Below are 72089 nucleotides of genomic sequence, written 5' to 3'. Positions count from 1 at the left end.
CACTTTTTAATGGATTTATTGAGATAGAATTCATATACCATAAAACTTAACATTTTAAAGTGTACCAATGTTCTTTAGTATACACAGAATTGTGCAATCATCACCACAATCAAATTTAGAACATTTTTGTCACTCCAAAAAGAAACCCCATGCCCATTAACAATCATTCCCTATTTCCTCCCAACCACCCACCCCTCCTCCAAGTCTTGGCAACAACCAATTTAGTTCCTAGGCCTCTAGATTTGCCTATTCTAGACACTTTATACAAATGAACATATAATATGTGGTAGCCTTTATGACTGGCTCTTTTAACGGAGAATAATGTTTTCAAGTCTCATTCATATTATAGCATGTATCATTTCTTCATTCCTTTTCTTACAATATATATTCTCATACTAATTTTAGTTTCATAGAAAAATTGAATGGAAAGTACAGTGAGTTACCATACACTGCCTCTCTAACTCTCCACACAGTTTTCTCTATTACTAACAACTTGCATTGGTGTGGTACATTTGTTAAAATTCATAAATCATTATTGATACTTTTTTATTAACTAAAGTCCATAATTTACATTAGAGTTCACTCTTTGTAGTGTACATTCTGTAAGTCTTGACAGATGTATAATGACATATATCCACCATTAATTATAATTCAGAAGTTTCATTGCCCTAAAAATTCACTGTGCTATACTCGTTCATACTTCCTTTGTTGTCACAAACCTTTGCCAACCTCTGATCTTTTTGTTCCCATAGTTTTGTCTCTTCCAGAAAAATATAAAAGTATTTGGCTGAAAATATTCCATGGGGTGATGGATATTTCCATTGGTATGATATACTGCATTTCATTAATTAATTCATCAGTTGATTTATGTTTCCACTTTTTGGCTATTACAAATAATACCACTGTGAATAGTCATGTACAAGTATTTGTTTGAATGTATGCTTCTATTTGTCTTGACTGGAATGTTGGTTACATGGAAACTCTTTAATATTTTCAAAAACTGCTAGATAATTTTTCAAAACAAATGTACCATTTTACAGTCCCATCAACAGTATACAAGAATCTTACTTTCTTCACATTCTCTCCAACACTTGATATTATTTTTTTTATTTAGCTATCTTAGTGGGTATGAAGTAATATTTCATTGTAGTTTTCATTTGCATTTTTCTAGTGGATAATAATGTTGAGCATCTTTTCATGAGCTTCTAGGTTATTGTTTATCTTCTTTAAAGAAATGTCGATTTGGATCCTTTGTTCATTGTTTACTTGGGTTATCCAACTTTATGTTATTGAACTGTAAGTATTATTTATGTATTCTTGATAAAAGCCTTATCAGATATATGATTTGCAAATATTTTTTCCCATTCTGTAGGTTGTCACTTCACTTTCTTGATGGTGTCCCTTGAGGCATAAATGTTTTTATTTTAATGATATCCGATTCATCTACTTTTTATTATTATTATTATTGGTTATGCTTTGGTAGTTAAAAGCCCAAAATTTGGAGTTAGATAAGTGTATTTCTCAATGTCAGGAACTTCACTTATTAGCTCTGTGAATTTGGGCATTTTACTTAACTTCCATAAGCCCCTATGTAATCCCCATCAAAATCCTGCCTAGTTTGTTGGGAAATAATCTGTCAGTGTAAGAGACAATATCTATGGTTAATATGTGTGCTTAATGCTTCATGTTTTTGCTATTTAAAATGAGAAGCAATTTTTTTTCTTTTTTCATTGTTACATTGTAGAACACTTTGTTGATCTACATTTGGCACTAGTAGAAGAATGTAGAGGTCATACTGATAGAACAAGATGGAAGGAGGAAAGAGGATAAGGAGATAAATGAAGCAAAGGCCCTCAGATATAAATACTGTCATCCTTTTTTTTTTTTACCCTATAAAGTACTGGACAATATATTTTTAGGTTAATTTATGGCAATCTCCTTAAGCATGGCAAACTGGAGATGATTATATAGTTGTAGAGGAAGCGGGAAGTTTATTATATGACAGACTAGAATATTTTGTTTAGTTAGGGACAAGGAGGATTAGTAAAGACCTTATTAGTCACTTTTATGATATCTATGACTATTGACTGCCTTCATATATTAAACAAAAGATAATAACCAGTGTGTTTCATTTCCACTGAGGAAAAAAGCGGCAACAAGAATAGTATATTTCAAGAAAAAAAATTATTTTACATATTAAAAATAAATATTGATTATAAAATGATTAGAAATGAGAATAAATAATATAAAAGTTTTAAAATATTCTCTAGTGAGGACTAAGATACTGCAGTAAGTAGAATCAGCTGCCTTTGTGGGTGGCTTAGGTACAGTGATAAGGCTGTGGCACCTTTTTCCATTGCTAAGGTTCCCCAACTCATTCACATTATAGTCAACGAAACTTCCAATAATGGTTATATCTTTGAAGTGCAATAGTAACCCCAATTCAGTGACCAGAGCTGTTATCGCTAAATAAAAACAAAAGCAATTATACACACAAAAGCCTATATGCATGTCATCTTATTTTCCATATTCTGTAACCCATTTACTTATAAAATATTCCTCATTGGAAAGCAGGTAAGAATAATTTTTTCATAATATATTTGTTAGGATCCCAAAAATATTTTTAATATAGAAATTCCTCCTGTGTCTAATGTATTTCGTTACAGTAGCCATGGAAAAACCTCCAAAAAGTGTTAGATTTTGTAGATTCAGCACATTTTAATTTTAGAATAAAAAAGACACCCAAGAACTTAATTTTTATCCATAGAACTTGGAGCTGAACATAGCATTTGGAGTTAAACAGCAGAAAAATCACTTCTCTAGAGTATGACTTCATAGCATTACTGTTTTATCCAGAAGAAGATAAATCATCTGTGTTATCTGATATTAATTGAATAGATGATTATTTTGGCTGCATAATTATACAAAGTAAAAGCACAAGTTTATAGCCACTGAATCTTTGTTGAGCTATTAGCAATTTTAGTGTATATGACTATTTAAGATGGTCATTATTGGGCAAAGCCATAATCTGTCTTCATTGCATAATAATCAGAAGAATTAATTAAGTTAAAATTTCAAACATAAAATATTTGACCTGAAACATTTAGGTGATTGATGAATGACATTTTTTTTCTCTTTAGATGAATTATCAGAATGTTGTTATATGTTTCTCATCTCATTAGCATTAATTTCATTTCTGATTGGCTTTCAGCATTCTTTTAAAAAAATGATGACATCTTTCATTTACAGTTACTTTTTTCCAGTAAAACTATAGCATACTCAGGACCTGTGGATTATAAATAATAGAAATAGAAACTTGTAGAACACTGTCTTCCCTTTCAATCTACATTATCTCCCTGGGAAAGGCAGGCCACTGTATTTCTCAATCTCCTGCCTCCATGTTGCAGAGGCTAGCTGCCAAGCAAATGCAGCTGAAAGGACAAGGACTCCCTTCTACACAACCCCAATTCATAGAGTGGAGATTCCACTCCAGGCATGGCAGACTAATAATAGGTTTCAATAGCTTTCATCCAGATCACTCACTGGGTAAAGGTTCCATGCCAGCAGATGCAAGTCCAAAAAACCAGAAGGTATCACTCTTTTCCAGAAAAGTGCTCTTAAAGCTGGGGTGTTACTATGAAGATCTCCATTCCTACCTCCCCCACCTAACTTTCAGTGGTGCAGAAATTTTGCCTAGAGAGATAGGCAATCCATAAGAACAGAGAATTCTAAAGATCTGACCAACGAACTAATTTTATTTGAAACATAGTATAAGGAAGTTCAAGCTTAATGGCACTCTCAAAAATAATGGTGATTCTGGTGATAAGCAATTAAACAGAAGCTGAAAACTTCATGAAAACAAGGTAAACTGTGATCCAGATACTTTTCTCACACTGACATATCATATTCAAACTGTCAAAAATGAAAAAAACAGAGTATTTTGAAAATGTCAACAGAGAAGCAATAGATCATATACAAGGGATCTTCAATGAAATTATCAACCTATGTCTCATCAAAAACCTTAGATGAGCAGGCAATGGGTTGATACATTCAAAGAGTTGAAAGAAAATCAACTCAGAATAAAATCTGTCCTTACAAATAAGGGAGAAATTAAGATATCCTCAGATAAACAAAAGTTGAGGGAGTTTGCTACCACTACACTTGCCCCACAGAAAAGGTTAAAGAACATGAAGATTAAAATGAAAGGAAAGTAATCAATTACTCAGAGCTATATAAAGAAATACAATTTTTCAGTTAGGATAAATACATGCCTAATTATAAAAGCTAATATTATTGTAATTTATTTTGTGACTCTACTTTTAATTTTCTACATGAGTTAAAAGGTAAATTCACTAAAAAAATATGAATCTATGTTTTAGGGCCTACAGATATAACCTGTGGCATCAGTAATAAAAAGGGAAAACATGGAGCTATATAGAAACAGAGTATATGCCCTTGAAGTTAAGTTGGTATAAATTCAAATTACAGTGTTATAACTAGGATGTTACATGTAATCTTCACGATAACGACAAAGAAAATAGTCAGTAATAGAGGAAATGACAGACCAAAAAAAAGCAATATGGCATATAGAACACAAATCGTAAAATGGCAGAAGTCCCTTCTTAGAACTGAGACCGCTATACTAATATCAGACAAATTAGACTTTTAAAAAAAGTTAAATAACAAAAAGAACATTATATACTAGCCTTTTAATAAAAGTTTTAATACAGCAAGATATAATATAACTAATTAACATAACTCAAAATACACAAAGCAAAATTAACAGAATCAAAGGAAGAAATACTTCTACAATAATAGTTGGATACTTTAATACTCCACTTTCAATAACGAATAGATCAACCAGACAGAAAATAAGTAAGGGAATAGAGAGTTTGAAAAACACAATAAGCCACATAGACCAAACATACATATAGAGAACACCCCATCCACCTACCACAAAATACACATACTTCTCAAGTGTACATGTGTATATTCTCCTGGATAGACTATATATTAGGCAAAAACAAAAACAAAAACCAAGTTTCAATAGATTTTAAAAGGTAAATATTATACAAAGTATTTTCTCTGCCCAAAAAAAGGATAAAATTAGAAATAATAACAGAAGGAAAACTGAAAAAGTCACAAAAATTAAGGAATACACACTTAAACAACTGGTCAAAGAAGAAATCACAAGGGAATCAGAAAATACTTAGAGATGAATAAAAACAAAAATACAATATACTAAAACTTATGAGATACAGTAAAAGCAGTACCAGAGTAAAATTCCTAGCTGTAAATGCCTATGTTATAAAATAAGAAAGAAAGATATCAAATTAGCAACCTAACTTTGCAACTTAAGGAACTAGGGAGGAAAAAAAAAAAGAGAGAGAGCAAACTGAGCCCAAAGATACCACAAGAAAGGAAATAAAGAATAGAAAAACTATAAAGAAAAATAATTAAAATAAAAAATTTGGTTCTTAAAAAAGATTAACAAAACTGACAAACCTTTAACTAGATAGACTAAAAGAAGAAGAGTCAAATTACAAAAATCAGAAATAAAATTCAGGACATTGTTATGAATTCTATAAACATAAAAATGTTTATAAGAGAGTACTATGAATAACTGAAACAAAGGAAAAACCTGGGTAACCCAGATGAAATGAAGAAATTCCTACACACACAAAACATGCCAAGACTAAATCACAAAAAGTTAGAAAACCTAAATGGACCTATAACTAGTAAGAGGGTCGAATAAGTAATCAAAATTTTCCAACAAATCCAATCCCTGGACCTGATGGCTTCACTGCTGAGTTCTACCTTACATTTAAAGAAGTACTAACACCAATAATCCTCAAACTTTTTTCAAAATATTAAAGAAGACAGAATACTTCCTAACTCATTCTATGAGATCAACATCACCCTGATACCAAAACCAGACAAAGACACCACAAGAAAACTGCAGATCAGTACCCCAAAAATCCTCAACATCATATTAGAAAACCAAATTCAGCAATATTAAAAGCATTATTCACTAGGGGCACCTGGGTGGCTCAGTTGGGTAACCATCCCACTCTTGATTTTGGCTCAGGTCACGATTTCATGTTTGTAGGATCAAGCCCTGCATCGGGCTCTGCACTCACAGTGCAAATGACAGAAAGAAAAAAAAAAAAAAAGGGATGATCTTAATTGATGATGAAAAAGTATGTCATACAATTCAACAACTTTTCATGATAAAACATTCAACAAACTAGGAATAGAAGGGAAATACCTTAACATAATAAAAGCCATAAATGAACATTATACTCAGTGGTGAAAGATCAGGAATAAGACAAGGATGGAGAAAAAAGACAAGATGCCTGCACCTGCTTCTGCTACTTCTTTTCAACGTAGTACTAGATGTTCTAGCCAAAGAAATTAGGCAAGAAATAGAATTAAAAGGCATACAAATTGAAAAAGAAAAAATAAAATTATCTTTACAGATATGATCTTATATCTAAAAAATCCTAAAGATGCCACCCCAAACCTGTTAGAACTAATAAATGAATTCAGAAAATAGCAGGATACAAAGCCACATACAAAAATCAGTTACAATTCTATACGCTATCAATGAATAATCTGAAAAAGAAATTACAAAAACAATCATATTTATAATTGTATCAAAAAGAATACAATTGAACTTGACAAAGGAGGTGAAAAACTTGTGCACTGAAAACTGCAAAGCATTGCTGAAGGAAATTAAAGAAAACATAAATAAATGGAAACACACCCCATGTTCATGGATTAAAATATTTAACGTTGTTACGATGTCAATACTACCCAAAGCAATCTACAGATTCAGTGCAATCTCTATCAAAATCCCAATGATGTTTTTTGCAGGAATAGAAAAACCCATCCTTAAATTCATATAGAATCTCAAGTGGCCCCAAGTAGCCAAAATGATATTGAAAAAGAACAAAGCTGGAAAACTCACACTAATTCAAAACTTAACACAAAACTGCAGTAAATAAAACAGTGTGGTACCAGCCTAAAGATAGACATATAGATTAATAAAATAGAATACAGCCCAGAAATAAACTCATATATGGTCAAATGATTTTCTTTTATGTTTAGTATTTTCACTAGTATTTTTCTTCTTTCAATTCCAGTCTAGTTAACGTACAGTGTTATATTAGTTTCAATTTTACAGTATAGAGATTTAACAATTTTGTACATTATTCAGTGCTTATCATGATAAGTATACTCTTAATCCCCTTCACCTATTTCACCATCCCTCCACACACCTCCTCTCTGGTAATCATCAGCTTGTTCTCTATAGTTAAGAATCTGTTCTTTGGTGTATCTTACTAACTTACTTAGTGTTATACCCTCTAGATCCATCCATGTTGTTGCAAACGGCAAGATTTCCTTCTCTTTTATAGGCTGAGTAATATTGCATTATATGTATGTATGTATATATATATGTATATATATGTATATATATATATATATATACATATATATATATATACATATTCCATTAAATATATAATCACTTCATCTTCCTTATCAGTTCATCTATCAATAAACCTTTGGGCTACTTCCAAAATTTGGCTATTGTAAATAATGCTGCAATAAACATACGGGTGCATATAACTTTTAGAATTAGTGTTTTCGTATTCGTAAATACACAGTAGTGGAATTACTGGATCATATGGTAACTTTATTTTTTAATTTTTTGAGGAACCTCCATGCTGTTTTTCCATAGTGGCTGCACCAGTTTTCATTCCCACCAACAGCACACAAGTGTTCTTTTTGCTCCATATCCTCATCAACCCTTGTTTTTTGTGTTTTTGATTTTAGCCATTCTGACAGATGTGAGACAATATCTCATTGTGTTTTTTTTTTTCATTTCCCTGATGATTAGTGATGTTGAACATCTTTTTATATATCTGTTAGTCACCTGCCTGTCTTCTTTGGACAAATGTCTGTTCATGTTTTCTGCCCATTTTTAATTGGATTATTTGGATTTATTTATTTTTTGTGTTGTGTTCTTTATATATTTTGGATGCTAACCTTTTATTGGATATGTCATTTCCAAATAACTTCTCCCATATAGTTGGTTGTCTTTTAGTTTTGTTGTTTCCTTTGCTATGCAGAAGCTTTTTATTTTGATGCAGTCCCAATAGCTTATTTTTGCTTTTGTTTCCCTTGCCTCAGGAGACATCTAGAAACATGTTTCCATGGCCAATGACAGAGATATTACTTCCTGTGCTTTCATCTAGGATTTTTATGGTTTTAGGTCTCACACTTAGGTCTTTAATCCATTTCAAGTTCATTTTTGTGTACATTGTAAGAAAGTGGCCCAGTTTCATTCTTTTGCATGTACCTGTCTAGTTTTCCCAACACTACTTGTTGAAGAGACTTTTTCCTATTGCATATTCTTGCCTCCTTTGTCACAGATTGACCATATTATTGTGGGTTCATTTCTGGGTTCTCTATTCTGTTCCATCGATCTATGTATTCATTTTTGGACCAGTACCATACTATTTTGATACTATACTTTGCAGTATATCTTGCATTTGGAATTGTGATACCTCCAGTTTTGTTCTTTCTCAAGATTTCTTTCGCTATTATGGGTCTTTTGTGATTCCATACAGATTTTAGGATTATTTGTTCTAGTTCTGTGAAAAAAGGTGTTGGTATTTTGATAGGGATTGCATTAAATCTGTAGCTAGCTTTGGTTAGTACAAACATCTTAACAATATTTATTCTCCCAATCCAGGAACATGGAATATATTTCCATTTGTGTCATCTTCAATTTCTTTCATCATTGTTTTATAGTTTTCAGATTATAGATCTTTCACTTCTATGGTTAAGTTTATTCCCAGGCATTTTATTCTTTTTTGGTACAATTATAAATGGGACTGTTTTCTTACTTTTGCTTTCTGCTACTTCTTGATTTATAGAAATGCAATGGATTTCTGTATATTGATTTTGTAGTCTGCAATGTTATTGAATTCATTTATAAATTCTAGTGGTTTTTTGAGGGCATCTTCAGGGTTTTCTGTATATAGTATCATGTCACCTACAAATAGTGAAAATTTTACTTCTTCAATACTTATCTAGATAGTTTTTTATCTCTTTTTGTCTGAATGTTATGGCTTGGATTTTCAGTACTGTTTATGTTGAATAAAAATGATGAGAGTGGACATCTTTGTCTTGCTCCTGATCTTACGAGAAAAGTTCTCAGTTTCTCATAATTGAGTATGATGTTAGCTGTGGGTTTTTCATTTATGGTCCTTATTATGTTGAGATATGCTCCCTCTAAATCTAGTTTGTTGAGGGTTATTATCATAAATGATGTTACACTTTGTCAAATGCTTTTTCTGCATCTATTGAGGTGATCATATGGCTTTTATCATTGTCTTGATGTGAATGTATCATGTTAATTGATTTGTGAATCTTGAACCACACTTGCATCCCATGAATAAATTCCACTTGATCCTGGTGAATGATTTTTTTAAAATATTTTTGGATTCAATTTGTTAATATTATCTTGAGGACTTTAGCATCTACCTTTATCAGAGAGATTGGCCTGTAGTTATTTTTTTGTTTTGTCTTTATCTGGTTTTGGTATTATGGTAATGCTGGTCTCATAAAATGAATTTGGAAGCATTCCTTCCTCTTCTATTTTTTGAATATTTTAACATAGGTATTAACTCTTCTTTAACTGTTTGTTAAAATTCACCTGTGAAGTCGTCAGGTCCTGGACTTTTGTTGTTTAGAGTTTTTTGGTCATGGATTCAATTTTATTGCTGGTAAGTGATCTGTTCATAATTTCAATTTCTTCCCATTGCAGTTTTGAGAGATTATATATTTCTAGCAATTTATCCATTTCTTCTAGGTTGTCCAATTTGTTGAAATATAGTTTTTCATAACATTCTTTTATAATCCTTTGTTATTTCTGTGGTATCAGTTTTTATTTATCTTTTCATTTTTAGATTTTGAGTTCTCCTTCTCTCTCTCCCCAACCCTCTCTTTTGATGAGTTTGTCTAAAGGTCTATCAATTTTGTTGATCTTTACAAAAAGACAGCTTCTGAGGTGCCTGGGTAGCTGAGTTGGTTAAGTGTCTGACTCTTCGTTTCAGCTCAGGTCATGATCTCATGGTTTGTGATTTTGAGACCCATGTTAGGTTCTGCACTGATAGTGCAGAGCCTGCTTGGGATTCTCTCTCTCCCCGCCCTCTCTGCTCCTCCTGCTGTCTTTCTGTCTCAAAATAAGTAAATGAACTTAAAAAAAAAAAAAAAAAAAAAAAACAAAAAAAAAAAAAAAAAACCTCCTGATTGCATTGATCTGTTCTATTGTGGGGTTTTTACTGTTGTTGTTTAGTTTCTATTTCATTTCTTTCTGCTCTAATTATTATTTCCTTCTTTAACTGGTTTTGGGTTTTGTTTGTTTTTCTTTTTCTAGCTCCTGTAGGTGTAAGGTTAGGTTGTTTATTTGAGATTTTTCTTGCTTCTTGAGGCAGGACTGTAAACTTCCTTTAGTGTAAACTTGCCTCTTAGAACAGTTTTTATTGCATACCTAAGATTTTGGACTATTGTGTTTTCATTTTCATTTGTCTCCATGTATTTTTTTTCATTTCTTCTTTGATTTCTTTGTTGACCCATTCACTCATTGTTTAGTAGCATGTTATTTAACCTCCATGTATTTGTGTTTTTTCCAGATTTTTTTCTTTTGGTTGATTTCTAGTTTATAGCATTGTGGTTGGAAAAGATGCATGGTATGACTTCAATCCTTTTAAATTCATTCATATTTGTTTTGTGGCATAACATATGAGCTATTCTGGAGAATGTTCCATGTGCACTTGAAAAGAATGTATATTTTGCTGTTTTAGGATGGAATGTTCTGAATATATCTGCTAGATCCATCTGGTCCAATGTGTCATTCAAAGCCACTGTTTCCTTGTTGATTTTCTATTTGGATGATCTATCTATTGATGTAAGTGGAGAGTTAAAGTCCCCTACTATTATTGTATTACTATTAATTACTTCTTTAATGTTTGTTATTAGCTGCTTTACATATTTGGGTGCTTTCATGTTGGGTTCATAAATATTTATAATTGTTGCATTATCTCGTTGGTTTATTCTTCTTTGTCTCTTGTTACTCTTTGCTTTACAGTCTATTTTGCCCAATATAAATATTGACCCCCTAGCTTTCTTTCCACTGCCATTTGCATGATAAATTATTTTCCATCCCTTCACTTTTAATCTGCGTGTGTCTTTAGGTGTGAAATAAGCTTCTTGTAGGCAACATACAGATGGGTCTTGCTTTTCTATCTATTCCATCACCTTACATCTTTTGAATGGAGCAGTTAGTCCATTTACATTCAAAGTCATTATTGATAGGTATATAGTTATTGCCATCTTTTTATTTGTTTTATGGTTGTTTTCATAGTTCTCTTTCTTTTCTTGCTCTCTTCTCTCATGGCTTTCTGGCTTTCTTTACTGATATACTTGGGTTTCTTTCTCTTTATTTTTTGATATTTATTACTTGTTTTTGACTTGTGGTTACTATTAGATTTATGTATAACATCTTGTGCATAACCAGTCTATACTAAATTGATGGGCATTAAGTTTTAACTGATTCTTTTCTCCTCTTCCCCAACCCCCACGTTTTAGGTTTATGGTGTCATAATTTACATCCTTTTATTTTGTAAATACCTTGACTCATCTTTATAGATATGCTTCATTTTACTGTTTTTGTGCTTCCAACTTTTCTTACTCCTACTTACAATCTTTCCATTCCATTGAAAGAATACCTTTTAACATTTCTTGTAGAGCTGGTTTAGTGGTCATGAATTCCTTTACCTTTTGTTTTTCTGGGCAATTCTTTATCTCTCCTTCTATTCTGAAAAATAGCCTTGCTGAATAGAGTATTCCTGGCTGTAGGTTTTTTTTTTTTTCCTTCAGCACTTTGAATACATCATATGACTCCTTTCTGGCATGAAAAATTTCTGCTGAAAAATCAGCTGATAGCCTTATGGGGTTTCCCTTGTATGTAACTGCTTTATTTTCTCTTGATGCTTTAAAAATTCTCTTTCTCACTACTTTTTCCCATTTGAATTACTATGTGTCTTGGTGTGGACCCCCTTGTTGGGGGCTCTCTTTGCCTGCTGGATCTGGATTTCTGTTTCATCCCCCAGATTCAGAAAGTTTTTAGGTACTATTTCTTCAAATAAAATTTTTGCCCCCCTTTCTCTTTTTTCCTTTTGGGATCCCTATAATGTAAATGCTATAACTCTTTATGATGTCACTGAGTTTCCTATGTTCATTACTTATTATTTTTCCTATTGGGCTTGATTGCTTTCCATTACTCTGTCCTCTAGGTCGTTAAGCCATTCTTCTTCCTCTAGTCTACTATTTATTACGGCTAGTGTATATTTATTACACTAGTTATTGAGTTCTTCATGTCTGATTGTTTCTTTTTCATGTTTTCTCGTTATTAAGGGTCTTACTGAGGTCCTGCACTCTTTTCTCAAGTTAAGTATCTTTATGACCATTACTTAAAATTCTTTATGAGGCATAGTACTTATCTTTGTTTTATTTAGCTCTCTTCTATGAGTTTGTCCTGTTCTTTCATTTGGGACATACTCCTCTGTCTCATTTTGTGTAATTTTCTGTGTCTGTTACTATGTTTCCACATTTCTTTCTTAGGAAAGTCAGGTCTCTTGCTCTCGAAAGTAGTGGCTCTATGAACAAGAGATCATGTGCTACCCTGAAGTGCAATGTCCCCTGTTCACCAGAAACTGGCACTTCAAGAGTGTCTCCTATGTGTCACCCTACTGTTGTGGCTGAAGCACATATGTCTTTAGTTCAGCTGTCTGCAATGATTCTCTTTGCCTCTTTTGTCCCTGTGTTGTTAATGGGCCAGTCTGGGGTCACTTTGGGCTTGAGGTGAGATCAGGCATTTGCCAGAGGTGCAGTAGCACTGAACTACATGGCACTTTCTCTGTGTTGTCTCCTCAGAAGTTTTCACTGGTGGGTGGAGCTGCAGTCAGACCAGATGACTGCCCCCAGCTCACTGCTGGGGCCACAGTTGATCTGGTGTGTGTGGTTATTTTCCCTTCTTTCTGGGGCAGGGGTCACTTTGGAGTGGTGCTGGCTCTTGTTAGGGTGCTGGCACACTGCCAGGCTTGTGGGACTTTGGATAAGCTCTAGCCAGGGGAGTATTAGGAGGAGCACGTCTGTAGGGGAACATGGAAGTAGGATGTGCATTGCTAGCAAGGCCAGAGCTGATCCTCTGTGTGAGGGAGCCTGGAGCTGCCTGGTAAAACTGTAGAGGTGGCTGGGTTGGAGGGGGTGGATCTGCAGAAGCACATGGGGGCAGAGCATGTTGTTAGCAAGCTAGGTGGAGAGTGTTCAAGTCATGCTGGGTCTCACAGGTGTCTGTGTATGTAGGTGGGAGGTGGCAGAGGGAAATGTCTCCTGCCAGCTCTTTTGTTCTTGAAGAAGTCTCCCAAGACTTTCTGCCCCTCCAGCACAAGCTCTGAGATTAGTAAATAAATCTCCTTCCTATATACTCCAGGTGTTTTCCAAATTGCTGACTCTATGCTGTATCCTAGCAGGGTTGTTGTTGTGCCATCACTTTGTGCCTCAGTGCCTGGTGTGGGGGTCTGGTCCTCTCCCTTCTCCAGCACCTTTCACGTACCTCCCTCTCATGGACTACCCCGTGGGTTCATTTGGATCCCGACTGCAACTCTGCCCTTCCTACCCTCTTCAGTGTGGACTTTTCTCTACATCTACCTGTGAAGAACATGCTCTGCCAGTCTTCAGGTAATTTTCTGCATTATTTAACTGATGTGGGTGTTAACTAGTTGTATGCATGGGACAGGGGAGCTTGGGATCCTCCTACTCTGTTATCTTCTCTTGGTCAAATGATTTTTTACAGTGGTGCAAAAAGCATTCATTAGAGAAAGGACAGTCTTTTCAACAAATGGTGTTTAGAAAACTGGATATCTACAGATAAAAGAATGAAGTTGAACCCTTAGCTAACACTATATACAAAAATTAATTTAAAATGATCAAGAACCTAAATGTAAGACCTAAACTATAAAACTCTTAGAAGAAAACATAGGGTATGGAGTTTTAGTTTTACAAGATGAAATTGTTATGAAGATGGATGGTGGTGATGGTTGTAGAACATTATGAATGTATTTAAAACCACTGAACTATCCACTTAAAAAGTGTTAAGATGGCAAGTTTTGTGTTATGTGTATTCTATAAAGACAAATTGAAAAAAAATAATAAGTCCTTAATTTTTTTTTAAAGAACAACTAGCTACATTGTAGATAATGGATCATAAGAAGGCAAGAACAGATATGGGAAACCAGTTTTTACTTACTAGTGGGGTGTTACAGCACTCAAAAGGCTAAGCCATGAAGATGACTGTCCTATATACACAGAACTGTAATATATAGTTTTCATTGCCCTGACAATGTAAACTAGTTTGAGTATGTTGGATATTGCTGGGTTTCAGAGAGCAAAAAGAAATGTACTCTCCTCTCAGTGGACTTAACTGGAGAAGGCAGTGGTGGACAAGAGAATCCCTACAGGTGGTTTTGGGAAATCTGTGCCTGGTTTCCTAAATGAAGCCCAAGGAGGTAGAAACCTCATGGAAAAGTCTCCCATTAAAAAAAGGGGGTGGGGGAGGGGGCAGAAACTATGGTTTCAGTAACATTTTAAAACATAACCAGCCCCACCTGCAAGTGTGGATAGCAATTGTTTCCCATATGGTCCCACATCATAATATCATGGCGCAGTAGAGATGCCTGGAAATTATCCCGTGTTGGAAGGGAGATGGAGTCAGTCTTTGTGTTGGAAGGGATATGGAGTCAGTCTTGGCATCCATCAGTTAGGGAGTGATAGGTAAAATGTGGCAAATGTACATACAAAGAAGCAGATCCTATAACAAGCAGAAACAAAGATGGATCTTAAAACGAGAGGGCTTAGAGAAAAATTGGGAAACACTGAGATCTACAATCTTACCATTCATATTCTACTCATCCTCTTCCTCCATAATTATCTACAGAAACTCTTTGAATGCTTGCTCTTTCGTCTATTCATTCAAAAAATACTTAAGTCCCTACTGTGTACAGCCCTTGGGCTAATGTGCAGACTAGTAAATGTTGAACAAGACATATTTTATACCCGCAAGAAGCTTAAAATCTAGTAGGAGAGACAGAAAAGTATATGGACAATCACAATTAAATTGAGTAATTATTAGCATTTATTCATTCTTCTTCTTATCCTTTTCATCATCTCTCCAGGTGATATGTCAGCTTAGTAACTGATACAAAGAAAAGACACACTTGGGAGGAACCATATTAGTGCCTAAGAACCCAGATGACTATAATGGCCTCTAAGTACGTCAACCAAGTGAGCAATGTCTTATACATTATCTCTTAGACAGCTGAAACTCATTAAATTTCTTGGGCAGTCCCATGAAATACGTCCTCCACCCAAACATGAACAACAGTAGGTCCTGACCTTAGTCAGAAAGCAGACAACCAAATGTCCTGTGTGCTATCCATCTGTGGTATTCACTAGGACAACAAGAACCACTTCAAAAAAACAATATGTGGCATTTGATAAAATAGAAGGTGCTGGAGGGAGAGGCGATCAGTTCAGTGAAATTAGATCCAGCTGTAAGCCACTCAGGCCAGGGCTATCTGTAAATCGGTTTTTTTTCCCTGCCCTGTACATTATAGCAATCTACTACAGATCACAAGAGCACAGGCAAAAGCCATATGTTTGGCATCATGTGAACAGCATCTGGTATTTTTTAAGATACAACTAAAAACGTTGAAAATACAATAAAACAACTGTCATTCACTTAATGCTTATGCTTATATCTTAGCTCACGGATAGTTTTATGACAAATAAACAGTTGTATGAAGTCTCAGTTTAGTCACCTTCCTTTATACATTTCTTTCCTGGGTGAATTACATTTTTGTCTCTTCTTTTGGCTTGGTCCAAGTGTAATTTGTATACGTGCATGTGTGCTACTGTAGATGGTGAAACATTGCTGTATAAGCAGAATGAAACTGTCTTTTAAGGTGGATTCAGCCAAGTAGTCTACAAAGTCATAAATATTATTTACACTCAATTCTGTTTACTAAAAGCCTGTAGGGGTCTGGCTAACATGTTTCATAATGTCTAGAATTCAGGCTTACATTGGAGTAGTAAGGGAAAAACACATGTGATTGGCACTTCGGAAAGTGGACACGGGAAGTTTTGCTGGTCCTACTGAATTATATATGAACTATCATTCCAGATCAAATCTACTCATCTAGGCATTTCAACAAGTATACCTATTAAAAACTGATAGCCCCCAAAGCAGTTAATGTAAACCTCAAGAGTAGTTGGAAATCTCTTAATTATTGGTTTGGGAAGACTCTTAACCCCTTGCTAAAACAAATTAATGAAACTGACTAATTCACATCATCTTTGCAGTTGTCCATACAATAGTGCTGTTAGTCTTAAAATTCTCAGATAGAGACATGTTAACTTTTTAGATGCTGATTTAGAGAAGGATAAGTATACTAATCGTCTTTGAAAGCACTTAATATATTATTTTATATGGTGAAGATAGAAAAGTTGTAATAGGTTCTTTAGTGAGAAAACCAAGGTATAAATAAATTAAATAAATAAATAGCTAGCAACTCTCCTATGTAGAATTTTCATATATTTTCCAAAATTAAGGCTACACTGAATATAAAACACCAAATTTGTATTTATTTGATTCCTCCAACTAGTTTTTCATACTTCAGAGTTCACTTTTTTTCACTGTGATTTACTAGGGAGAGTTGCCAGGATGTGGCCTGGTCTGGGATACATTGATTTCATATCTAAAAAAAGATGGGTACAGTTCACCAGGAGCCAGTACAAAAAAAAAACCCAAAAAACAAAAAACAAAAAACAAAAACACACAAAGAAAGAAAGAAATTAGTTAGAATAGGTTCTCAATGGAAAGTAGAAAGAATTTATTTGTAAAGAAGAAAAAAATCAGAAAATCATTTTCTTAGTTTGTCTACTTCATAAGTAAAATTAAGGATAGTCTGGACTTAATCTTTCACTGGATACTAAATTCTCTCAGTTTATTTCTAAATAAATCACATTGTCATTTGAAAAGATATAAATTATCTGCAGCAAATTATAAATAATTATTTTAAAAATAATGATTATAGTTAATATTACTAAATAGACTAAATTCCAAAAGGCCTATTCCATTCAAGTGGAGAATGTCATTTTTAATCTTGTTGGTTCCCACTTTTGTGCTCCATTTTATTTATACATAGCCATAATACTTACCAAGATAAAGTATAATTATTTCTAGACTATGAATTCTTTCAGTATCAAGGCCATATTTTATTCATGTTTGTACTCCTAGTATCTACCTGGAAGACGCCAAGGGTGGGGGAGGAAGGGGGGTATTGAAAGAATAAATTATTTTAAAACAAAAGGAAAAGCCAATTTGGAGACTTTTCTCTATGTAAACTATCCAATTGATTTAAAAATATAAATACTAGCCTGATTAAAAAAGTCTTGCCTATCTGGGAAGCATAAGCCCATTAAAACATCAGAAGCACAGTGTACAGGAATGTGCATACACTGACACAGTATACAGTATATAGTAATGGATCCAAAAAAACAGTGGAAATTGGCTAATGGAATTGATGACCATTATGTTCTGAGGACAGAGTCTTATACGGTCATATAGTACAAGGCCAATGCTGCTTTAACTCAAACATCCTCTGCTAGTCTGAGGAGAGGATGAGGCATTGCAATAGATTGACAACACTGACATCATTAACTTCAAGGGGATTTTCTCCTTCCATTGATATATACTGGATATTTATTTTATGGCTGGGAAAGAGTGAAACAACCTGATGGAAGCAGATACCACAAGTAAGAAGGAAAATCTTTGTTTCTTATCCAGCCACACAAACTGAATTTGAGTGAGCTCTTATTATTAAAGGGTGTAAGACCAATGAAAAATAATTAAACTTAATGCAGATCATGTGTGTAGTAAAAAAAAAAAAAATCAAATTGTATAGAATGGTTTAAAATTATAAATTACTCCTTCTAATATTGAATCTCACTCTCCAGGTACAATCACTTTTATATTACTAAAACCCTGTATTTCGAAGAAATGCATTTATAAGGATTTTAGGAATTATCAATTGAATTTTGGTTATATGAAAGTTTAACTTATTTACAAAACTATCTCTTCTCTTCATTCCCAGTATGGGAAGTGTGTGGGATGGCCACTGGGGAGCTAAGAAGGTTGGGGTGGGAAGGTGCCATGAGTGGAGTATGAAGGAGATGGCAGCAAATGCAACATTTTGAGGTGATGCCAAATTAAAAACTTGGCCAACTGCCCAAAGATATCAATACAAAGGGCAAATCAGAGGAAAAGATCTTGGAGCAAAATCAACAGAATGGAGGCAGTCAAGAGAAAAGATTAGATGCAATGGTGGGGAAGGGCAGAGAAGGATGCAGTTTTTGCACCCACTATATCTCCCTAGCAACTCTTAAAGAGCTCCTGCCACACAAGAAGCCTGCAGAGATGGTCTCCTGAATGGTGGCCATCAGAACTGGCATTTAGAAAACCAGCTAAAAAACTAAAGTAAGCCCTTAAAAGATATTTGTTTAAATCATTTCAATTTTGCAATAATCTGTAAAAAGTAAAATGTTGAAACATTGTGAAGTCTATACCAATTAATAAGCCATCTCAATGAAACTTAACATTTGAAAGCCCAGGGGCATGAATGCAAATGGAGGCAAACATACTAAATTCTGTATATTCACAAGTTACAAATCAAGGCAACTTTTAAATAAAAAATATTCTATCTTCCTACTTTGACAAATATAACTTTGTAACAGAAAGATAAACGGATAAAGTTATGATTTTTTATATATGATTTAAATTCAGCAAAAAAATAGAATTAAATTTAATAAGTATTATGTTGTGTCAGTGATCTGTAAATGTACTAATAAAACTGTATATTTCATAAACTATTTTTTTAAAATAATTTTTTATGGGGCACCTGGGTGGCTCAGTCAGTTAAGCGTCCGACTTCGGCTCAGGTCATGATCTCGCGGTTCCTGAGTTCAAGCCCCGTGTCAGGCTCTGTGCTGATGGCTCAGAGCCTGGAGCCTGTTTCAGATTCTGTGTCTCCCTCTCTCTCTGACCCTCCCCCGTTCATGCTCTCTCTCTGTCTCAAAAATAAATAAAAACGTTAAAAAAAAATTTAAAATAATTTTTTACCGTCATTTCAGCAAAATGCTACAATACTCTATTTGAGACTTTTAGTCTGTATTATTTTGAAAGTAATCACTTAAGAATTAAAAATAAGGTGCACCTGGGTCACTCAGTTATTTAAGCATCTGACTTCCACTCAGGGAGTTCGAGCCCTGCATTGGGCTTTGCATCTACAGCACAGAGCCTGCTTCAGACTCTGTCTTCCTCTTTTTCTGCCTCTCTCTCTCTCTCAAAACTAAACAAACATTTTTTTTAAATAAAATAAATTTTTAAATTTTTAAAAAGAATTAAAAATAAATGCAATCATAAATGTGTAAGAAATATGAATATTTTTAATAAAAATGTTAATCAAGGTAATTTAAAAAATAAAAATATTAAAATTATCATCCATGCACATTTTCAAAAAATATTCTTCTAAAGTATTCAACATCTACTGAATGTGAAGGGCAAGGTACAAATTATATTTCATATGAAAATTTTAAATATATTTAAATTATGCTGAAATTTTACTTTGGGAAATTATAATTAAATGTATTAAATATTTTAATAAAAATGAAGCTATTAGCGATTCTAACACTCAGCATTAATCTAATTATATCTGACATCATGCTTTAGGGACATTACATGTATACCTACATGTATAGAAATTTAAGTGAAATATGAATTGTTAAATATTACATACTTCTGTTGCCTCATGCAAATGTTGTAAATACCATGCTAATTTGTGAGTACCCCAGAATCAAACTGAAACACAAAAACAGCTAAAAGAAAAAAAATATATATATATGTTTATTTATGTGTGTGTGTGTGTATATATATATATGTATACATATATATATATATATATATATTTAATTTTACAACTGGTAAATATATATATATGTTTTGTACTACTGGCTAACAAGAATTGATTTCATTCATGTCTTCTAAGAAAAGATTTAAGAAGTTAATTTATCTAATTACCTAAATGCTTTTTCCACTTGTATATGAGATAGAGGTATTAGCTAATGCTACTGTGATAATCATAATGCAATATATAAGTTCATCACTTATGGTATACACTGTATACCTTATAAATGTTATATGTCAGTTATAGCTCAATAAAGCTGGAGAAAAAACCTTTCCCACACAAATGAAGCCATATCCATCTCCAAAGAATAGAAGTACAATCCACAAACAGCACATTTAGATTCAGTCACCTTTTGTTTCAGGAACACGGGATGGGGGGGGAGTGGAAAAGCTCTTCCCTGTGGCCTGAAAGATAGTCTGGACAGTGGATGTTCTGGATGTTCAAAGTTCATAAGGTTTCAGGTGCAGGATGTTTAAGCTCTATCAGAGCTGGACACTGAATCATGAGTAACAGTGGTGCTCACATGTACTTTAATAAATTGTACCTGTGTGTTTGGGATATCTAGTCATCAACCAGATCTCTAAGGAAGTGTGAGACCCCTAAGGGTGGTGCTGCCAGCAACAGAAGTGACTTAAATGCTACTAAAAGGTCCTAAGAGAACATATAGAGAATTAATATCTAGATCTACTAACGGTGACTCTTAAAGGTTTCCATGTTATTGTTATCATTATGTCAGAACAAACTAAAAAAACAAAAGTAAGTTTGGGAAATTAATAAATCCAACAAACCCTATACTTCAAATTCATGATACAGGCATCATGTCTGTGGAGGCCACTACTATATATATACCTGTATACAAAGTGCACTATACTTGGTGCATAACAGGAGCTTAATAAATATTTATTAACAAAATATTTTGTACCTAGTATGCATTATGTGATCAGGTAGATTTAAGACAGTGGGTGCCCACTGCTCATGTCCTCAAGGGGACACCTGAGACCAGATTCACATGCCAGAGTAGAATTTGCCAACTTTTTCATCAGTTCTTTCCATGACCTTTGTGACAGCCCAATCTAAAGCAACCTGCTGCCATGACCAACATTAGAGACAACAGCAGGGCCATTGCTCATCACCAAGATCATAAGTATGTTTCAGCATTAAATAAGTACCAGATCTGAGGTCTCATTACTTTTGAATTCAATACACAATTTGAGGACAGCCGGTGAATCTGGAGGATGTGTTTCAGTACTAGAACAGCCTTATTCCAGCTTCAGCTTAAACTTTGGCTCCTTCTCTGCCTCTATTCCCAAGCTTAAATCAACTGCCAGTCTCTGTTCCAAACTGGAGTTGTGCCATAGCCTTTCCCCTGATGATGAGTCACTTCACCAGTTACTTTAGGGGTTGGTGGCATAACCCATGAACTCAACCTAAAGGGTGGGTCATTTGGAATGGGTAATAAAACTAGGTTTAGTTCATCAGCTGCCAAGCTTTGACTAAAATATTTAAATACATCCATCCAAACTTTGGACAATTTATAGGGACTTTATAAAAAGAAAGTGAAATTTTTTTTAAGTTACAGTAAAATGAAACACATTTTTGAAAAATGTCTACTTTTATAACTGTCAAAGATGATAGTCTTCACAGAATTATACTTTAATTCTTTTGATTTTTCTTTCTCCAGAATAATCACACTTAAACAGATTCCCAGCCTAGGTAATTACATGAATATGTCGACTCAATGACAGCATGGAGTTTTTACCAATTATGAGTAAATAACGTATTTATACAACTGGAAGTGATTTACAACAAATTTGACTTATCAAGCAATACTGAATTTAACACTGATAAATATTAGTAAAATGTTGGATGCAATTCAGACCACATTGGTTGGAATAAACCAGTGTAGGTTTCAGAGGAAGCAGAGCAGCATAATAAAAATCAAGAGCATTAAATTCACCTAAAAGGCCAACCTGACGGCACTCGGGGCCAGTCTTTTTCTTTTACTTCCAAAGCATGTATTATGCGGATCTCAGTCTCAAGTATTAGCAAAATCCCCTCTAGTGTTCTTCCAATAAACTTACTCATTTTCCATGAAAGACCACACTGTAAGAGAAAGGTAAGGTCTCCACCTCATAGTTTAAGATTTAATCTTAGGAGCACCTGGGTGGCTCAGTTGGTTAAGCGTCTGACTTTGGCTCAGGTCATGATCTTGCGGTCTGTGAGTCTGAGCCCCGCATCAGGCTCTGTGCTGGCAGCTCAGAACCTGGAACCTGCTTCAGATTCTGTGTCTCCCTCTCTCTCTGCCCTTCCCCTGCTCACACTCTCTCTCAAATATAAATAAATATTTTTTTAAAAGACTTAATCTTAAAGTTTTCCAACAAAAAAACTGTTTCCTGGAATTATGGGAACCTGCACTGTGAGTTTCATGCATTTGGGGCTCCTCGGAGACAGAGGCTTTTACTTGTATAATCCATGTTCCGCACAGAGAGGAGTTGGTACAAAAAACTGGTGCTCTTGAGCTTAAGTGGATTTGTTACTATAACAGATTCATTTTCAGCATTAATTTTATTTTTTTTATATCAGTAAGAGTTAACATGGGATGTGTAACCAGCATAAAAAGCCAAACACTTAAGTGCTAATTATTTTTCAAAGAAAAAATTTTTTCATTGAGATACAACAAAATAATGTAAGATGTTTCTTCTGCACTTAATATAAAACCAACTTCTTCAAGTTTCTGTATACAATGTGTGTCCATTTATAATGTTAGTAGCTAACCTCTCCTGTTGTTTCTTTATTCAGACTTATACAGATTCCCTTTTCCTCTGAGGAGTGTAATTATGAGAATCAGGAATAATATTTTCAAATTGTCACATAAATATTTCTGACATTCCACACTCTATGGATTTTGTACACACACAACTCTGACCTTCTTCTGGACTTTAGGATCATACTTCCAAGGTAAAATTAATTACTATTCCCTGTTTTATGTACCCAATGTGCATTGTGCAATATATCATGACAAGGAATCCTTAAACACTATGATAAAATATCTCATCATTATAGCTTTATTTTATTCAAGGATAGTGTTTAAGACCAGTACATTTTTGTTGCTTTGTTTTCATCTATAGCAATTGAAATAAATTTAATGTTAGAAAGAAACTCAAGGGACATTTTAACTTTAATGGTCCTTGCATGTGGGGTTATAGCTAAGTGTAAAACTACTAAAGTGAAGTTTGTGTACGATGGTTTTATGGCACCATAACAATTACTGTGAACTGTATCCATGCTGGAAAACTCCACAAGTGATCATTCATCTTGTGCTCTTCAGCAGGAAAGTACTAAATGGATACATAATAGTTGTATCTAGGTATAGAACCACTAGCAACCAGCTGACAAATGCTTACACACCAAGAAATACAAAAGAACCAGAAACAAGCACCTATCATCTATGCATACCTATTCCTACCTTTTTTCCAACAGGTTAACAATTAGATGCATTTTGGTAGAAAAGTTAAATTTCTGTTTTCTTTGAACCAAAAGATGATATAATTTGCAGTGCTCAGACCTAAGGGTGCTGGGTACAGCCAAGACTATAGCTAATTTGGGGTTTCAAAGATGGGAGAGTATCCCTTGGTTTTCATACCACTTCCCCCTTTGAAAGAGTTGTTAAGCAAATGTTTACCTTGTCATCATGTATAACTTGAGCAATATGTTCTGAGTATTATGGGATTGTGTGCTCCCCACTGTGGGTTATTCACAAAATTTCCTGAAGTTATTGTGCAAAGCAAGTTACTGTGAAGGTTCTCCAAGGTTCTGGCTGACTTATGTTTGGAATAAGGCTTTTGTTGTTATTTGCTTTCTGACAGAGGAACTGGAAATTGTCTGGACTTTGGAACTGACTTTGTGATGTTTGGATAGTGCTCTAAAAGTGAGTGGTGTGTTAGCATGTGGTTTACTTATGCAAAACAAATCAAAACTTAAAGTGCATTTCTTAAAATTATAAGTGTTTTTGAGAAGAATTCCTAGCAATCCCAATTTTGTGGTACAACAGACTCACTGGCTAAAATATCTGGCAAGGTACTTAACTGTAACCTTCTTCAACCTGAGTTTAGCAATGCTGCAGAAGCTCTTACTAGGTTTGTTTGTCCCTCCCTCCCTATCTCCACATATTACAAAAGAATGGTTTATTAAGAGCCACATCTTAAAACTTAAGTAGACAGTGATACCAATTGTCTACTAACAATGTTTCACCAAGGTTTAAAAAAGGTTTTTTAAAAGCTGCAACTCAAAACTAGTTCAATTCCATAGCAACTAACTCTGGACATTTTCTTTTACAATAGGAGGCTAGGGAGAAGATGAATTGATGAATATGTAAAGCAGTGAACAGTTTATTGGGGATGCACATTTTCATAAAAGGACACATCCCTTCTCCTTACATTGTATTTCTGTAGCCATCTATATAACGTTAGTTGAAAAATAGCAATATAAATGGGAAACTATTTATTAAAAGAAGTCTGGGTCAAAGGCTCTCCTCTCCCCAAGTCACATGTCCCCCCTTTCTGCACAGACCCTGCATCGTTTTTTGTTTTTTTTTTTTTATCTTAGGTGTCTCTTCAAATCCTAGAATCTAAAGATAAAATAAAATTTAATTAATTTAATTGATATACTGCTGAGTTCCTTCACCTACAAAAACAGATCACCCTTACCTATGTGTGCACATAGGTTAAACTGTACATTTCGATTAATTAATCTCATGGGGGTTTTGTCAAAATAAGAACCAGTGCATCAAACCACAGCCCCATCCTAGACACACAGAAGTATCAGGGTGCTCCCATCAGCACGAGGCACTCTGTACTCTTCTATCAATCAGTGGCACTTTACTCATCATGTAAAATACTTCCCTACTGCCAATTCCTATGATTAAGTATTATGTGCCTTTAAAGTATTTTAATGAAGCTAAAAACATGATTTGTATGACAGAATTAGCCACAGAAATTTGGACAGTGGACATTCCCAAGAAATGCCCAGTTCCAAGACCTCAACTGCAGTATTTACTCTGGTTCTGCTCTCTTAGCGGTCTCCAACTTCTGCTACCAACTCTATTACTATTAGTGGGAGATCTGACTGGCTCCTGAGTCACTACCTCTGAACATCAAGAACAGGAATAACAAGAGTGGTCTACTATTATAGCAATAAATACAAACATAGAGATAGTTGGAAACCAAGTCTGGAATATGTTGCCCTTGAAAGAACATCATTTTGTTTAAGGAGCAAGGTACAATGCCTAGCACACTTATCTACCAAGGTTCCAAGCATTGATCCAGGACATGAAAGCCACTATTAAGGTATAATTTTTTTCAGCTATATATGCAGGGATAAACAGCTTATCAGCTTGTGTGGACCAGAAAACCTTCTCTCTTCTGCACCAAGTTTTTATTTTCATTCATTCATTCACTGATTCACTCACTCATTCCCAGCATCATGCCAGACTCTTAAGCACAACCAAATCAAAACTAAGTTAACATTGCAGATACTTCCAGTTTCAAGACATGCATGTTTATTGATAGCTTCTTCTGATGAGCCACAACAGTTTGAGACTTTTCCAGTGCCAGTCAAGGATACAATGAGACCTAATTCTATAGGCTCCTGTATAAGATATACCTGATCAGAATATTTTAAATTTCCTAGGCTGGGTAAATTAGAAAAACTGGCTCCTTCATGTGCCTCCTCAAGGGAGTGAAGGATAATCTATCAATGAATGGGAATAAGAAGGCCCTTTATAAAGCCTATAAATAGAAAAACTAATGAAGAGTGAGAGAAAAAAGGGAAAAATCAGAAAGCAGTGGGATGGAAAAAAACAAGAGATCGGAGAGGTAAATGGGCTAGAAACAAGAGAAGTAAAGTAGAAAAGAAAACAAAAGAGGGCTTGAGGCAAAAGAAGTGAAGAGCTATGAGGTCCAAGATAGGCACTCGCCAACTGTTGCACTGAAATGAGAAGAAAGGAGGAATATGTGGGACAGCAAGGATGGGATTGACAAAAGAGTGAGGGGCAGAGAGCATCTAATTTCTCAGCAATTACACCAGTAGTACCTAATCCAGATTGCCCTCATCATTGTGGACTATTGTAATAACCTCTAGGTATCTTGTTGACCCATGTTCCCGTTAGTTTCTCCTCTACCCAGAATCAGAAAGATCCCTATAAAAGGTAAATTGTGATCACATCACTTCCCTGCTCAGATCAATCCAATGTACCCTCTCTTCCCACTGAGAAAGAATAAATTTCAAAAAAAAAAAATCAGAATCCTTGCTATAGCTTCAGAGGGCACACATTATGTGACCTAACTCACATCTCCTTCAGCATGCTGTAAGGCTTCCTTTCTGTTCCTTGTATACATTAGGTTTATTTCTTCTTTGGGGCCTTTGTGCTTTGTGTTAGAACTCTCTCTTACCAGCTCAGCTCAAGACTGACTCCTTTTCATACTATAGGTCACAGTTCAAAAGTCACTTTTGCTGGGTCTAACTCATAGATAAAACTCAATAAATGTCTGCTAAATGAATGAATGAGGATAATGAAAACTTCAGCATAACATTAATAATCAAAGAATCTGGGGAGCAAAAAAAGGACTTGGTCAGTGGAAATGCCTGTTTCTCCAGATGATATTAGGAATATCTTGTAGAAGACATTTATATTCATCTAGAGCACAGAAATAGTGCCAATGCATGGAATAAACAGGAATATAAGTTCCAGATTAATAACTTCCTAAAAATTAGGACAGTTTATACATCATTTGTAATGAGCTATTCACATAGCAGCTAATCTATAAAAGTGTTAAAGAAATAGATGAATTATATATTATATACATGGAGTTGACTTTGTTATTTAAATTTCCAAGTGGGGTCAGTTATAATGATTTGACTTATTAAGAATTTATAGTAGACTCTTATCTCACAGCATACATAGCTATCCTAAGGTTGAGACTTATTTGTTCTCAGGACATTTGTACTGTTCACTCTCTGAGCTATCAGTTTTCACCTAGTGCTGACGAATATAAGCTGAGTCGCTATGAAGCTGCAAACTGGATTATCAAGGAAGCAAAACTCCCAAGCCATGTCCACACCTGTCTTTTCTTACTTGACCTATATTCAAGTAGCTTGCTTTACTACTCTGAAATTGCCCAGCTACCTGAATAGAATCTCAGATATGATGGAAACCAAAAGAAAATTCTTCCAAATAAATTTCACCGTCTTGTATCTAAGCCCATTACTGGTTCAATTTTAAAGAGTCTGCTGTTAGTAAATGATATGCTCCCTATTTAGAATTGCATCAGCCTTTTAAAAACATCTACTTCTTATGCATTTTTACTAGTTCTTTCTACAGTAATTGAAACAGTATTGACCCAGGATATGAAAGCCACTATTGATGGCTTTATGATGACCATTATTTTGGGTCATATTTTCTATTAAACTCTTATTAATCTAATGACTTTGTTTTCTCACCTGTGTACTTTTGCATATGCTATTCTTCCTATGGAGAATCCCATAACCCACCCCACTGTCCCCCACCCTACTATCTTCTACTGTTTCCTCTGTGCTCAGCCTTTTTGACTCAGGAAAAAGTTTTAGCTAATCTTTGAAAATTTCCTCAGTCACCTAAATCAGAGAGTCATCTATCCTTTAGATCCGCAGCAATTAAGGCCAAGACCACTAATCGGCAAGTGAGGTAGCTAATCTCCAAAGATGACCTCTAAAAATGCCTCCACTACCTACCTGCTGTTCCTCACATCAAGAGGTGGAACTTATTCTCCCCACTTCATCCTACTATCACAGGCTGGTCTTAAAACTGCCTAGATCAATAGAATGGGGTGAAAATGGATATGCTGGTACTTCTGATCCCAGGACGTGAGAGTACTAAAAATGTCTACTTCTTGACACTTGGAGACCTAATGCATGATGTGAGGAAATCACACGGGAAAAAAGAGACCACATAAAGATGTTCTGGAGGATGAGACATGGGAACATCCTAGCCCAGCTATCACCTGACTGCAATGGTATGAAAGACTTCAAGTGAAACCAGAAGAACTGCCCAGGTGAGCCCCAGTCAATCCATAGAATCATGAGAAATAATAAAATTAATACCTATTGTCTTATATCATTTTAGGGTGATTTGTTATGCAGCAATAACCAAAATAGTCAATCATGTTAGCAACACAGATTTTTATGACTGAAATGGCTTCAAATATTAGTAAATTGTCCTGTGTCATGAGTTATTCTCTGTTATTTGCTCAAGCCATAATCTTCTTAAGGGTAAGGAATGTGTTTTAATGCTTTTTATGTCCCCCACTCTCCAGCACAGTGCCCTAAAAATTATACATACTGATTATTATCTTGTTCACAGACTAAGTACTTTAGAAGCCCATCTCATTTCTTTTGGCTCTTGGAAGTTTTAGAATAAAGCTAATTTTATTGTGAAATCATTTCCATATATATATATACATATATATATATATATATATATATACATATATAGATATGTATGTATGTATATATATCTATATATATACATACATACATACACCTTTGAGAACTATATTATTAACAAATTTTCAGAATCTAAAACATGATTTTGACATTATTTATATCTTGCACCTTTATTATTTTTCATATGTGAAGAAGCACTGTTACATAATTATTCAACTATAATAATATAAGAACAAAATATAATTATTTTAAGGCCTCCCTTAGAAACCAAGAAAAATTACTCAGCTGAATCTAAAATAGAGTAACATCTAAAGTTCCAAATGATTAAGAGTAACATTTTATTTTATTACGCAGGGGCATAGAATCTATATTACCAGTAATATCCCAAAGCACTTTAGAAGACTTATGTGAGTAACAATGAAATGATTGCATTTCCAGAAAAGACACGTAGCAATCGTACTGCTGGTTCTTTCTGCACTTCAGTGATTCAATCTCTTGGCTAGATGTTTTAACTTTTGCATCACTGGAGGTTTGTCCAAAATATATTTAAATAACCACATACCTTCAGAGCCTCATTCTTAAAGCTTTCGAGAATATTTGGCCAGTTCAATGATCTCAGTGGCTAAATATCTTTACCTATACAGTTTTGCACCTATATCACATATCATTTGGGGGAACAAGTACTATGTATACCTGATAATCTGACCACATTTATTTCCTATTTTAAAATTGTTGGGGCACCTGGGTGGCTCAGTCAGTTGAGCATCCAACTTCGGTGCAGGTCATGATCTCACAGCTCGTGAGTTCGAGCCCCACATCGGGCTCTGTGCGGACAGCTCAGAGCCTGGAGCCTGCTTCAGATTCTGTGTCTCCCTCTCTCTCTGCCCCTAACCCGCTCACATTCTGTCTCTGTCTCTCTCAAAAATAAATAAACATTAAAAAAATTTTTTTTAATTGTTACAAGTATACTGGTCATTTAATTTAAAGGCTTACCTTCATCTAGGATCACAGATGGTGTTAGAAGGAGCATAAAAAACACAATTTTGAAAATATAATTTGAGATGTTAAGTGTCAAAACTATAAACATGGAATATAAATTAAAATTAAATTTAAAGACATTTGAAACCACATATTTATGTAATAGTCTTCATATTTATAAGCTGGTCCTCAGAGAACATGAATTTTCTACACTTCCTCCTGGACATAATCTAGGTTTCCTCTGGCCACACAGTCTGAGAAAGCCAATAGGATAAAAAACAGTAACAAATGTCCTGAGTCAGTATTCAGACAACCGAAAGAGCTCCAGCCCAACATGTTAAGGTTTTTAACTTTATGGTTTAATAAATTTTTTTTTTTTTTGTAGAATCAATGGGTTATACAAAACACCTCTTCTGCCAGACACCTACCTAATATATGCTTCTCCTTCCTTGACGGTGCTCAGAGAGACAAAGTGCCAAAAACAATAAAATACTTAGGAATAAAATTAGCCATGGAAGTGAAAGACCTGAATACTGAAAACAATAAAACATTGATGAAATACACTGAAGGCACAAATAAAAACATATCCCATGTTCTTGGATTGGAAGAATATTGTCAAAATGTCCATACTATCCAATGTGATCTATAGATTCAACATGATACCTATCAAAATCTCAATGGCACTTTCCACAGAAATACAATAAACTATCCTAAAATTTGTATGGAACCACAAGAAATGCCAAAGAGCCAAAGCAATCCTGAGAATGAAGAACAAAGCTGGAGGCATCACACTTCCCGATTTCAAGCTATATTAATCAAAACAGTATGGTACTGGCATAAAAAGAGGCACACAGACCAGTAAAACAGAAGAGAGAGCCCAGATGTATGGCCAACTAAGTTTGACAAGAGCACCAAGAACACATAAGAGGAATAAAAGCTCCCTCTTCAATAAATGGTGCTGGGAAAATTGGATATCCACATGTAAAAGAATGAAACTGGATCTCTATCTTACATCATACAAAAATTAACTTGAAATGGCTTAAAAACATAAATGTAAGACCTGAAACCATAAAACTCCTAGAAGAAAACATAGGGGAAAAGAACCTTGGCATTGGTGGTCTTGGCAATGATTTCTTAGATAAAACACCAAAAGTACAGACAACAAAAAGCTAAAATAAACAAGTATAACTCCACCAAACTAAAGAGCTTCTGCATGGCAATAAAACCTTCAATAAAAAGCAACCTATAGGATGGGAGAAAATATTTGCAAATCATATATCTGATATATCCAAAATATATTAAGCTCATACAACTCAATAGCAAAAAAAACAAAAAACAAAAAACAAAAAACAAATAAAACATTTAAAAAATGGGCAAAGGACTTACACAGACATTTTTCCAAAGACATACAAATGACCAGTAGAAAGAGTCCAAATGTCCATCGACTGATAAATGGATAAAGAAAATGTAGCATATATATATATATATATATATATATATATATATATATATATATATACATACACAATGGAATATTACTCAGTGATCAAAAAGAATGAAATCTTGCCATTTGCAACAACGTGGATGGAACTGGGGTGTATTATGCTAAGTGAAATAAGTTAGAGAAAGACAAGTATCATGATTTGACTCATATGTAGAATTTAAGAAACAAAACAGATGAGTATAGGGGAAGGGAAGGGAAAATAAGACAAAAACAGAGGAGTCAAACCATAAGAGACTCAAATACAGAGAACAAACAGTATTACTGGAGGGGAGATGAGTGGGGGATGGACTAAATGGGTGATGGGCATTAAGGAGGGGACTTGTTGAGATTAGCACTGGGTATTATATGTAAGTGATAAATCACTAAATTCTACTCCTGAAACCATTACTACACAATGTTAACTAACTTGGATTTAAATTAAAAAAAAAAAAGTTACCAAAAGGTATATGAAAAGATGCTTAACATCATTAGACATCAGGAAAACATGAAACAAAGGCACAATGAGATAGCACCTGAAATCTGTTAGGATTGCTATTATCAACAAGACAAGAAATAACAAATGTTGGGGAAGATGTGGATAAAAGAGAACCTTTATATACTGTTGGTAGAAACATAAATTGATTCAACCATTAAGGACCCTCCAAAAAATGAAAATTGAACTACCATATAAGGATCCAGCATTCCCACTCCTAAGTATATATCTGAAAGGAACTGAAATCAGTATCTCAAACAGATATCTGCACACACATGCTCATTGCAACATTATTCACAATGGCCAAAGTACAGAATCAACCTAAATGTCCTTCAATGGATGAATGGATAAAGAAAATGTATATGTGTACACCACAAATACTGTATGGTGTCAGTTACGTGTGGAATCTTAAAAAAAAAAAAAAAAAGGAAAAGGAAAAAAAGCCAACCCAATTAATAGAAACAGAAATATAATGGTGGCTACTGGGGAATGCTGAGAGGAGGGGGAAATAGGGTGATGCAGATCAAGAATACAAATTTTCAGTTATAAGAATAAGTTCTGGAGTAGCTTGGTTGCTCAGTCGGTTGAGCATCCAACTCTTGATTTTGGCTCAGGTCATGATCCCAGTGTTGTGGGATCGAGCCCCGCATCAGGCTACATGCTGAGAGTGGAGCCTGCTGAAGATTCTGTATGTCTTTCTCTCTCTGGCCCTCTCCCCTGCTCATGCACATTCTTTCTTAAAAAAAAAAAAAAAAAAAAAAAAAAAAAAAAGAATAAGTTCTAAAGATCTAATGTACAGCTTATGACTATGGTTAATAATATAGTTATTAATGACTATGGTTAATAATACAGTATTATATACTTGAAAGTTGCTGAAAGTAGATCTTACACATTCTCACCCAAAGGAAAACAAAGTTAACTATGTGTGGTGTTGTAGGACAAGTTTCAAGTAAATAGGATGAAAAGCTTCTCTGCTGATAAAAGTTCCACCCTTTCTGTTTCTTCTTTGTTCCTCTAGTATGGAACACAAAGGTGATATATGGAGATGCAGCAGCTATTTTGAAACTATGAAGATATACATAAAGGAAGGCCTTCACCCCAAAGATTAAAAGATACCATCCAAGACCCTGATGAAACATTTAAGCCACTGCAGGAATCCTAAACTGCCACTTCCCCTTTTTGCCTAGGCTGTTGTATTTGGGATTTCCATAACCTGTATCTTAACTTCCCCCAAAGTTCTCTAGATCATGGTTTAAATCATCAGTATCTACTCCTAATTAAAACTAAAAGTTGAAATGACTTAGACACTAGAGATTTTATATAATTTATTTTCCTTTCGTTAGTTCTCTCGGATCTAGTATCTCCTATTTATTTCAAAACTGTGAAAGTTGTATATAATTACTTCATATTTGAACACTGCAACAGCTTAAAGTAGTTTCACTGTATCTATTTTCTCTTAACCCACTCATGGTTACTAAAATAATCTTAAAAAAAAAAAAACCCACAACATTTCTTTTCTTTACTTATAACCCTACACAAAGAACCTCACTACCTCCTGTCCCCTGCACTGACTCTAAATTCCTGATGGTTCACTTCTCCCACGATTTGGAAGTCTTTCAAACAATCTCTTCAATCTCAGCATACATGCCCCTGCACTCTAATCGTGAGCTCCTGTTATGGTTTATTTCTTCCTCCTTGTCCATACCATTCTCTACGTGTTTTCTGCCAACTTTCAACCTTCCATTATCCTTTTCCACCAAGTCTGAATTTGGTGTCCCCTACCAAAAAAACAAAAATTAAAACAAAAACAAAAAACTCTCAGGAAGTTTTTCTGATTCAAATCCTTTACATTACCTCTGTGATTACTATGACCTTGGTTTACAAAAAAAAAAAAGCAAATATTTAAGCAAACTCTATAGTAAAAACCCTCATATAGATAGTTATAGGGTATTCTTGAATGCAGGGATATTGTTTCTCTTTCATTATACTTGAGTGCTTAGCACACAGCAAGTACTAAAATAAATGAACATGCCCAACATGATTATTTGAGTATATGGTATACATTTACAAATTCAGAAACTATTCATAAGATGACAAAGTTATTCGATTTCAAAAATAACCTACATAGGCATAATACTTAATTTAATGCACTTAAAATCTAAACTGACCAAAAATGTACATATATCACTGAAAATAAGTTAAGAGTTTATTACAATTACCTATGTTCTTTCCTTCTGGAAAACCTAAGCAGTCTAGTTACAAAAATCTAAGAACATCTAATTTTCATAGCAGAGGGTACTCTGCACAAAATTACAGGGCTAGGAGCATTTAATCAATTTACTGATCTGATTGTCTCACCAACCTACCCCTTTGATCCCCCAAGTGCTCTATACTGGGATTTGTAGCTAAGTATATTGTACTTATAAGTACATGATATTTATAGGTGTAATATACTTAAATACTATATGACAACTTTGAAAATAGATACTTTAACAGTTTAACATAACTAAAACTTCAGTAAGTTTTCTAAAATAATTAAAAATCTTGTATAGTCTTGAAAATTGCCATCATTTCATTAGCCAAACTGTTCATGCAAAGAAATTACTGAAAGATATGTATTCTTTTTATATCACGGGCTTCATAATATAAAGAGTGAACTTTTGAAAACAACTATAGAATAAATCTTTATAAGAGAAAAAATTATTTTCAGGTCTTTGATTTCATCTTATAATACAAACCAAATGTAACTATACTATATATTAATTAGACTGCATTGTTTTTCCCTGCATAGTAAAGATTAAAATAGCACATTCAATCCCAACTTTATTTTCAAATTTGAATTTTTAGTATTTGTTTTACAACTGCAAAGTCTTAAAATTTAATGTTATTAGGAATCAAAATGAATGTTTTCCTTATTTAAGTCTTGGCAGCCTTAACTCTCAAGGCCTGGAGATAAAATTTGATTTAAAAGCCCACTAAGGACAAACTGCTTAATCAGAAATCTGGACTTCACAATTAAGGAATTTCATCACTCACAAAATATGAGGGGGAAAAACTCATATGGCCACAAAACATAAAAATACTCATTTTCATTTAATGTTTTGTGGATCAGAGTGAAGGAGAAAACAGGGATTTTTTTCCTGCTTTACTAGTTATTAAAATCCCTAAATGGTAGCTTTAGAATATCTGTTCATCATAAACACTTATTTTTAAACACAGGTTAACATTATTTTTCTTCACACTGTGGTATCCTAGTGTGGTTTAACCCCAACTCATATAAATTTCTGAAAATGTACAATTAGGTCACTATTCCATTTTAATCATCTCTAGCCCCTAAGTTTATAGTATTTAAAGTACAATTAGGCTAGTCGATTGGAGTTCATTATAATGCTACCATCCCCAATAGTCTGTGGTTCTACTTGAAAATTAAGAAATATAAAAATTCCAGTCACTTCACAACCAGGTCTTAGACTCACTGAGACCTTTTCCTTCAGTCTTTTTGTTTACATGAAAATTGCCTACCACAGGCAATTTTGAGCATGATTATAAGCATCAAGTCACTTCTCTCTGAATGTTTTCTGATTTGTGACTTACGAGAATAATTTTAAATAACATCTATTTTACAGGCTTTTAGTAAGGACTAAATACCTTCACCATAATGCAGATGGGTTGTCTTCTGACCTGTTTTTATTCAGTCATGATTTGTCTAGATATTAAATTTATATATCCCATACTATTTCAATACTTCTCCTCCTTCATGCTTCTCCAACCTGGTTGGGTGGGTGAAAAATATATGGAGGGGAACAAGAAACAAATTTCCTTCACTCAAGTTTTCTTTGACATATAAAAAAGTGAATAATTTTAACGTGGAGCCTGCTTGGGATTCTGTCTCCCTCTCTTTCTGCTCCTTGCCTGCTTGCTCTCCCTTTCTCAAAAAATAAATAAATATTTAAAAAAATAAACAATTTTATTCATCCATTCACAAGAGCAGATTTTGAAGAGAAAAGCAACCTTGATAGAAAAATTAAATTTAGAATCAATGGAAGGTAAGAACAGCTCCAAACATAGAGGGGTCAATGTGGTCATAAGAATTAGGATGCCTAAAAGCTCCACCCAGGAAAAGAAGAGCTATTAAACACTGAAAGAAAAAAAAAATGGTGGTGACACTACTCTGGAAAGTGAAAGCAGAAGAAATTTTAGCCAATTTCATAAATAAGAAAAAGAAAATCTATCTGAAGAAAAACTTTAGAAGCTTTCTGAGTGAAATGCTATAGAAAACCCTGCACTGTGCCTTCAAGAAAGACTAGAGTTACCATCTGCATTATTCTTCAAAACCTTTGCAAACAGGTATCTATTCCTTTGAATGTGACACAGCAAAGACTAGGATAAGTGGTCAATTTTAAGTGACTTCCATTACTCATCCATTCATCAAATGTGTAACTGAGTGCCCAATTGATGCAGTCACCACAATAGTACATTTTGCACGGCTACCATCTAGAATTCTAGATCTCAGATTTAGTACCAGGTGACTCTAGGAAGCACCACAGAACTACATATAGAATGAATTCTCACCATGCCTGTCAAATACTTGGGGGTCAGTATGCAATGGATTGAATGCAAGACAAATAACTGTGTACTATTACAGTTCCTGGTACGGCATCATAAAGGAAAGAGACATTATTAAAATAAGTACAATTTGAGAACGTTCTTTTTAGTGATGAATATAGAAAAGCAAATCAACACTATTATCTGTGTATTATCTGCTTATTATCTGTGTATCAAGAAACTCCCTTGAGAAATTGCAAATTAGACATGAATTTTAATCCAATTTGCATAGATACAAGAAATCTTAAACTTGAGTTACTTTTGGATGGGTGAGACAAGGTTGATGAGAGATATACTTGGATGAGTTCAAACACTTTGCCCTAATCTGTTGCCAGAGGCCAGATTCTTTAAGGATCTGGCTGCTACTATTGGACTTAGAACAAGCTTTGGAACCAATGGTACAAGCTAATTGCTACCAGAAACTTGACGATATGTTGGAAAATATCATGCTGAGAAAGAGAACACAACTGAGTCACAGCTAGGTCATGCCACTAAAATTGGCCAGGGAGGTCAAGAAAAATACCAATTTTTAAGTTTTCAAATGGGTTGTAAACTCAAATGTTTACAGAGGTGCAGTAGTTAACATAAATAAGTAAAGAAGGCCTGATTAACTGGGGTGAACAAACAAAAGAATGTTGTCATCTAAGAGAAGCTACTATTTAGGTCCTACTGACTGTGGATGTATTATTGTCATACTGCACAATTTTTCAAAGAAAAAAAAAGCCAGAAGTTTAATTTGCATGTGAAATTTAATTTTTAAATATTATTAATTCAATTAAAAAAAAAAAAAAAACTATGTGTGTCAAACAAAACTTCTGTGCAAGCCAAATATAGTACCTAAACCACCAGTTAGTTTATGGTCTCTGGTTATTCCACCCCATTATATAATGGTGGTCAGCTGACGAAATCCCTCCACCGTGAACATAATCACTTCCCCGGCTGGTCTAGTTGATATGAACTCAACAATCAAATACCAGATACTCTCCATTTGGCCGTATACTGTCTTCAGGCAGTGCTGCTGTTCATTAAAGAAAGAGATCTCAGTGCCTATGCGTCCACAAAGAATCCTCAAGTTGAGACTTAACAGACATAAGCCATTTTTCTTTTAAAATACATTTCTTTTAAAAAAAATTTTTTTTAAGTTTATTTGTTTCTGAGACAGAAAGAGACAGAGCATTAGCTGGGGAGGGGCAGAGAGAGAGGGAGACATAGAACTCGAACCAGGCTCCAGGCTCTGAGCTGTCAGCACAGAGCCCGACGCGGGGCTCGAACTCACAAACCGGGAGATCATGACCTGAGCCAAAGTCTGTCCTCAACCGACTGAGCCTCCCAGGCGCCCCTAAAATACATTTCTATGTTAACTAGAAGGATTTTTAAAATAAAATTTAAGTATGCAGGCCAAAACTATCCCAATTTCACCAAGATATACCTTTGAAACAACATCTATCTTCTAACAGTTTTCCTCTCATTATATGTAGCTTTAGATAAATGAAGAAGAGTGTGAATCTTAACTCTGAAAAGCTTGTTTTCAGCACAATACTAAAGAAAATCAGGGGAAAAAATAGAAATGAAGAGAACATAAGAAAAAACAACTAAATGCAACAGATCTAAGAAAAGTTATCAATAACTTTTATGGTCTTTTATGGAAACAAAATAAAAGATATTAGGGAGCTCAGAAATGCTATAATCACAGCAGTTCACGGACTTCAGACAACATGGGTTAAGGCTCTGATACGTCCAAATAGAACATTCTCCATATTAGCTCTCTCAGAAACCAGTCTATTTTTTTATTTTTATTTTTGAAGAGTTAGAAGGAATGTCAGAAACTATGGTCTTCAAATCCCTTAATTTTACAGAGAGAGAAACTGAAACTACTTTGCTTAAGTGTAGTTAATGGCAGAATCCAGATGATCATCTAGATTTCTTAAAACATGTGGCAATGTTCTTTCTTTTGGATTATTTTTGGAGTTCGGTACAGTCATGATATATATAAAGATGCATTATCTGGCCATAAGTAACTGCCCATTGAAAATCCAGTCCTCTTGGAAATTAAATAAAAATCTGTACATCGGCTTTGAGGAATCAAATAATGAGAAGCTCTTGCCCTAGAAGACCTTATATTCTACTTGGCAAAATCAGAAATGAATATAAAATGACAATTAAAAATATAAACTGAAATACAATTTAAGACAGCATGACACTATCACAAGGCAAGTATTTCCCAAATCACATACAAAATATTGAATCTAGCCTTTTAAAAATTATATCTCCATTAATAAAAACTCTGCTCTTGTAGCATTTTTTACTGGACAAATTTTATTTTTTTTGTTTCAAACTTTAAATATGATAAAATATAAACAAGATACAGTATCTACAAATGAAAGAATTCTTGAGCTTAATGAATAAAGCTTTGTCATCCAAGAGCCGTGTTCCTCTGCCTCACTTTTCTATGGTGCATATTAGCTATGAAGCCACAGAGCACAGAGTTCATTGCCTTCACACAGGATAGACCAGCCAGCATGAATTTTTACTTAGACACAAAAGTATCTGATCAAAAACATCTTAGAGCCAAAAAATGCATTTTAAAAAGAGATAAATGAAAGTCAGAATTTGTACAAACACTTAAAACGATTTCAAAGACAAACCGATAATTTTGCCAACTTTCTTAGAACAATTAACAAAATAATGATTAGACAGTCTTTTAAAATTTCTAACAGGTAAAATTTCTAAACAATAGATATTTGCATTTCCTTAAGCACTCTTACTCATGAAAATATTGGCTTAACAATTATGAGCTAAGTAATTTAACATACAACCTCAGTATGAAAAGTAGTCTTTCTCACATGAGTTTTGTTAAATATGCCTTCCTACATATTAGTTTCATATTAAATTTACTAACTTCCATTTCTGGATGGCTTATAATTACGATGACCAACTGTGTCAGTGTGCCTGTGGATGAAGAGTTTCCTGGGATTGGCGATCTACAGTGCTGAACTGGAACAGCTTGGCAAACTGGGACAGGTGGTCACACTCAAGTTTATGGCCAACCAGTGCTCCTTCTGAGAACAAAAAACCACTAGATAAAATACAAAAGCCATTTATATGAAGACAAATAAGATCTGCTCAGAAGAAATAGAAGGACTAAGACTGCAGAAGGGAGAACATTAAGAAAAGTGAGCTAGTATTTGCAGCCAATTTTACCCTATAGCCATCTGCCAACTCTAACAAAGAAAGCAGGCTAAGACTCCAGGCTGCAATAGCAGAGCTTTTGATGGAGACCTAGAACCTTTAATCAGAAGGTCAGTTTTTCCTTCAGAGCATTTATAGAATTCTGGTGCCTATGTGGAAAAGACTCTGAAAAGTAAAGCAGAGTTTCTGGCATTCTGACATGTCAAAGTCTTAGCATTCAGTACATGCAAGAAGAGGAGCTACTAAAAAACATATCAAGTTCCCAATAAAAATACCTAGAAGGCCACGGGCAAACAAGCGGTGACCGAATCTCTTCTGAACAACAACACAGCCATGGATTAGCATAGTCACTGATTAGATTAAGGTGATCAGCCATCACTCTGTCTGCATGGTGCAGGAGAGAATGACCCTTCTGTGGAGAATAACTTATTTTTTCAAACTAAATATCCAGCACTTGGGCCAAATGTATTAGGCATGCCAAAAGACAAAACTACGTGAACAAAACCCAAGAGAAAAAACAGAGAACAAGAGGAAAAAAATTCAGATAACCCAAATATTGGAATTCATTGACAATTACCTTAAAATACAATTAATATGTCGGGAAGCCTGGATGGCTCAGCTCAGTCAATGAAGCATCTGACTCTGGCTTAAGTCATGATCTCACAGTTTGTGAGTTCAAGTCCCTCATCAGGCTCACTGCTGTCAGTGAGGAGTCTGCTTGGGATCCTGTCCTCTCTGCTCCTCCCCCACTGCCTCTCTCTCTGAGTTAAATAAACTTCTATATATATACTATATAGTATATATATAATTAATATGTCCAAGACAACAGAGGAAAGAATGGATAAAAAATATTAAAAGTTTCAATAGATGAACCAAATGCATTTAAGAGAGAAAAAAGGTCTATAATGTAGACCTCATCTGATGTGTGTGTGAACAGATGAAATAGAGAAGACAAAATTAGTAAACCTGGGACAAGTGAACAGAAATATCCAAACTAAAGGACAGAGAAAAAAAAATTAATGTAAAAAACACAGGAGTCTAAGAGAGACAAGTGGCATAGTCAGAAGTCTAATAAGACATAATTGGAATCCCAGAAGAGGAAAAAGAAAATGGACAGAACCAATATCAGAAAAGATAATGACTAAGAATCTTCCAAAACTGATGAAAGACACCACGTATTTTCAGAAACATCAAGCAAAATAAAAAGGAAAGCAAATGAACAAAGAAAACAAACCTAGGGAAAGTAATCACAGTAACATTGCTGAAAACCAGAAAGGAAACCGTTTGCTAACAGAAAGAAAGAAAAACATATTAAGTCTTCTGAATTTCTCAAAACAAAACAAAATGATGGAAGCCTGAAAATATCAAATAATTTTTAAAGTGCTATAACAGCTAATCTAGAATTCTATATCTAATGAAAGTATCTTTCAAATTTAAAGTTGAAATTTTTGGGGCACCTACGTGGCGCAGTCGGTTAAGCGTCCGACTTCAGCCAGGTCACGATCTCGCGGTCCGTGAGTTCGAGCCCTGCGTCAGGCTCTGGGCTGATGGCTTGGAGCCTGGAGCCTGTTTCCGATTCTGTGTCTCCCTCTCTCTCTGCCCCTCCCCCGTTCATGCTCTGTCTCTCTCTGTCCCAAAAATAAAAAATAAAAAAAAAATAAAAGAAAAAAAAAACGTTGAAAAAAATAAAATAAAGCTGAAATTTTTTTCACAGACAAAAACAAAGATTACTAAGACACTAAAGAAAATATTAAAGAAAGTTTTTCAGGGAGTTCTTATATTCTAGATTATCTTCATCTTTTCTTATTCAGGTGTGAGGGATGGGTGGCATATAAATATAAGACACAGAAGACAAACCAATGAATTTCTCCTATTCTTCTATCTTCATTATGTCTTGCTTCTGGCTTACTTCAGTCTCTAACTCTCATGAAATGTTGGGAGTTATAATTGTTACCAAGATAGTAAAATTTCTACCTGTAACAAAAAACCTCCCAGAAGAGGTGCCAAACCCACATGGACACTATCACGCGCCTCTACTCACTCTTACCTCTACCAATTCCCTTCATCCCATCCTACTCCCCAGGTTGTGTGCACAGCACGCAAGCACATACCTCTTTCGGTCTTGTATTTTCCTGCAGGTTAGCAATATCATGGTCTGTAACGATGGAGCAAAAACCTCCACGCCTCTCCAAATACTCGATTAGAATCCTATTTTGCCCTTGAATTGGAGAAGTTTAATCTTAGCCCACTCTCCTAGAAGTTTTCATGACTTAAAAGTTGGGGTGAGGTAGAAAATTTGTATATAGAAACCTAATATAGACACTGTAAGAATAAGTTCAGACTATTTGAAAGTCTTCTCAGGAAGTGGTAGTGGGCCCACCTGCAATATTATGCTCATCTGTCATCATATAAGAAACAGAAAAGATGAGAAAATCTCATTTTTTTTAAATATGAATGCTTCATGAATTTGCATGTCACCCTTGAGTAGGGCCATGCTAATCTTCTCTGTATTATTCCAATTTTAATACAGGTGCTGCCAAAGCAAGCACAAGGGAAAACCTAATTTTTAAAAAATCTTAAATATTAACTCCAAATACATTAGTTCTAGTTGTCCTGGATCCAATATTCCCTAATCTAGCTCTTAAAGACAAGTGGCAAATGAGATTTTGATATTACATACATTTACAGAACTCTTCAGCATGAATTATTCTAGTTGCATGTTTTTTCAATTCTATACATTCTTATGAAAAATCTTAATATTGATCTATAATTTATCCTCATATTTAGCATAGTTTTATGTTAAAAATGTGTATTTATATTGCAAATAATATGTTGAAACCTTGGCACATTAATGCTTTAGAAGTATTAACTTATTAAATTTTATTTATGTTGAACTAAGAATTCACAAGGCTTTCTGTTCAAGACCGACCACACACACACACACACACACACACACACACACAATCTTTCCCTCCTTAGACTCCATTAAAATAAGAAAATATAAAAAGGTATAAACCAAAATTGAAGAGATAAGATACAGACATTCAAAAGTTCAGGAAACTTCTAGATGCAAAGAGTGCTGAGGCAGAGCCTAAGAAGTTACAGGTAACAATAAAAAACGCTGCAGCAGAAGCAGCTGACCTGCTGAGGCAGAACTTGGGCCTCTCCTGAGTGCAGACAGCCATGTACAATGGAGGAAGAGACTTAAGGGCAATAACAAAATGATTTAACTGGTGGTCTGTATGTGGGACAGTCCATTCCCCGAAGTTTATCCCGGGGGTGGGGGGGGGGGGGAAGTGTGGAAGGGATTTTTCTCTAAAGAAATTAAATAAATTACACAGAGGATTAGGCCACTAGGATGGCTGTACACACCTCATCCATATATAAGGAGACTCTGAAAAATATAAAGAAAACACCAGACTAGCTAGAAACTTGGGACAAAATAATAATAATAATAATAATAATAATAATAATAATAATACAGTGATGAGTACACTGGGTTTTCTTTTTCCCATTTCTACCCTAGACTGGATATTAGAGAAGCTGGCAACTCAGAAAACACCAATAAGCACAAACAAAAGAGGGAAAACTGAAAAGCCCTCTAAAAAGCTACTCTCTCTAACCAAAAGACAAGAAAAGGGGTATCCAAGCAAGACAAAAATTGAAGACAATAACCAATCTATTCCAGCCAAATACAACAGATAAAAACTGTAGCCTCCACTTCTCACTCCCTTCAGCAACAGTCAAGTAGACAGCCTAGACTTCTACTCTTGCCAGAATATAACGTAGCATTCCAAACCCTGCTACCAGGGTGATGTCAGAGAAGACCAAGTGAGAAGCTAGCAATTTCAGTTCATCTTGAGCCCAAAATTTCATCCACAACTAGCACTAACAAGGAACCCCATCCTCTCCTTGTTGGTGAGGTATCAGAAACCTACTGGAGAGGCAGGACCCTTACCACTCATCATGGAAGCACACCCTCACAGTCAGCGAAGACCAGAAGTCTGGTATTTCATTCTCATGCTGTAGGAAAAAAAAAACTCTATCCCTTCCCCATTGGGTGGTATCAGAGGCTAGTAAAGTTGGAACTTTTCATCACTGCTCAAGGGTAACATGGCTACCATCCCACCAGTGGAATACAAGTGAATAGCAATAATAAAATACCTCTCCCCCTCCCAATCAGGATGGTATCAGCAAAGACCTAGTGGGGAGCCTAAACTCCCACCTCTACCAGCAATAACAGACAGCTCCTTCCTTCACCATTATGGGCTATCAACAGTGGCTAAGTGAAGAACCTGGACTTTTACTTCCACCAGCAGTAACAAGGCAGTATCAGGTTTTATCCACCAGAAGGGTGCCAAAAAAGTCCTGTTTTAAATAAGATCCAGTCTTGTAACATAATACCCCAAATGTCCAAGTTTCAATTAAAAAAACACACAGAATACCAAGAATCAACAGATCACAAACTGAATGATAGAAAACAAATGTCAACACCAAGATGGCACAGATGTTAGAATTATCAAACAAGAATTTCAAAGCAGCCATCATAAAAATTCTTGAATAATTACAAACATACTTAAATGAAAAAAAAATATGAAGTCTCAGTAAAGATATATAAGATATAAAGAAGAAACAAGTGAAACTTTGAGAACTATAGTTTAATAACCAAAAAAACCCTCAATGAGTCAATAGTAGAATGGGGAAACAGAAGAAATAAGCAATGAATTTGAAGACAGAACATAGAAATTACCCAATCTGAACAGAGAAACAGACATTCCCCCCTTCCCAAGAAAAGGCCTCAGGAATTTATGGAACTTAAAAAAAATCTTACATTTGTGTCATTAGACACCCACAAAATAAGAAAGATGGGGCTAAAAAGTATTCAAAAAAAATAATGGCTGAAAATTTCCCAAATTTGGCAGAAAAACATTCCCAGAGTAACCTCCAGATAGGATATATGCAAAGGCATCCATGCCAAAGCACATGGTATCAAACTTCTAAAATATGACAAGAAAACTCTTAAAAGTAGCCAAAGATACAAAGCATTAATTACAGATTTTTTTCATCAAAGAGTATATAAGCCAAAAGGAAATGATAAAGTATTTTTCAAGTACAAAAGAACAGTCAAACCAGAATTCTCTATCCAGTGAAAATATGCTTCAAGAATGATGGGAAAATCACATCCTAAGACATTCAAACAGGGGGGTGCCTGGGTGGCTCAGTCAGTTAAGAGTCCGACTTTGGCTCAAGTCATGATCTCCTGGTTTGTGAGTTCCAGCCCTGTGTTGGGTTCTGTGCTGGCAGCTCAGAGCCCGGAGCCGGGAGCCTGCTTCAGATTCTGTGTCTCCCTCTCTCTCTGCCCCTTTCCACTCATTCTCTCTCTCTCTCTCTGTCTCTCTCTCTCTCTCCCCCAAAATAAAATATTTTAAAAAATTGAAAAAAAAGACATTCAAAGAAAATTTGTCACCAGAGACCTACCCTAAAAGAATGACAAAAGGAAGTTCTCTAAACACAAAGAAAATGATAAAAAAGTGAAATCTACAAGACAATGATGAAGAAATCAAAGATGTAAATAAACATAGAGACTTTCCATACCATATCAATGGATTGGAACATTTAACATAGTTAAGATGCCAAGTCTTCCCCAAATTGATTCACAGGTTTAATCCAATTCCTATAAAAATTCTGGCAAGATTTTTTTTTTTTTTTTGTAGATACAAACAAAATCATTCTAAAATTTATATGGAAAGGCAAAGGAACAGAAGAGCCAAAAAAAAATTTTTTTTTTTACCAGTTTTCAACAAGCATTCAAGTCTTTATTTCAGATAGCCATTTAAAAACACAGACAGCTTCACGAATCTGCATGTCACCCCTGTGCAGTGGCCATGCTAATCTTCCCTGTATCATTCCAATTTTAGTATGTGTGCTGCCAAAGTGAGCATGAGCCAAAACAATTCTGACCAAAAATCATGTGAGAGCAATCACTCCAGATGATTTCAAGACTGATTATATGGCCACAGTAATAAAGACTATGTGTTATTGGTGGAACGACTGAGACAAATTAATGGAATAGAGAACTCAGGACCAGCCCACACAAGTATGGCCAACAGATCTGTGACAAAACTGCAAAAGAATGGAGGAAATACAGTATTTTCAAAATAATGCTGCTGAAATAATATCTACAGACAAAAAATTAAATCTTGACCTAAACCTCACACCTCATACAAAAATTAACTCAAAATACATCAGAAATTAAAACATAAACTATAAAACTTGTAAAAAAAAAAAATAATAATATAGGAGAAAATCTTCAGGACCAAGGTCTTGGGAAAGACTCCTTCAACATTACACCAATACCATGAAAAGGCAGGGGGTGAGAGGGTGAGGGGAACCCAATTAAGTTGGAATTCATCAAAATCAAAAACTGTTAGGGCACCTGGGTGGCTCAGTCAGTTAAGAATCTGACTTTTGATTTCAGCTCAGGTCATGATTCTCAGGTCCGTGAGAATAAGCCCAGCATTGGGCTCTGCTAGGTTTATTCCACAAAGAGCCTGCTTGGGATTCTCTCTCTCCTTCTCTCTCTGCCCCTCCCCGGTTCAAACTCTCAAAATAAATGGATAAACATTAAAAAAAAAAAAAAAAAAGCTGTTGATCTATAAAAGACCCTGTTAAGAGGGTAAAAAGCAACAGAAAATATTGCAAACCACATATCTGACAAATGACCTATACCTACAAAAAGTTCTTTCAGAATTCAATGTTGAAAACAAAATCCAAGTAGAAAGTAGCCAAAAGAAATGAAGAAACATTTTACCAAAGAAAAAAAATGGATGAGAAATAAACATATGAAAATATGTGCAATATCATTAGCCATTAGGGAAATGGAAAAAACCACGAGACACACTCCCATCAAAACAACTTAAAATAAAAAATAACAATACAAATATTTATGAGAATGTGAAGAAACTGGACCTCTCATAAACTGATGAGAATATAAAATGGTACAGCCATTCTGGAAAATAGTTTGGCCATTTCTTTTTTAAAAAATAAACGTACCATTCAACCTAGCAATCACACTCCTGGGCATTTATCCCAAAGAAATGAAAACTTCTATCTGTATAAAAACTTGTACACATTGGTTCATAGCAGCTTTACTTGTAATAGCCAAAACCTGGAAGTAATCAAAATGCCCTACAATGGGTGAATAGCTGCACAAACTGTGGTACATAAATACCATAGAATATGACTAAGTAACAAAAATGAACTGATATATGCAGCAACTTGAATGGATCTCAAGGAAGTTATGCTGAGTGAAAAAAATAAATAAATACCCAAAAGTCATAGCCTGCATGATTCCATCAAAATGACAAAATTATAGAAACAGAGAAGAGACTGGTGACTGTCAGGGCTTAGGGACTGGAGGGGAGGAGTGTCCATAGAAGGCTAGGCGTAAGTATAAAAGGACATCATGGGGGTGCCTGGGTGGCTCAGTCGGTTGAGCATCTGTGACTGCGGCTCAGGTCATGATCTCACTTTTGTGGGTTCAAGCCCCGCATCAGGCTCTACACTGACAGCTCAGAGCCTGATGCCTGCTTTGGATTCTGTGTCTCCCTCTCTCTCTGCCCCTCCCCTGCTTGCACTCTGCGTCTGTCTCTCAAAAAATTAAACATTAAAAAAAACTTTTAAATGAAAAAAAAAAAAGGATAGCATGAAGAACTTTCTGGTAATGAAACAGTTCTGTATCTTGACTGCAGCAGCAGTTACACAAATCTACATATGATAAAATGGTACAGAATCACACCCACACTATGCTAATATCAAATTCCTGGTTTTGATTGTCATACTTCAATATTTAAGATATAACCATTGGCAAAAACGATGTAGAGTACATGGGGACCTCTCTGTACTATCTTTGCAACTTCATATTGCAATCTATAATTATTCCAAAATAAAAAGTTAAAAATAACTATCAGGTGATACACAAGAACTTCTAACAGCTTCCTTAGAGGAAATAAAACACCTATCTATTAAATCTACTTAAAGAAAATAAGTTTGCTCTGTTATTTTTTTGGCTCAGGAAGAGAGACAGGTTTTGAAAACACCTCACTGATATTTTCAGTTGAGAAATGTCATTAATAGTGTAAAGTAAAAATTGCATTGCTTATATGAAGGCATTAAAAAGTTAAAAATCAGTGTTAAAATGTACTGAGATTCACTGCACATTGTCTTTAAAAAATGAAATTGATTCCATAGTTAATTGTAACAAAATCTAAATCCATATAAATTTAATTCTAAAATCACATCTCTTCAAACTACTTTATATAGTAAAATGTTATTTTTGTTATGTAAAACATTTGCAATACCAATAAAGTGGAAGTAAAATGAGGCCACTTAAAGTGAATGAAATGATTCCTCAAAAAAAAAAAAAAAAAAAAAAAGTTATACAGCCCTAGGTGTTAGAGATATTCCATTATCAGTAAAAAATATACAAATACACACAGTCCACAACTAGCCAATATTTTAATATACAATTTAGCTGATATGTAAAAAGTGCTTTCAGGATCTGTTACCACCTAAAATAATACATCATATAATTTTCAAAAATGGTTCTTTGACTTCTAACCTCTGCTCTTCTTTAGAATTACCTGTGAGGGGGAAAAAATGAAGATTCATATTATACACAAGGCAAATAAAACAGAATTCCTCAACAAAATGTTAAATCATCCTATGTGTATAATATGCAAGATTCTGAATTTGTAAAATACAATTTGGAAGGTGCTTGGGGAATTTTTTGCCGTATAATGGTCCTAGACTTCCCTAAAATAGTCTACTTCTCTCAAAAAATGTGAAACATGCAATTCTCAAAATTTGGTTTTATAGTCACTTCTGAATGTCAATTTCTTCAAACGTAAGCCAAAAGTACCCAGATTAATGGCTCCCAACTTGAGGTTTGTAGGCAATTTAGTAATCCAGGGAGTTAAAGAATGTTCCAAAAGTCGAAAATCCTATTATAAATCAAGCATTTAACAACTAAAAAGCAATACAAATCCACTGTAACACCAAATTTCTTACATTTGGGCTGGAATCATATCAATTTAGAGACCAAGACTAGTCATCTTATGCTAAAAAGCTCATTAGATAGACAATTTTCAAAACATATAGCCCATGAGAAAATAAAATTAGATCTCTAGCTGTAAAAGACAGGAAGCATTAGACCAAAATATATCCAAAATTTTTTTTAAAGAATTTACCTACTTATAGGTAAGTACACCTATAATTAATAAAAGCAAACTATAAATTTTAAATGTGCACATACACTCTTCAAGCCCTTAAGCTTTGCTCTTCACCTGTAGAAAAAGACTTATATTCACTTTAATAGTCTAGAAACTTATTGGAATATAAGATAATTGAAAGCCCATAAAAAAGTATCAGGGCATGTACATTTCTAAGCTTCCACAGAGGCCACCAAGTAGGTCTATATCCCAGGTCAGTAACTTCTCTGGTTCTACACGTTAGTACCACAAAAGAAAGTACAACATACTCAAATTTACAAAATGCTGAGTATATTATACACTCAAATCTTTAAAATACTAAGTTAAATAGAGTTCAACAAGTTTCTTTACTGCTGCATCTCATAAGCTTTTATAACTTTACATAACTACAGTTACATAAAGATGATAACACTGTGGGAAACTGGATAAAAGGTACATGGGGACTCTATTATTTTTGCATCTGTGAGTCTATAATAATTTCAAAATAAAAAAACATTAAACAAGTCTACCAAGAGGTAGACTGTCAAAAATAAGTCTTTCTCCCACATCATCCCCCAGTCAATCATGGTTGTCAATTTCTTGCGTAGTATTACAGAAACAACCTTTATATAAAATATTGTGACTATTCAAAGAGATATAGTACGTCATCTAAATTTATCTGACCCCCAAAGCATTTTATGATGGGGCATCTACTAACATCAAATGAAAATAGTGATCTTGGGATATATTTGGGAAAAAACTACCCTAGGCATCATACTCTTACATTGTATAGAAATGCCAGTAAGACACAATCCTCTCTGTTTATATTAGTGATTTGATTCATAAGTCATTTGAATGCCAAAGTTAGAAAAACAAATAATTAGGACAATTTTAAGTGATCATGAAGTTCTCATAAATTTCGAGAACCTTGTCAACTATATACGGCCTACTATTAAATCATACAGATTAGCAGCCAAACATTTATCTTCCCCTAAGTAATGATAAAGCAGTGGCCACGAATCTTTCCATCAGAAATCCACAATATAAACATATAGAAAAAGAAAATCTAACTCCATAATTAAAACCCATTAACATAAAAAGCCAAACATCCCTCTGCGGTAGGCAGCTTGCCTAGGCTGCCATGTACCTAGGCAAGTGTCACACCACTAGGAGAAGAGCAGCTGACATAACCGGTTGGCATTCTGGGCCTGGTTCATGCCAACTCTGTTGTTAACTTGTTAACTATACCGGGATGCCAGCATAATCAAAAAAAAAAAAAAAAAGCCAAGCATCAACTCAGTCAACAAAGCTGAATAAGGAATCCAAATCAGACAGAAGGGATACACTAGAGGATATTTTTTAAGTTAATTCTTGCTCAAGTAAAGCAAGTCAGATTTTACCTTTGCTGCAGCCTGTACATGCTCCTTTTTAATGACTCCACACTTATTCTCAAAAGCATTCATCCTGGACTCTTCTGCTAAACGCTGAACAAACAGTAAACAATTCAGGTGCACCTTGAAAGAGAAAATTCAAAAGGGCTTTTAAACTCAAACACTGATACTCTGAAATAATGGTTTTTAAAAATAAGATTTCAAAATTTAATGTTGTAATATTTACTAGTATAAGTTAATTCACTAACACAAAATTCAATTTAATATAAGTCCAACTTAAATTCAACACAAAAGAGACTTAGTCATTGCAATACATGAAACAAGGCTATATAAGGCTGACCAAAGGCCAGAGATGATACCATTTATTGTAAAGCATAATTACAAAGTTTATGTAGGACTCTATTAAGTAGCAAATATTCTTCCTTCCAGTTCCAAATAAATTTGAATTGATAATGGAATTTCCCAAAAATTTAAAATCAAAAGGTATCAACAATTATATTTAAAGCTAATCATCTCTCATGCTATAATCCAAAGGCTTAAGATATTTTAATCAGATATTTAATTTGAAATATCTATTCAAAAACATGTTAGAGGCACCTGGGTGGCTCAATTGGTTAAGAGTACAACTCTTATTTCAGCTTAGTTCATGATCTCATGGTTCTTGAGTTCAAGCCCCACATCCAGCTCTGCACTGACAGCATGGAACCTGCTTGGGATTCTGTCTCCCTCTCTCTCTGCCCCTCCCCTGCTTGTTCTCTACCTCTCTCTCTCAAAAACAAGTAAACATTTTTTTAAAAGGTTAATAATTGAAATATTAAAAGTTTACTGAAAAGTATATATATAAAGGTCAAGTTACTTGTCATCCAACATATCAAAATCATATCTACTACTACTAATCTTTAAGGCTCTTTTTAAGACATTAAAATAGATAACATAAGCAAATAAATATTAATCATTTAGGTACAGCTAGATAATATCTTTAATATATTGGTCATTTATATAATATTATATGCTCTTTGCAGTAGAACAATACTCATCTAATATTTACTATCTTGTGTACTGCACACAACCACTCCTCCACAGTTCACTAAACATTAAATAACTAGATAATGTGGTGTTTTAAATTTAAATATTACACAGAAATCTTTAGTAGGTGGTTTTAGATGTTTAAGAATGTGTTAGTGATATTTGGAAAAAATAGAGGAGATTGGGAATTTAAATTTAATGAGATAAAGAACCTATGGAAAGAGATAGTCCTTTGGTACTTTTTTTTGATGTGCTGTCTTAATTCTCACAAGAACTCTAGGGTAAAGCACCCAATTCTGATTCTTTACGTAATGCCCTGTCATTCAGTTCTTTTTTAAACTTCTAATGATAGCCCATTTCCTTCTGCAGCAAAAACATTCCATAATATGGCACAATTTCCTGTTAATCTAGATTTCCTACTTCTAAAGATATAATAGCTTCCAGATATGCCCAGGATAAATTCCTTAATACTAACCCCATTTGACTAGGCTTTTCCAGTTTCATCTCTCACCATTCTCAGCTCACAGTTCTATAGTAAGTCTTTTGAACTTCTTTTGGTATTCAAATACAACCTTGCCTACCGGCATCCTACTAGTTTGTAGACTTCTCTGAAAAGTCCAACTACCCCCAATATGTAAGGTTATGCACCCTGAACTTCTCACAACTGTACACACTACATACATTATGCGGCAATTTCTCACCTGTCTTCCTCAATGTACTATATAAGGGGAAGAATTATGTCTAATTTCCCCAACATTGTATCCTCAGTGATCTTTAGCCATTTATACACACACACACACACACACACACACACACACACACACACACACACACAAGGTAGTCAACAATTAGATCCGTCCATCTCTCCACAAATTAGGCAAAAAAAATTTTTTAGTCAATCTGCAATGAACCACACTCTGTTTTGGAGAACTGATGGGTGTCAGAGAGAAGGGGAATGGGGGGATTGGAAAATGGGTGAAGAAGTATAGGAGATACAGGCTTCCAGTTATGGAATGAATAAATCACTGGAATGAATAAGTCACTGGAATAAGTCACTGGAATGAACAAGTCATGGGAATAAAAGGTACAGCTCAAGAAATATAGTCAATGTATTGTAACAGCGTTGTATGGTGACAGATGGTAGCTACACCTGTGGTGAGCAGAACATAACACACTTGTTGAATCACTATGTTGTGCATCAACTATACTTCACTTTTGAAAAAATGAAAAGGCAAAAAACAAAAATTCCCAAACTGCTTTGAGATTTAGTTCACCCTATTAACCTATGTGGAAAGACCTGCCTTATAAACATGAGCCACAGGTACTGAGACAAATTAATATTACTTTTTTTAATGTCACAGAATTTTTTTTAAAGCAACCTAATCCTCTATCATAAAACAGCTAACTGAGTGGTGCCACTCAAATGCACTAAGGTTTAAATTAAAATGGTCATAACAAAAACAAATTTTACGGTATCCCACAAGGCACTCAAACTTCAAAATGACCATTCTATCAAAAATTTACTTGGGAAAAAAAGTCAGTTTGCTTGAAAGATAAAGCGAAAGATAACTTACAAAGAAATATCCATTCCTTTACAGTGTCAATTGGCCAAAAGACTGGGCCAGCCTGATTTCCCCCTCCCTTCATCATAGCACTTTTCAATTTTACACAAACCATAAGCATCCAGATATTTGCACAGCATTACTAGTGAGAAATCTGAAAAACAACTAATCCATGAGAAAGCTGAACAATTTATTCAGATTAATAGATGTACTCACCAGTACTGGACATGGGGATATACAATCAAGTCATAAATTAAAACAACAAAAAGCCAGTGCAGAAGAACTATGAAATAACACAAAGACTTTATGAGTAAAATGTTATAAATAATAACCCACATTAATTACCATGCATTCCCAACACTAATTGTATACTCATAATACTCAAAGTATTATACCAAACAGTAGGAATACAAAAAGTTCCCAATTCAAAGTCCCCATCCAATGAGAGAACCAAACCTATACGAAATTAAAGACAAACATTTGACCATAGATGATACAGAAAGATAAAGTTGGTCCTAAGATTAAGGAGGACTCAGGGAGTGGCTGGCATTTGAACTAGATTTTGAAACTGGGAGTTTACCAAGTAGAGTGAGAACATCTTCAGGTAGAAGAAATACTATATACAAAAGACAACCTTACAAAAGACAACAATACTATATACAAAAGACAAACCTATATACAAAGTAGATTGGTTTTGGGGCTCCTGGCTGTGCTCGGTTGGTGGAGTGTGCAACTCTAGATCTTGGGGTTGTAAATTTGAGCTCCACGTTGAATGTAGAGATTATTTAAAAATAAATTCTTTTAAAAAAAGTGGATTAGTTTTCTTTTAAAGATAATGGGAGACAAAAAGGATATGTATGGTTCCTTATTCTCAAGAAGATGCATACCACACTGGGAGTCAAAACTGACATATGAAACTTAGAGAACAGTGCCAGAGTCTCAATAGCCAAACTGTAATCACTGCTATCAAAGTTCAGAAAAAACAGATCAAAACTGACCACCATAATTGTAGAAAAGTTTATGGATGACAGGGGACACTTGCTGGATAAGATTACAAAGTGTCAAAAGCAAGCAGAAAACCATAAGCAAAGAAACCAAGGTGATGGATGACACATACAAGACAGTGAAGGAGAACCAACACAAGCCAAAGACCAGCATACAACCTAGGAACAGATGCCAACAGAAGCCTCCTTTCCTCTACCACTGCAACTGCTTGACATTTCCCTTGTTTCCTACAGCACCTGGATCCCAATCCACAATAGAGCCCACCTGTCCATGGATCACTTTGAGGCAGGCAGCTCAGGGAGGGATATGGGAGGACTCTGACTACTTGAGAAATTTCTGCCAAAGAATCTGCTCCAGTGTGTAATCTCATAGATATTCTGGAGCAGGTACATTTCCTCCCCCTCCAATTAGAAACCCAGCACCAATGAAAACTCAAGAATAAATTCCTAAAAATGTTCTGCAGATCATTTTATTTAATCCAGCTCATTATGCTATTTTGCCATTGGGGGAGAGGGGCATTCAAAATTGTTTACATGACTCTTGAAAAACACAGATTTTTTTTAATACAGTACTGTAAATGCATTTTCTCTTATGACTTTCTTAACATTTTCTTGTCTCTATCTTACTTTATTGTAAGCATACAGTATGTAATACATATACAAAAAATGTGTTAATCAACTGTTTTATGTTACCAGTAAGGTTCTGGTCAACAAGAGACTATTAGTAGTTAAGTTCTTGCAGAGTCAAAGTTATACATGGATTTTCAACTTTGGGGGGTGGGGGGGTGGAAGGGGTCATTCAAGGGTCAACTGTATTGTCTTTTCTTACAGGGTCTTGAAAGGGATAAAAAAGAAGGGCAGGAGATATCAGAAGGGCTACTTTTCCCAGAAGAAAAAAAAAGCTATTTTGGCTTCAGAAACCAAATAATGGAAAAGTGAAGACAATTCTATAGTACTCTAGCAAAAACAGAAACACTGCACTTGCAGGCAACAGATGGGAAGGCAGTTAGTGAATTCGGGAAGGCTACAGAGAAGAGTTGAAAACACCCAAGGTAGCTTAAGAACAGATAGATGACGCATTCTGAAGACATTCTCCAAGCCATATATCCTGGCTACCCACAATTCTTTACCTTGACTTCCTGGAAATTAGGTGCCCACTTACAATGGCTCCTTTACTCAAAAAGCTCCTGACAAAAGGGAGGAAGTGCCTCTTTTGGTTTAAACCTAGGGAAAGAGTGTTTATTCTGCTAGAAAGCAATATGCTCCAGGCATACAACATAAAAACTCTCAATTTATTTCAAGATAGAAATATTACACAGTGGTTTTGGTTATGGTGAGCATTATGCTGCAGGATTATGAGTAAGATAAACAAGTTTTACTGGTTTGCCTTGAAAACTCAACTAACAGGTGCTCTATTTGTCTAGGAAAATAAATTCACAGTTGAAAGCACACTGCTTACAAGTAAACTTAGATCAGTGTTCTTTAATAAGTAAGCTAAAGTAGAGGAAACAGGGAAATATGTTTGGTTAACTAAGTAAAAATGGGGGTAAGGGAGAAAGACAAGGAAGGAGGTACACATTTAAAAGCCATGTCAGTAATACCCTTTACAAGAGATAAATATAACCCAGCCTGAATTCCAGATTTTTTTTTTTTTTAACTGTATCTTTCATACCTTTCTCAAGTACACTTAAGCGCAGTACCAGACTGTGCTCTGGAAAAGTGATATGTAAAAGCCAAAAGCAGAAATTAACGTTAGTTTTCTTAAGATGATGTGGCTAATAGCCTCCCGTAAAAAAGGTCCGGATATTTATATTTCAGCGGGCCCCGGGACAACTAAGCGTCATACGAACTGACCAGCCAAACCGGAGCAAACCTGCCCTAGTCATTGTTGGAAACGCCTTAAACGGAGGCCTGAAAGAGCTGGGGTGGCAAAATAAAACCTGGGGTTTATTTCCTTTACCTTTCCTTGCCCCACTCCCACCCAAAAAAGGGACAGAATCTCACCAGTAAGTCGCCACTTGTCTCTAGACGAAGGTGAGGCTTCTGTCGCTTGAAGACGCGCTTAAGAAAGCCCCGGGGAGCCTTCCGTTTTATCTTCTTTCTCTGGGAGACTGTGGTCGAGGGCGCCATTCTCTCCCTCAGGCACTAGCCGCCTTCGCTACCAAGGTCCTCCTGGCACCGCACTGAAATTCACACCCGAACGGACAGCAGGAAGCACCCAGCCACTGGGACACTCCTTCAGGCCCGATACCCCAGCCCGAACGTTTGAATCCGCCGCCAAAGGAGTGCGCCCGGCGCTCGGTAGTGACGTAGGCTTGGCGCAAGCCCCGCCCCCGGAGGCGCCCGGGTAGAAAACACCCTCCTCGGTGGGGGCCCAGGGATGTCATTAAAGGGCCAGGCTTCCGTTCTTCGATTTTTGTGTAATATCAGCGCTTTAGAACTATTTCTCCTGTGTTTCACAGAAGTGTTGAGAAATTATGGAAAATGATTGTATGCCAAGGCAATTACACTTACTGAACCTAATACCAGCGGACTGAGAAGTAGATGAATAAATGTTTGTGATGTTTTATCAGGATTCCTGAAGAAACAATGCTTTCCTAACAAGACATGATTTTCTGATATTAATGCCTAACAATTTACACATTTACATAATTTCATTTGATCTTACTTGAGGTCTTTTATGATTCTAGCTTTTCTTTACAAATGCTGCTCCTTTTCATTTTAAGGCCCCTGCACTTAACCTTGCAATAAATTCAGGTGTAGTTTAAGTGCTACCTCATTGAAATCCTTGCTATTTCTCCCAAACAATTAACTTTTTTATCTTCTGTGCTACAGGACACTAGTCCCTAAACTCTATTGTGCATCAGTGAAGCACCACTCTCAGAGGTTCTGATTCAATAGATCTGGATGGGACTTGAGAATTTGCATTTCTAACTAATCAGGCCATGTTGGTACTGCTAGTGTGAGGACCACACTGAGAACACTGTGATTTTCATTGTAATTACCTCTAATACTATACCTGTAGTAATTATTGTGATTTCCGTATCCACACAGTTGATCGTTCCACTATCTGGCCTCCCATTTCCAAGGCCTTCTCTCTGCCGATGATGCTATCTTTCACCCTATCATCCAGTCACACCTGCAGTCATACATTAGGCCATGTCATCACCAAATACTATACCTTTCCATATTCACAATTCAGTTGTCTCACTCTTCAACCTCATCTATCTTTTCAACTCATTCCTGCCAGTATCCCAACTCCAACAATTCTTAGACGACACTGGGATAGTAGTCCTCTTTCTTTCTATTCCTACCAGACCCCAAACACTACTCTTCTCCTTATCCTCCCTCCTACAGTCCATTGTGCATTATTACAATATTCCCTTACACTTTGCCTTAGCTCTGTAGCCATTCTTTTTCCCTTTATACTCACCTGACAAACCTCCATCCCTGTTTAAATTACAATCTCAATCTATTCTGTGCTTGCATCTGTGAATTGATATTGGCTTAATTAAAACACACAAGACAGGTCTGTGTTGGGTCTTAATTTAAATTCATGACCATTCAAGTGGGTTTTAAGTATTTCCGGGAGTCTTTTGCTCTTTCCGAAGTCTTTTCATTCACCCATTCTTTTCCTCAAACCTCCCTTCACTCCTATCCCATCCTCACCCTCAGTTCATAACATTGCTTCACTCACAAAACAGAACCATCCCATAGAGACTTTCCACATAATCCCACCACCATATCTATCCATCAATCTCCACTTTCTCCCACTGATGAACCATCTATGACCACTCCACTTGGGCCCTAGATCCCTGTCCTCTCCCTTTCTTAAGGACATTCTCTGGCAATTCTCCCTTCTTCTACTTCATGAATTTTCCTTCTTTGTTGATTTTTTTTTTCCATCTGTACACACACATTCTGTAATATCTCTAGCCTTTTAATATCCCTTTTTAGATCCTATTTTTAGCTACTGTCCTTTCACAGAAAAACTAGAAAGCATTGGCTACATTTGATGTCTCCAGTTCCCTTTCCTCCATTCTCTCTTGAAGCCACTGCAAGTCGAAGTTTTATACCCATCTCTGTACCAAATTTGTTTTGGTCAACATAATTAATAACATTTTAAAATTCAATGGTCAATTCTGAATCTTAAGTTTATTTGACAAACAAGGAGTATTTGTTGGGTTTTATGATTCTTTCTTCCAGGAAACATTTTCTTTAATTTGATGCTATTCTCTTTTGGTTTTCCTCCTACCTCATGGCCCTTCATTCTCCATTTCTGGTTTCTCCTTGTGTACTTTGTCTCAAAATACTGAAGCACAGGGCTCAGTCCTTAAATTTCTCTATCTACACTCTCCCTATGTGATCTTATCCAGTATTTTTACTTTAAATACCAAATTTACATCTCCAGCTAATTCTCTTTCCCAGACATGTATATCCAATTCTCCGCCAGACTGGAATTTTAGTCATCTTAATTTAACATACCCAAAATTAGCTCTTGATATGCCCCTATATTCCAAATATCCTCACACTAACTTACCTATCACAGCTGATGACACTTTCATTTTTCCAATTACTAAAGCCAAAATCTTGGAATCATCCTTAGCTCCTCTCTTTCTCTCACCCCACATTCAATCTTTCATCAAATTTCATCAGCTCTATTTGCAATATCTGATAACTTTTGGCCAAGTCACCATGATCTATCACTTGGATTATTGCAACACCCTCCTGACTGTGTCTCAGGCTGCTGTTTTCCTTAACAGAGGAGCCAGATTTAACTCAGATTATGTTACTCTTTTCAAACCCCTTCCATTTCCAGCAAAATAAAAGTTTCTACAATGACTTATGAGGTCTTACCTGCCTTTCAAGTACAAATACACAACTAACTCTGACTTTACTCACCACAATTAAGCAACTCAAGCTTCTGTAACTGTATTAGCATTCTTGATAGCCTTCAGGCACACCTGAAATCCATCAAATATACCAAACACTCCTCCATCAAGTATTTGCATTTACTATTCCCTCTGCCAAGGATACTTTTTCCTCATTTATCTGCAGAAGTGTCTCCATCACTTCCTTCAAGAGTCTGCTCTGACAAGTATCAGAGACACCTCCTATTTAAAATAGAAACTCCAGGGGTGCCTGGGTGTCTCAGTCGGTTGAGCATCCAACTCTTGATTTTGGCTCAGGGCATGATCCCAGGGTCTTGGGATCAGGCTTCACATTGGGTTCCAAGCTAAGCATACAGCCTACTTAAGATTGTCTCTCTCTCCCTCTGCCCCCTCCCCTGTGTGTGCACACTCTCGCGCTTTCTCTCTCACATGCGTGTGTGCGCTCAAATAAAAAAAAAAAAATAGAACCCCCCCACATGTAAACACATAAAAACCTAGACACACCCATACACATATGCACAGACACAAATCCAACAGTGTGCAAAAGCTGACTTATCCTCCCAGAACTTTGTTCAATGACATGATGTTGGTAGCCAAAAGTATTTACATCGTAGGAATTGGGAAATGCACAAATCAGGGTTTTGGGTGTTTTTTTTTTTTTTAGTTTTTGTTTTTCTGGAAAGGAAGTTGTTAAACATTTACCAACATAACACTGCACATATCCCTGCTGATCTAAATATACTAACACTGTCTGTGGTTTATTTTTGTCAGCAGCACTTTCCACTACCTAATATTTGCTTCTGTATATAGAAAAATGTTACAGTAGCTTTATTTATGATAGAAATAATTGGAGACAGTTAGTATTCATAAAGAGAGGAATGGAAATATCTATTATCATATGTATTAGTTTCCTAGCATTACTGTAACAAATTACCACAAATTTAATGCTTCAAACAATACAAACTTTCCATCTTTCAGTATTACAGGCCAGAAGTCCTAAAATCAGTGTCAGAGTGTTTTCTTCTTTCAGGAGGCTCTAGGGGAGGGTCTGTTTCCTTGCCTTTTCTAACTTGTAGAGGCCATTTCTGTTCTGCCCAAGGCCCTTTCCTCCACCTTTAAAGCACATCACTCTACCTTCTGTTTTGATAAGCACATCTTTTTCAGACTCTGATCTGCCTGACTCCTTCTAAGAACCCTTGTTATCCCAATTGTTCTACCCAGATAATCCTGGATAATCTTCTCATCTCAAGATCCTTAACTATGATCACAATCTGTAAAGTCTCTTTTGCCAAGTAAGGTAACATTTTCAGATTCTGGAGATTAGGACATAGATATCTTTAGGGGTGGCATTATTCTGCCTACTACATGATCTCTTCCTGGACTTGATTCTACAGTAGAACTGTTCAACAGAACTTTCTTCAGTGACGGATACGGTCTATATCTGCTCTGTCCAACACAATAGCAATATGTGGCTATTGGGCATTTGAAATATGGCTACTGTGATTAACAATATTAATTTTATTTAAATATAATTTACATTTATATTTACTAGCCACATGTCACTAGTAGCTACCATTTTGGACAGTGCAGTTAGAGCAAACTAACAAGTAATTTTCTGTGATACTTTGGTAGGTGAGTGGAAGCCAAGAAACAGGATTCAAAAAGGACTTTCAATTTATCTGCATTTTTCATACTTTCTACAATGAAAACACTTTTTTATTAAATTTTTACATATTTTAAGAATATTGAAGTAGAGTATAAGGGTAATAATTTATGTATTTATCCCTATAATGAAACATAGGGCTCAATTAATTAGATAGGTTTCAATTAATTAGAACTCTAGCCCATACAGCTAGAATCTTCCCCCAGAACTGAAAATGTCTTGAGTGATGACAGCCCTAAGTCCAAATTCAGGGAAAGTAAAAGGGAATCTAGATAGAAGGACCAAGATCTGGACAGGAGTAGCATTGACACCAGAAGGATAGATACATCACCTTCTTTATCCCAACCAGTCCTTCTAATGTAAACTTTGCCTACATTTGAAAACCACAGACCTCTTTGACACTGCTGTTTACTTTGCTGTTTACAATAATAAAATTTGTTCAAAGAAAATTGTTTAGAGATCCCCCACCATGCTACTCTAAGGCATTGGTGTATATGAAAAACAATTAAAAATTTTAAGAATTTTTGCCTTTTTTTGATGATGACAACTGTTGATGTCTGCTAAGGTCATTTTTAAATAGGGATGCATTTTTTTTTCAGAATCTACCCTAAGAAAATTATCCTAAATATAAAATCCATTTTATGCACAGAGACTTTAAAAATATTTTTTAAAACATGTTTGATGTATACATCTGGGCACATCCATCCAGCTGTGGCCATATTAGAAATGACATTTATGAAAGATTTAAGCCTAAAAGAAGGTGATTTTATTTTTTTTAAATGTTTATTTATTTTTGAGAGAGAGAGAGCGAGCCCAAGTGGGGGAGGGGCAGAGAGAGAGGGAGACACAGAATCCAAAGCAGGCTCCGGGCTCTGAGCTGTCAGCACAGAGCCCAACGTGGGGCTTGAACTCACGAGCTGTGAGACCATGACCTGAGTCGAAGTCAGACACTTAACCGACCAAGCCACCCAGGTACCCCAAGAAGGTGATTTTAATGGCAAGTGGGAGAAAAATACCTGTATACCAAGTTAAAAATAATATGACTCCAAGAATATTGAAAACTGTAAATACACATACACACACTCACACACACACACACACACACACACACACTACATTGGGAAGAAATATACCAAAAATGAACTTAGTTTTAGAAAATGGGAATATAGATAATATTCTTTATTATTTTAAATGTCCAGTTTTCTACAATAAGCTTACTTAAAAAAAGAAATGATGAGATATTTCATATTTTAGCTAATTGATTTTATATAGTTGAAAATGTTTACAGAATAAATTTCATTTAAATATTTCCCTAAGAAAACTATTTACATTAGAAAAACTTTTAAAAATAATTGATAATACTTTCTGATATTCAACAGAATCTTGGAAAATAATTTGATTTTGCTTTTCATATGTTGTACTAATGCACACATATGGAGTCTGTTACTACATAATGTATTCCTCTGAACTAACATTTTTGAATATTTTTTTAAGTTAATTTATTTTGAGAGAGAAGTTGTGAGCAGGGGAGGGGCAGAGAGAGAGAATCCCAAGCAGGCCCCACACTGTCAGCATGGAGCCTGATGCGGGACTCAAACTCATGAACCGTGAGATCATGACCTGAGCTTTGAAATAGGACACCATATTCCAAAACAAATGGACTTTGCTATGAAATATTAAGTGGAAATAAAAATCAAAACTTGGGGCAAAAACTACATTGCTAACAATAATTTTTCTATGACCCCTGTTTTTACACTAAGAACAACTGCCACTAGCACATGATTTGGAATAGAACAGGGCAAAAGAGAAATACTTAAATTTAAAAATTTTACTCAGCTGGTAACATCAAATCATCAGGATTTTTTTTCCTCTTAATTTAGTGACTTCAGGAAGTTTTCAAATTGACACTGCTGTCCACAGATAAATTATTAAGGATTCTGTGAGAAAATGATATGACATCAATTGGCTAATTGTCAAGAAAAGGAGAGTAAACTAAGTACTTCTTTCCAGGTAAAATTTTTTTGTCTTCTATCCCTAAAACAGCCACATTTTTCTGGTGGGAAAAAAAAAAAGAATTTTTAAGCAAATGTGAAAAATTCCAACATAATTTATTATTTAGCAATTTTTATTAGAAAGTAAGTGGGAAGGGTGCCTGTGCCTGGGTGGCTCAGTTGGTTAAGCATTCAACTCTTGATTTGAACTCAGGTCTTGATCTCAGGATCTGTGAGTTCAAGCCCCACATTGGGTTCTGCCCTGACAGCGCTGGGCCTCATTGGGATTCTTTCTCTCCCCGCTCTCTCTGCCCCTGCCCTGTTCACGTTCTCTCTCTCTTTCCCAAAATAAGCAAACTTAAAGAAGGAAGGAAGGAAGGAAGGAAGGAAGGAAGGAAGGAAGGAAGGAAGGAAGGAAAGAAAGAAAGAAAGAAAGAAAGGGAGAAAGAAAGAAAGAAAGAAAGAAAGAAAGAAAGAAAGAAAGAAAAGAAGGAAGGAAGGAAGGAAGGAGAAAGAAAGAAAGAAAGAAAAAGAAAGAAAGAAAGAAAGAAAGAAAGAAAGAAAGAAAGGAAGGAAGGAAGGAAGGAGGGAAAGCTAGGATGAAGTGAAAGAAATAATACACCTCCCTTCTTCCACTTCAGGCTTCTCTGTTGGGATCAGGCGTAGGACTGGGAGAAAGAAGCTTAATATTGGGTAAAAGTTTAAAATTTTTATTATTTCTCTGGACTGAATTGTAATGATGGGTAATTATGAGACTAGACTAGATTTTTTTATCATCAAAATAGAGGGTTTTTGGTTTATTACCGAAGAGAGGCAGTAAAATCCTGAGATTTCCATTTAAGAATAAAGGAACAGGTTCGGAGGGAAACAGGAGGAAGAATAAAGTTAGTTTCTGCTTACACTCCATCAAGTCTTTCTTGTTCAATAATCTTAAGTCATTTACCCCCAAAAAATTATAAAAATAACTATAATTTGTGCTTACCATGTACTCAGAACTGCTCTCAATACCAAACACACGTGTGCTCATTTAATCTTCTCTAGAATTCTAGAGGTAATTACTATTGTTATCCTCACTTACAGAGAAGGAAAGAGAGACCCAGAAGTAACTTTCTAAAATTTACACATTTAGTGGAGATGAGATGTGATTTATCACAGCAAACACCTGGGAACAACATAAAATGTTCAGTTAATTAAACGTAGTCTGTCCATGGGCAGCCATGCACTCACTTAAAGCAATGATTTTAACCACCAGGTAGAAATATGTAAAACTATAGCTTAATATGGTCAAGGAAAACCTTTAAAATATTCTATTACTGGTGGTTTAGTTTATACATATTTTGTTAAAAATAAAGTTTACAAAAAATGGCTAGAACAAAAATCACAGAGTGTGAATGAAGGGTATTAATTTTGAGGGTGATTTTTTCCCTCTGTAATTCCTATTTATTTTAAGTGGTAACATTGCATCTCTATTGAAAGAATAAATTAATAAAATGGAAAAAGTAATCCACTTGAAACTTTTTATCAAAACTAGTCAAGTAGTTTATGTTTTAAAATTTGACTTAAGCTAGGTTTTTAGTATTATGAGACTAGAAATGACAATAACAAAATTGTCTTATCTTACTCAATATTGAAAATTAATTTTTAATATGGCCATATACTTAAAGTTGATCTTCTGTGAGCACATCTGTGTTTGAGCAAGAACAAAAGAGGAAGCAGAAGTGTGGTACATACCCCCTTTCCTTAAGGCCAGTATGCAAAAGCTACACATACCACATCACATCTATTCCTTTGAAGAGAACTCTGATACGTGATGATACCAAAATGTACACTGAGGTAGAAAATGCTACCTGTATTTGGGCTACAATGTGCCCAGCTAAAAATCAAGGAATGTATAATAACTGGCAACCTTTGACACAGAAGGTTTTAGTGAGAGCCAATATAATTTGAAATTAGAAGGGGGTTTGAAGTCAAATAAACTAGAATCTGAGTACAGGTCTATCTTAGCTTTGAGACCTTAAACAAGTGGCTTACTCTCTCTAACCATGATTTATACTATCTGAAAAGGGGGAAATACCTAATATTATGACTAGAGTATACATTTGTCCATATAATATATAACTGTATAGTATAGTTTTGGCTGCCTTCCTATTTTGGCAGGAAATAATTGTTGTGAGTCTTATAAAGCTGTCATCACACTATGTGACACATGTTTGTTTCCATCAAGCACTCCTATTATAATTTGTTATTATGTTCTACAAGTTATCTTCTGACCAAAAATTAATCATTCAATTCTACGATTAGTTCAATTATCATACACCAAACATAAAGATGTCGTTTTTGTGTTTTTTGTTTTTAAGTAGAGTCTGCACCCAATGAGACACTTGAACTCATGACCCTGAGATTAAGAGTCACAAGCTCTACTGACTGAGCCAGATAGGAGCCCCCATAAAGATGTATTTAAAAAAAAAATTTTTTTTTGCATTTGACTACAAGCAGGTAATGAAAACAGTATCCTTGTAATATCCTCCAAAACCCAAGCTTCTATTCTTTCTACCCATCTACCTCTGTACATAAATTTCTAATGCAAAATTAGGGAACATGTAAAGAAACTAAAAAGCAGCAGCAAGCACAAGAGAAGTAATAGATATCTGAAGTAGATCCTCAAAAACACCAGATAAAAAAATAATGGACAATAGAATATAAAATAAATACGTTTAATTTTTTTCAATTAGAAACTAAGTCATTACAAAAATTAAGCCAGCCATATTTTTCAAAAATAATATGGATGATTAATAAATTTAAAGAGTATTATTTCAAATTAAATGATTCATTATACAAGGGATTAGAAACAGTAAAATAGGAAAGTAGCAACTTGTAAATTGAGGAAATTACAAAGTGATGGAAAATATGAAAGATAATTTTTTAAATAAGGAGGAAAAAAAATAGGAGTTCAGGAGGAAAGCATGGACAGAATAGAAGAAAAGAAATATTCAACAAATAATGGCTAGTATTTTCCAGAACTGAATTTTTTTACTTTCAAGCAACATTATGCATCTCAAGCAGGATAAACAAAATAAAATCCATGCCTTGAAACAAGTTAGAAAAATTCCTGGATACCACTGACAAAGGAAATATGTTAAATGCATCTAGAGATTCACCACAGCCTTCAAAAGATGAAAAACAAACTGAGGATATAAGTAACTATAGTTTGTTAGAGAAGTCAAAAGATAATGGAATAACAACTTCAAACTACTTAAGCTAATTAGACTTAACATAGAATTTTATACCTAAACTATCATTCCAAAATGAGGGCAATATAAAAGACATTTTCAAACAAAAAAAAATGATCATTACCCTCAATAGGTTTTACAGAGACAATGTCTAAAGTATGCCTTTCAGGAAAAAAAGAAATTCAAAACAGAAAAAAGAAATTGGGTGATTACACAAGTGAGTAAATCTAAGCAAACACTGATTCTGTAAGATAATAATAATATTCAATTTGGGAGAATTTGAGGGAAGTTAAATCCTCAACAATGGTGACTCCTGAGGTAGGAGGAAGAATGATCAGAATGAAAATAGTGTGATGTTCTTCTATTTGGGGGAAGGAAAGTAAAAATAATGGTAACTATATTAAGTATGTATATAAAATATTAAAGGATTGGGGCGCCTGGGTGGCGCAGTCGGTTAAGCGTCCGACTTCAGCCAGGTCACGATCTCACGGTCCGTGAGTTTGAGCCCCGCGTCAGGCTCTGGGCTGATGGCTCGGAGCCTGGAGCCTGTTTCCGATTCTGTGTCTCCCTCTCTCTCTGCCCCTCCCCCGTTCATGCTCTGTCTCTCTCTGTCCCAAAAATAAATAAAAAACATTGAAAAAAAAAATTTAAAATATTAAAGGATTAAAAAAGGAATAGAAGATATAACTTCCACCAAAAAAAAAAAAAAAAGCAGAGAATCTGGGAGGCAGGAGTCAATATGTGGAACAGCATGGAAGCTTTTTGTGTGGCTCACATCCATGAAATACAGCCAGACCAACACTAAACCATCCTACACACCTAGAAAACTGATTGGAGGATTAACACAACAATCTGCACAACCTGAACCACAGAATTCAGCAGGTATGTGGCTCGGAGAGCTGAACTTGGGGAGCAAGAAAACCTGAAAGGTAGGGAACTGCTTTTGTGGGCAGAGAGAGGACAGAGACTGGGGTGGGGGGGGACATACGGGAAAAGCACCCCTTCCCAAAAGCAGCTGGAGAGAAAGTGGAAAATTGGAAACAGCCACAGGGACTGAACTAAAAAGGGAGAAAGGAGAAAGGAGAGGGTTTAAATTCCATTAAGACTGTAAACAAGGGGAGCACAAAGGCTGCAACTCCGCAGCTCGATACCTGGCGGTGCTCTGGTGGGAAGAGCAAATCCCCAGAAACAGAGTGGGGTCAGGGAGGTTCTCAGGCCACACGGGGAAAAGCAGTTCCATTGCTGGAAGGTCATTTGGTAGAGACTGTTGAAGCCACCTGGTCCCAGCAGACCCCGGAAGGCAGCCACATTCACTGGTTCTGGGGCAAGGTCATTAAGGGTGAAGCCTGGTGCCAGATGTGTGTTGTGATTTTCCATAATCCCTGAAATGCTGCAGCTACACTGTCTCGTGAACATTTTCTGGGACAGGCTGGCACCTGGCTGCAGTCTCGGGGCACCGGGAACAACAGGGTCCAGTGGGCATTCTTGGGTGCAGCCAATATTCAGCCTTGCTCATTCAGCCATTGCTCAGTGAGACCCTCCCACAGAGGGGTGGAACAGGTCACAGCCGCAGTCCATCAGAAATTAGGGACCGGGAAAAATAGCCGCATCTGAGACAAAACTTGTGAGAGAGGTACTGCCTAGGGCCTGGTCACGGAGACTGAAAAAGCAGGGAGTAGACAAGAGCTGAAGACAGAGGACGGGTGCGCGATTGCTGATCCGGGAGAACAGACTGGGTAGCTGGGTGGCACCATTTTCACAGCTCCCACGCATGCGCATACACACCTACAAGTTCCGCAACAATCCACCCCAGAGGGCTAGCAGTGCCGTCTAGTGGAGAGAGAGCTGTTACACCAAGCCCCGCCCAACTGGGCCAACCTCGCTTTTCAAGAACACAAGTTTCACTGTGGGCTTAATTTATGGACTATAAAGAGATACATAGACTGACTTCTAGGGGAAAACAAAGCAATTTCAGTCCTACTTCAATCTGTTAGCAGGTTCATCTATTCAGTTTTCTTTCTTTTTTTTCTTTTCTTTTTTTTTCTTTCACAATTCTTTTCTTTTTCTTGAACACAAAAAGAAAAAATTCATTTTTATTTTCAACTTTTATTAAACATATCTTTCTTTAATTTTTATTACTATATTTTTTACTTTTCTGTAATTTTTTTTCAAATTCTACTTTACTTCCATCATTTTATTTCAGTCTACTTCAGTGTATTCACCTTTTCAAATTTTCAATTTCCTTTTTTTATTTTCTTTTTCTTTTTTCTGTTTTACATTTTTCTTTTTCTTGAATGCAGAAAGAAAAATTTCATTTTTACTTTAAATTTCTATTAAAATTTTTCTTATTTCATTACTATATTTTTTGCTTTTATGTAAATTTTTTCAAATTCTATTTTACTTCCAACATTTTATTTTAGTCTACTTTAGTCTTCAGTGTATTCACCTTTCAAATTTTCAAACGATTTCTTTTTCTTTTTTTTCTTTTATTATCTTTTTTCTCTTCTTCATTTGTTTTCTTTTTTCTTAAATACAGAAAACGAAAAAAAATCATATTTATTTTTAATTTTTATTAAAAATATGGTTCTTTAAATTTTTTCTACTATATTCTTTATTTTGTGTATATTTTTTCAAATTCTATTTTACCCCCACCATCTCATTTTAGTCTACTTCAGTGTATTCATTTTTTCAAATTCTCAAACGATTTCTTTTTTTTTCTCCCCCCCACCTTTTTTTTTCTAATCTGTCAAACCAGTTTCAACACCAAGACCAAAACACACCTAGGATCTAGCATCATTTATTCGATTTGTGTGTGTGTGTGCGTGTGTGTGTGTGCATGTGTGTGTGTGTGTTTAATTTTTAATTTTAATATTTCTTAATTTCAATTTTTTTATTTCAATTTTTCTACCTCATTAATTCCTTTTCTCCCTTCAAAATGACAAAACGAAGGAATTCACCCCAAAAGAAAGAGCACAAAGAAATGAAGCCAGGGATTTAACCAACACAGATACAAGCAAGATGTTGGAACCGGAATTTAGAATCACGATAATAAGAATACTAGCTGGAGTCAAAAATACATTAGAATCCCTTTCTGCAGGGATAAAAGAAGTAAAAAATAGCCAGAATGAAATTAAAAATGCTATAACTGAGCTGCAATCACAGATGGATGCAGCAGCAGCAAGGATAGATGAGGCAGAACAGAGAATCAGTGATATAGAGGACAAACTTAAAGAGAATAACGAAGCAGGAAAAAGAGGGAGATTAAGGCAAAAGAGCATGATTTCAGAATTAGAGAAATCAGTGACTCATTAAAAAGGAACAACATCAGAATCATAGGGGTCCCAGAAGAGGAAGAGAGAGAAATAGGGGTAGAAGGGTTATGTGAGCAAATCATAGCAGAAAACTTTCCTCACCTGAGGAAAGACAAAGACATCAAAACCCAGGAAGCACAGAGGACTCTCATTAGATTCAACAAAAACCACCCATCAACAAGGCATATCATAGTCAAATTCACCAAATATTCAGGCAAGGAGAGAATCATGAAAGCAACAAGGGAAAAAAAGTCCCCAACCTACAAGGGAAGACAGATCAGGTTTGCAGCAGACCTATCCACAGAAACTTGGCAGGCCAGATAGGAGTGGTGGGATATATTCAATGTGCTGAATCAGAATAATATGCAGCCAAGAATTCTTTATCCAGCAAGGCTGTCATTCAAAATAGGAGGAGAGATAAAAACTTTCCCAGACAAACAAAAATGAAAGGAGTTTGTGACCACTAAACCACCCTGCAAGAAATTTTAAGGGGGACTTTCTGAGGGGAGAAAAGATGAAAAAACATATATATACATAAATACCAAAAGCAACAGAAGATTAGAAAGGACCAGAGAACACCACCAGAAACTCCCAACTCTGTAAGCATCATAATGGCAATAAATTCATATCTTTCAGTACTCACTCTAAATGTCAATGGACTCAATGCTCCAATCAAAAGACATAGGGTAACAGAATGGATAAGGAAACAAGACCCATCTATATGCTGTTTACAAGAGACCCTAAACTTGGAACCTAAAGACATCTTCAGATTGAAAGTAAGGGGATGGAGAACCATCTATCAGGCTAATGTCGACCAAAGAAAGCCGGAGTAGCCATACTTATATCAGACAATCTAGACTTTAAAATAAAGACTATATCAAGAGATGCAGAAGGGCATTATATCATAATCAAGGTGTCTATCCACCAAGAAGACCTAACAATTGTAAACATTTATGCACCAAATGTGAGAGCACCCAAATATAAAATCAATTAATCACAAACATAAAGAAACTCAACGATAGTAATACCATAATAGTAGGAAACTTCAACACCCCACTCACAACAATGGACACATCATCTAACCAAAAACTCAACAAGGAAACAATGGCTTTGAATGACACACTGGACCAGATGGGCTTAACAGATATATTCAGAACATTTCATCCTAAAGCAGCAGAATATACATTCTTCGCCAGTGCACATGGAACGTTCTCCAGAATAGACCACATACTGGGACACAAATCAGCCCTAAGTAAGTACAAAAAGATCGAGACCATACCATGCATATTTTCAGACCACAACGCTATGAAACTTGAAATCAACCACAAGAAAAAATTTGGAAAGGTAATAAATAATTGGAGACAGAAGAACATCCTACTAAAGAATGAATGGGCCAACCAAGCAGTTAAAGAGGAAATTAAAAAGTGTATGGAAGTCAATGAAAATGACAACACCACAACCCAAAACCTCTGGGATGCAGCAAAGGTGGTCATAAAAGGAAAGTATATAGCAATCCAGGCCTTCCTAAAGAAGGAAGAAAGATCTCAGATACACAACCTAACCTTACACCTTAAGGAGATGGAAAAAGAACAGCAAATAAAACCCAAAACCAGCAGAAGACCGGAAATAATAAAGATTGGAGCAGAAATCAATGCTATCGAAACCAAAAAAAAACAGTAGAACAGATCAATGAAACCAGAAGCTGGTTCTTTGAAAGAATTAACGAAATTGATAAACCACTAGCCAGTTTGATCAAGAAGAAAAAGGAAAGGACCCAAATAAATAAAATCAAGAATGAAAGAGGAGAGATCACAACAAACACAACAGAACTAAAAACAATGATAAGAGAATATTATGAACAATTATATGCCAATAAAATGGGCAATCTGGAAGAAATGGACAAATTCCTAGAAACATATATACTACCAAAACTGAAACAGGAAGAAAGAGAAAATTTGAACAGACCCATAACCAGTAAGGAAATTGAATTAGTAATCAAAAATCTGCCAAAAACCAAAAGTCCATGGCCACATGGCTTTCCAGGGGAATTCTACCAAACATTTAAGGAATAGTTAACACCCATTCTCTTGAAGCTGTTCCAAAAAATAGAAATGGAAGGAAAACTTCCAAACTCTATGAAGCCAGCATTACCTTGATTCCAAAACCAGACAGAGACCCCACTAAAAAGGAGAACTATAGACCAATTTTCCTGATGAACATGGATGCAAAAATCCTCAATAAGATATTAGCCAACTGAATCCAACAATACATTAAAAAAAATTATTCACTACGACCAGGCAGGATTTATACCTGGGATGCAGGGCTGGTTCAATATCTGCAAAAACAATTAATGTGATTCATCACATCAATAAAAGAAAGGACAAGAACCATATGATCCTCTCAATAGATGCAGAGAAAGCATTTGACAAAATACAGCATCCTTTCTTGATAAAAACCCTCAAGAAAGTAGGGATAGAAGGAGCATACCTCTATCACAAAAGATCATAAAAGCTATATATGAATGACCCAAAGCTAATATCATCCTCAATGGGGTAAAACTGAGAGCTTTCCCCGTAAGGTCAGGAACAAGACAGGGATGTCCACTCTTGCCACTGTTATTCAACATAGTATTGGAAGTCTTAGCCTCTGAAATCAGACAACCAAAGAAATAAAAGGCATCCAAATCGGCCAGGAGGAAGTCACACTTTCACTCTTCACAGATGACAGGATACTCTATATGGAAAACCCAAAAGATTCCACCAAAAAACTGCTAGAACTGATTCATGAATTCAGCAAAGTTACAGGATATAAAATCAAAGCACAGAAATCGGTTGCATTCCTATACACCAACAATGATGTGACAGAAAGAGAAATCAAGGAATTGACCCCATTTACAGTTGCACAAAAACCATAAAATACCTAGAAATAAATCTAACCAAAGAGGTGAAAAATCTATACACTGAAAACTTATAGAAAGCTTATGAAAAAAATTGAAGAAGACACCAAAAAAATGGAAAAAGATTCCATGCTCCTGGATAGGAAGAAATATTGTTAAAATGTCAATACTACCAAAAGCAATCTACGTATTCAATGCAATCCCTATCAAAGTAACACCAGCATTCCTTACAGAGCTAGAACAAATAATCCTAAAATTTGTATGGAACCAGAAAAGACCCGAATAGCCAAAGCAATCTTAAAAAAGAAAACCAAAGCAGGAGGCATCACAATCCCACACTTCAAGCTATACTGCAAAGCTGTAATCATCAAGACAGTATGGTACTGGCACAAGAACAGACACAGACCAATGGAACAGAATAGAGAACCCAGAAATGGACCCACAAACGTATGGACAACTAATCTTTGACAAAGCAGAGAATATCCAATGGAAT

General features: G+C 35.3%; 1 protein-coding gene and 2 non-coding genes across 3 annotated transcripts; all 3 read right to left on the bottom strand.

Moving 5' to 3' along the window:
* Nucleotides 1-41825: 41825 nt before the first annotated feature.
* On the bottom strand, nucleotides 41826-41931 carry LOC122238895. Its single transcript, XR_006218045.1, has one exon. It is a non-coding gene; the product is annotated as a U6 spliceosomal RNA (small nuclear RNA).
* A 3286-nt stretch (nucleotides 41932-45217) lies between these two features.
* On the bottom strand, nucleotides 45218-45324 carry LOC122238891. Its single transcript, XR_006218041.1, has one exon. It is a non-coding gene; the product is annotated as a U6 spliceosomal RNA (small nuclear RNA).
* A 2551-nt stretch (nucleotides 45325-47875) lies between these two features.
* CENPW (centromere protein W) lies at nucleotides 47876-55902 on the bottom strand. The gene is made up of 3 exons (XM_007078656.3): nucleotides 55618-55902; nucleotides 50031-50144; nucleotides 47876-48024 (listed from the first exon to the last, which is right to left on the bottom strand). The coding sequence occupies exons 1-3, from the start codon at nucleotides 55741-55743 to the stop codon at nucleotides 47998-48000; spliced, it is 267 nt and encodes an 88-aa protein (XP_007078718.1). The 5' UTR covers nucleotides 55744-55902; the 3' UTR covers nucleotides 47876-47997.
* Between the last annotated feature and the right edge of the window lie 16187 nt (nucleotides 55903-72089).

This window comes from Panthera tigris, chromosome B2 (genome assembly GCF_018350195.1).
Source record: "Panthera tigris isolate Pti1 chromosome B2, P.tigris_Pti1_mat1.1, whole genome shotgun sequence".
Classification (NCBI taxonomy): Eukaryota; Metazoa; Chordata; class Mammalia; order Carnivora; family Felidae; genus Panthera; species Panthera tigris.
This window is presented reverse-complemented; position numbering and strand designations above follow the sequence as displayed.

Bases quoted from the DNA above. Each gene is read 5' to 3' on its own strand.
- CENPW (XM_007078656.3), bottom strand. From the start codon at position 55,743: ATGGCGCCCTCGACCACAGTCTCCCAGAGAAAGAAGATAAAACGGAAG. The intron at 50,145-55,617 runs GTGAGATTCTGT...TTCTCTTTCAAG, and splicing joins AGACAAGTGGCGACTTACTG to GTGCACCTGAATTGTTTACT. The intron at 48,025-50,030 runs GTAAAATCTGAC...TCCCCCTCACAG, and splicing joins ATGTACAGGCTGCAGCAAAG to GTAATTCTAAAGAAGAGCAG.